At 45.2% G+C, this 72,089-nt stretch overlaps 3 protein-coding genes across 3 annotated transcripts in view; all 3 read left to right on the top strand.

Annotated features, from left to right (window-relative positions):
- The window catches only part of LOC139745986 (uncharacterized), a 318,309-nt gene extending 316,465 nt beyond the window's left edge, over window positions 1-1,844 (top strand). The window contains exon 21 of the mRNA XM_071656747.1: window positions 1-1,844. This exon is cut by the window's left edge and continues 1,974 nt beyond it. The gene's annotated coding sequence lies outside the window, so the exon portion shown is untranslated.
- Window positions 1,845-50,946: 49,102 nt separating this feature from the next.
- LOC139746020 (uncharacterized) lies at window positions 50,947-54,068 on the top strand. The gene is made up of 2 exons (XM_071656820.1): window positions 50,947-50,996; window positions 53,358-54,068. The coding sequence occupies exons 1-2, from the start codon at window positions 50,985-50,987 to the stop codon at window positions 54,030-54,032; spliced, it is 687 nt and encodes a 228-aa protein (XP_071512921.1). The 5' UTR covers window positions 50,947-50,984; the 3' UTR covers window positions 54,033-54,068.
- A 15,704-nt stretch (window positions 54,069-69,772) lies between these two features.
- The window catches only part of LOC139745830 (uncharacterized), a 3,118-nt gene continuing 801 nt past the window's right edge, over window positions 69,773-72,089 (top strand). The window contains exons 1-2 of the mRNA XM_071656424.1: window positions 69,773-69,915; window positions 71,994-72,089. The exon at window positions 71,994-72,089 is cut by the window's right edge and continues 801 nt beyond it. Coding sequence (XP_071512525.1) covers window positions 69,904-69,915; window positions 71,994-72,089 — 108 coding nt within the window. The 5' untranslated portion in view covers window positions 69,773-69,903. The remainder of the gene's footprint in view (window positions 69,916-71,993) is intronic.

Below are 72,089 nucleotides of genomic sequence, written 5' to 3'. Positions count from 1 at the left end.
TTTGAAATGGAAATCCTTGTCCAAACAAGGCTCTCATCGTCTGACTATGCAGTAGTTACTTAAAATTGGTCAAGAGGAAGGCCTATTACTGTATATCATGATGTATATTGTAAAAACACGATAATCTATAGCATTTTGAAACACTGGTTATATGAGCTGCAAAACTTGGAAAGCTACTCTAATCAGGGCAACAACCATACCTGAATTTATGGAGGCATATCACAATCCATATATCCTCAAATCACATGTTACAGTGAAATATCCAGTGTACAATACTTTTATATTTCAAATGAGTGATAGTTTCTAACTATTTTGTCATATATGGTCATAATAAAAGAAAATGGATTGAATGATTTTGCACATACAAAAACAGCAGTGACTGTATTTTTCATCCTCTTTATCTGTCAAGACAGTTTTGGTAGTGTACCTCCAGTATCTCTTTTTCAGAGGCATTCAGTATTACGTCAAAGTATTTCTATGATAATCATTTAGGAATATAAATTTTGCACACTTCTGGATTTTGGAGCTTTATCATGCATATTCTCATTCATAGGTACTTACAAATGAATACAACATTGATATTTTATATAAATGCAAGGCATTTAAATTCAGCATAGATAATCATTATCGCACATTAAATTTCTACAGTCTCAAATACAATTATCATATAAAAGGTTGAACATGACATATTGGACGAAACTGGTGTATAGGTGATTATACAGAGTACTCCTTGCTAAATAATGTATATACAAACCAATTGTTCCTTAATGTGGTACCTCTTTAACATTAAGAATAATGTAATTAAGAAAAGTGCTAGCTCTACCATAGCATTGGTATGTAAAATAAAAAGACATCATTGATGAATGATGTAAATTTCGTCCAAAATGTAAAAAAAAAAAAAATCATGTTTTTTGTAATCTATTTTGTCTTTTGCCTCTTGTTCATCATCTTACTTTATCTATTCCCTGACTTTTGGTAATTAATATATTACTCAAATATCAAAGGCATACTAAATAGGCAGCTCTCCTAGTATAACACGTCAAACAATCAGTGATTGTGAGTCTTGACATATACAGTATTTAATTTTTGTACTCCCATTAGTCAATAATCTGTAGCGACACCTAGATTACTATCGCTGATGTTACAAATGTTCTATTTTCTAGTCACACTACCACTTTGTGCAATTTTTAAGAAGAGATTTGTGCCAAATCTTGTATATTAGTGACCAAAGTATCAGATATGAAACTTGGGGATTTCACAGTTCGTGGCCTGTGTTCTGGGATAGTGTAAATTGTATCATAATAAGAACGATGAGTTTCACTACCTTTGCCATCGGAAAATGAGCCTTGTAAAATCAATGAGGTTTGTATTTGGTATTCTAGTCTTTTTACTCATCTGACACTCATGAATGGTTGAGTAATTGTGTAATTGTTCTGTGTGCTGTTTTCTATCATGATGACTGTAATATAGTTTAGATAAGAGAAAGAATATGTTTGTTTGAGCCAATAAAATGTGGACCAGATATAATCAGTATCATTTATTAGTGTAATCAATAGTAACACTGGAAACACTTTTTTTGTGAGCATGTACAGTATATGTTAATAGTATACTTAAAGCAGCACTTGAAATTTGTTTTTAATGATTTGAGTATGGAAAAAATATTTTTAGACTTCCAAAAATACTCATATCTAAAATTGTGTACATAATCAGCTGACTGGGTTCTTATCAGAATATGTTTGAACCTACCCTTTAAAGGAATGTAAAAGGCATTTGTTTGCAACATCACAGTTGGTCTCCAATATTATGCATCTGTTTAATTACAGACAATGAAGAAATAGATAAAACCTGTGTTACTGACCTTAGATGTTTAGCATTTTCCTGCCTTGGCAGAGACTGTTTAAGCTAATAGAAAAATTTATAAGAATGGGAACTATGATAAGCTGAGTAACTTATTCAGAAATAGACTGGGAGATGCAGTCCCAAAAATTTGGAGCTTAGCACTGTTCCAATATCAGCAGTGCAGAAAGTAAAGACAATGCTAATTCAAAAAAATAATGGTTCAAAGTTGGACATCAGAAGGCAAAAGAAAACATATAGGATAAGACAGAAAAATATGATAAGATGCAAGAAGGCAAGAAATGAGCACAGTCAGATAAGAAAGAAGAAACACATCATATGTGAAAAAATACTTTCAAAAAACAAATACCTGAATCTATTAGATTTCTGTCAAAAGCAAATAATGTGAGCACAGAATCATGACCAATGTTTGGCAGTCCCGAAAGTATATACAAAGAATTTAATTCCAAATTTCAAATATATTCATCTTAGAGCATTTACTTACCTGAGCACAGAGATAGAGATTAAAGAAAACAATACTGAAGAGAGTTCAGGGAAGTGGAGGAACAGAGTGTTGAGTCATCAGCATGAGAGTGTGTCTTGGTATCTCCTGACGAATGAAAATCATTGACAGAAAAGAGGAGAGTGTAAAGAGACAGGACAGCTCTCTGAGGAGCTCTGTTGCTGATAGGGAAAGAGAGAGAGGAATTCATTGACAGATATTGAAATAGGCTGACAAAAATGGAAAGATTAGTGTGAGGAAGAAAAGCTAAAAGGTGGAAGCTGTGAGATCACACTCTGAATCCACATCCTTTCAAGGCCAACAACACAGGAGTCTCCAAAGCCTTCACAAAGGATGACCAGAAGTAAGATAGGAAAAGATATCAGCAATGGATCTCACCCAACAAAAGTCATACTGATGATCAGAGAAGACTGGGATTAAAGAAGTATAAGGAAATGGGAGCCAACATGAAATTCAGAGGCTTTGCAAACAGTAAAAGTCAGAGCAACAGTACGATAGTAGGAAGGGTTAGAAATAGGAAATTAGACCCCTAGAAAGCAAGGCCATAAAAAACTGAAGTTCATACTGTCACACTGTATGGTAACATATACTACTACTCCATATTCACAGAAAGTAAAACATACTCTATTCTATGTTAGATGCAATGGCACATGCAACTGAGTGTCCTAATCAAGGCTATCTCATTAACGTCATGCTATTAACTTAAGAGATGGAGCCCCATGAGTTTAGAACTCCCAGAATCACACAACTAAGTAATTACAGATAGGTAATAACACATACACCAGTGAGATGGAATGGGGTGAAGGTCTTAGAAAAACAATTGAGATACTTATCAGAAATGGGCGACAGCCTCAAATCATACAGAAGGTATATTGTGATCCAAGGTAGGATCCAAGAGTACCAGAGACAAGTCTCATCATGGTCAACAAAGTGCCACTTTCTAGATTCAGTCACTGCAGCTCACACGCTAGAAGAAGGGCCTGCAGAATCTGTTTAAGGCCTTAGGCTATCGCCAATTGGCCTTGAAGGCTGGTTTGAGGCCACTGAAGGTCATCTCAGCCTCGTAGATTACACTTTGTTCACTACAGTCATTCAAAACAAGCGACCCAGCAGCCTCATATCATAGACAAGGTCAGGAATGAAGGCAGAAGTCAAGGGTAAAATCTAACACAGATGACCTTTCAAGGTTCAGAATCGACAAAGTATTCATGTTACAGTACTTGGATGCCCAAAAGCATGAACGTATGTACTTCAGAGCCTTTTGCTGGTTTTAGCTGCTTCATGGCAATCAATTTGAGGACATGAAAGGCCACCTCAGCCTTATAGATTACACTTAGTTCACACACTCAAAATAGGCGACCATGCAACTCTTTTTAACTTGTAATGAGGGTGTCTAAGGATCAAAGGTAGGATCCAAGGGTACCAAAGACTGGCCTAAAAGGCCAACGGAACCTATCCTTCAAGTTTCAGAATTGCTATGCCTTCATGAAGCGCCTAGAGACCCCAGAGTTTCAGTGTATATAATAGCAAATCTAGGAAAAATTCAAGTTATCACATTTTGGCCTTAAAAACCATGTTGAGGCCACAATCCAAAGGTATCAGAACCTGGACATGAAAATCAAAGGTCTCCTATCAAGGTTCAGTCTTACGAAAGCTTCATGTGGCCTCTGATAGTTCTATCCTTGCATTTCTCAAAAGAACAGTTCCCCTGTCGTCTTTGTCAACAAGCTAATTGAAAAACTTAACGGCTGTAATTAATCAACCACTAACTCTTCTCTCTTCCATGATAGACAAATCTAAGGCCCCAAACCTTTCCCTTCAACTCGCCTCACTTAATTTTAGTGAAATCTTTGTTGTCTTCCTTTTGTTCTTTCTCAAATAGTTCTTTGTGCTTATATCATCACAGCCTGGTCCAATTACTGCCTTCATGTGGAATGTGAACAACTTACAAATCACTTTCGTATCCATTTATGTGAAAGCTATTCTCATATTTGTTAGCAAATAATTTGCCTTCACTATTCTCCTGAGGTTGGACTCTGACAACAGATTGTGGGCAATGTCCTATCCTAAGTCCTCTCATACGCAGACTCCTGCGGCCGATTTCCTATTAGATGATATTCACGTTGAATCTGGGTCCAGTCCTTATTACTTCAGATTTACTCAGATTGGGTTTGTTTAGGTTCCCTTGCGATATGAAGGAATCCTCCTCACTCTTCACTTCTCTCAGGTACAAGTCCAATCTTTTTGGAGAGTCACTGATCACGAAGAGCAGTGATCCCAGAATAGAACCTTACAACACACCAATGGTGACCTTAACCCATTGCAAGAAAGCATCTGTGTCATGTGTCCTCTGTTCCTCTCCACTAAGATAATCATCTGTCCATTTATTGATTACAAGATCTTTTTCTGCCTGAATATCCACTGTATTTACAAACTTTTCATGTGGAATAGTGTCAGATCCCTTCTGGTCATCCATTCACACACAATCAACTCGGCTGTTTCTTTTGTATGAAACAGAACTCACTCTTTCGTTGAAATATGAGAGGACCATTTAACAAAAAACCATGTTGGCCCCTCACGTAAGTAGTGTTCCTCTGCAGCAAGTCATCATTTTTTTCTCTAACTATCTTCTTTGTCTAGTAATTTACAGACTACGATCGTAATCAGAACCAGTCTAACCAGCACATCCTCTTTGTCTTCTTTTTAGGAGAAAGTTATGACGTTTGACCGAGAGAGTAGGTAATGTGCCATTGAGGATGTAATGTGGGGGTATGGGGTACCCTGTGCTGTGCTGAAAGAAAACGACCGATGATCGGGAATACCTAATAAAGAAAGGGCAAAAGGAGAACAAGAAAACAAATGGGAGCCTAGGTTAAAGGGGCATATGGGGAATTGGTAGCAGGCAGAGACGAGACTCTGAAAATTTTTAAGAACTGTCGAATTGAAGGATAAGAGTGGTAAATGTTGGGTGCTTTGGACGCGGAAATATACGAAGTGAGAAAGGCGTGGCAAGGGGTTTGGCGAAAAGAGGAAAGGTGGTCAAAGCTTTGCAGAAGATAAAGTGCGGCAATATAACTAGAGTGATTGGGACTGCAGTTGAATTTCTCGGGACTGGAGGCGACTGTGTCTATAAGACCATGGTGAGGTGTGTGATGACTGGCGATATGCATGCACAGAGCCATGTTTGGAGGCAAGGGGGACAATGGTGAGTGTTCGAATTACAGGGATATAGGTTTACGGAACATACCTGGTAAGCTTTAGGGGAGAATGGTGACTGATAGGATGGTGGTATGAGAGCATCAGACTAGGGAGGAACAATGTGGTTTCAGGAGCGCTTGAGGATGTGTATGAATCAGACGTTTGCTCAGAAGAATCTATGTAGGAAATAACTGGAGAAACAGTAGGAATTTTTATGTTTCATTTATGGTTTAAAGAAAATGTTCGATACAGTTGATTTATACCAACTAATTTGTATTGCACGGGCAGGAGTTTGACACTATTAAGACCTAATCTCGAACATTCTTCAAACTGTCGTACAACTTAATTAACGTATGCTGTCTGCACTAACCTCGTCCTCAAGTAATCTTTTTCCCATCCCCCCCTACCATTCTTAGAGTATTTTCTTACACCTTTTTTTTTTTCTAACAAGTTTCTTGCTTTAGTTCATGTTATGTTCTCTGGTTGCTCTGTTCCTACATCTTTCGAACAACTATTTACTGTCAACGTCACAGATACGTTATAAAGACTCAAAGATTAGGATCAGATCACCCCTCACTCTTCTCTCTTCCAAAGTGGGCAAACTTATAAAACCTCTAGCGACCTTTCCCCGTGACTCCTCTCTCTTAATTCTGGTACCATGTCTGCTATCCTCCTCTAGACCTTCTCTACTAGTTCCTTGTGCATCTATAGCAACGGTGACCAACCTGGAGAACCATATTCTAGTTTGGGCCCTATGCAGGATATGAACAGCTTGCTGAATCTTTTCTTAATCATAAACTTGAATCTATTCTGACGTTTGCCAGAAGACAATTTGTTTCCTTAACTGTTGTCCTAACGTGGGACACTGGTGACAGAGATGATGTCGACTCCCAAGTCTTATATTACATCCTCAGGACGACTCCCGAGCCCTATGTTACATCATCAGGACCTTGCATGTGTTCGGGTTGTTGTGTGCGTTACGACACTCTTAAGGGTTTGGTCGAAACTAGTTTAAAGAAAACCCTAAAATGATATCAAATGGTTATGTACAAGTTATGCAGGTTCATCGAAAGGGATGTCATACCGGGGTCATAAAATAACCGGGAAATGCACGAAATATTCGCCAAATGGAATATTCACATATTATCTAAAAACTACCTGATAACCAATCAACTTCGAAACATGAAGCAGATTTTATACATTATTTAAACATGAAATAAAATCATACGTTTAGAAGTGGTGGGAGTCCGAGACGTTAAATGATAAATATTTACAATCATGCATCAAACTACAAGTTTTATAAAGAGAATCAACACCGGTTCGCCCGCTTCTTACTGTGTGGGCGACACATCCCTCCACCATCACTTCTGATTCGACACGACTGAGTCGAACTATCGTCGATTCGGAACCAATAACACAGTTTCAAACCTCAAGCTCATACTGAACTATATTTCCAGTATGTGTCGCTATACAAGATACAAAATATATTTCGGTAATATAATCAAAATAGAATCGCAAGGAAAACATGATATAACAACATAACACGACATATTAACAAGTTCGAAGCTTCAATCCCTCCCACCGAGACTGAAACATCATGAACCCGGGAAAGTCCAAAGGAGACACTCATAACTACGTAAAGACATTGAGCAAAATCCATTCTTTGGTGTTTTTTCATAAGAATTACGTGGAACCCATTAAAAACCTTTAACCTAAAACATTCAACCTAGTCAAGTTAGCCCACACCTTCAGGTCAAGTTATGTTATATTACCGACAGGAGCACACAGCAGCGAGGGAACGGCCTGTGTTAACTGGCAATACCATAAACGATAATGTGAAAAAAAAGAAAAAAAAAAAACCAGCTGGAGAGGTTGATGCCCTGAACTCCCGGATACCAGACGACAACGACCTGGGCGTGGGCGGTGTTAGGGAGGGAGGTTCCAGCACACACACAGCGGAGCAGATCTCGTCCTCTGAGGCTGAATATGGCAAAACGCGGACGATCGGACAAGTCTGATCCAAGTCACCATGTAAGGACAACCAGGTCCCGGTGCCCTTAAACTGAAGCTGCCGTAACTGGAGGGCTGGAGGGACGCTATTCACTTCTCTTACACTCCTCCGATTTCTGTGGTTAAAGTAATAAGGATGCAGGAACTCTCACAGCCGTACAGTTCTTTACTCTTCTTGTAACCATTTATGAAATTATTTGATGATTACAGAAATCTTTACGTAGTAGTCCTAACAAGAATAATCGCCAATACAGTGAGCAGAGGGACAAGATCGGACTTGAAAGCATATACCAATATATAGAAAGGTTCATTCCAGCAACGTACGAGCCAATGATGGAAATAAACCGTCCTGATATGTCAGCCCTTAAAACTGGAGGGAAACTGTAACCAAAAGAAAATGGTCCACTTTTGCTAATGGTTCTTTCATAAATCATTGGAAAAAGAAAAGAAATCCCGTTTTTTTTTTTTAAGACCTCTTTATGGGGAAATGACAAGGTGAGCTAATGTAGAAGAAAACACCCTCAGTAGATCATCTTAAGATGAGAATCAGAAAATTTATGGAAATAATCGAAAATGAAGAAAGGTGAAGTTGACAGTCGAGGTGGGCCATTATACACTGCATAGGTGACACTCTTCCATTAGCCTGACCACAAGTCCAGAGTCAACAGACTAAGTTAATCGACTATATTTTGACGTCTTTTCCTTAACTCTTGTTTCCTCTGAGGCATCACAAATCCTCACGAGCGCAAACGAGATATCTCACTCAGTTGGGCCAACCCACCACAACCCCAGTGCTCAGTGGGGTGCGGTCCCCCTACAGGATACACCGGACGAGATAAGTAAGACATGGAGGTCTACAGGCTCTTGGAACTAGGATGAAACTTGAGTGTAAGATTCAGTTGTAGAAACAAGTCTCTCAAAACTCATCTTGAGTGGCATATCGCGTGGAGGTCTCCTCTACCACCCGCCGGAGGCGAGCAGCGGTGTGGACGCTGCCGAGGGCTATGCCGCCTCCGCCTTCCATGGACGGGGATATCCGACCACCAGGAAGGTCAAGCAGTCAGCGAGGTAGGCTACAAGAGAGATCCGGGTTCAAGGAGGGTCTTCAGCGGTCCTAAGTGGAGGAGAGGGATTATCTGGAGGGCGAATCAACAACATGCTATTGGGCTATGAGCTCTGCAGGAGCGGAGCTGTTGGATAAGGCGAGTGTACGATCGTTCTGTGTTTGATGAATAACAACACAATAGTGTAACCACACACACACACACGGGTCCTCGCTGAACCTATCACCAATACTTTTAGCAGTAAAGCTTTTCGCTTGAGCCGCTAGGCTGCCAACCACCACTTGATATATTAAGACATATCCCTGGGGATAGGGGAGAAAGAATACTTCCCACGTATTCCCTGCGTGTCGTAGAAGGCGACTAAAAGGGAAGGGAGCGGGGGGCTGGAAATCCTCCCATCTCTCTTTTTTTTTTTTTTAATTTTTCAAAAGAAGGAACAGAGAAGGGGGCCAGGTGAGGACATTCCCTCAAAGACCCAGTCCTCTGTTCTTAGCGCTACCTCGCTAACGCGGAAAATGGCGAGTAGTTTGAAAGAAAAAGAAAGAAATCTCGACATTAATGTCTTTAGATGTGAAACTCAAACCTGCAGTAATTCTTACAGAGAACATTCCTTCTTCACATAATGTTGCTGCGTGGAAATGTCAAGAAATATATACTAGTCAAAACATAAAGGGAAATCACGCCCAAAGTAGCATAAATATAGGGGCTGTTGGGGTACAGTGCGATTGTAGGCACACGATAACACGGGTTCTGATTGGATGATATTCTGCAACTGGTGATGAAGTAGAAGAACATTCGAGACAATCGGTAAGTAGGATTCCAATGCCGTTGCGCAGTCTCGGCATTCTGGATGAACACTACGCATTATTTATAGGATCTTTCCGTCGTACATGAGAGTACATAGTAAGCATAGATAACAGGGCACCTGGTAGTCCATGACCAGAGTATCTACTCATTGTTACCTAATAAGCCGTAGAACAGGATTTTAAGCAGCAGACACTTTCCCACCCACCTCTCCCTCCGGCTCAACTGCCAGCAGGACAATAATATAAAATGAAACACCAAAAAGTATGAACTAACATACTGCCACAGAAATTACATAGGAAAGTGTGAATGGTTGTCTATTAGTTTTACACACTGCTGCAACAGGGCTGAACTCTGGAATAGAATGTTTTCACTGATACTTTTAAAACAAAATATTTACTGACAGACTGAGGTTACAGTTCATTCTTGAAATTACTAACTTTAGAAAAAAAATAAAAGTAGGAGAGAATGCGCATGGTATATATCACAAAAATCCTTGCACTCTACGAGACAAGAATATACGTTACAACTACAAACTATTAGGAAACTCTCTAACTAAAGTAAATAACGAAAAGGACCTTGGGAGTTGCCATTAGCAACAATTTGCAATACACTAAACAGTGTCAAGCAGCAAGTAAAAATGGCAACCAAATGTCAGGTTTCATAGCCAGGAACATAGATTACATGACACCAGAAACAATTCTCACACTTTATAATTCTCTAGTAAGACCACACCTTGAATATGCAGTCCAGTTTTGGTCCCCAAATTATAAAAAAGACGAGGAAAAATTAGAGCAAGTACAAAGAAAACCGACAAAATTGATCCCATCTCTTAGAAATATGGCATACGAAGAGAGGCTAAAACGATTGGATCTCTTCTCCCTTAAAAAAACGTAGACTTCGCGACGACATAATCCAAGTGTTCAAAATTTGAGCCAGTTCGATAAAGTAAACCAAGGACATATTTTCGAATTAAAAGAAAATACGGTTACGAGGACAAATGGAATAAAACTCAAAGCTAAACGATGCAGTATGGACGTGGGAAAAAGCTTCTTTTCCAATAGGTGTCGTAAGCACTGGAATAAGTCACCGTCAGACGTAGTGAATGCTAAGACTATAAATACCTTCCAAAGTCGTTTAGACAAATATTTTATCAACTCAGGTCTACTCGGAGAAAAACGTCAGAAATAAACTCTATAAACGACAGCGTTAATGGGGACACTAGAAGGCTTATGTGCAGCAGCAGTAAGTCGGTGATAGCTCAAAAAAAAAACAAAAAAAACTGCTGAGGGAATTACATTTTCTTGCCAAGTTAAACTCCTTTTTCTTTTGACATACAACCCATACATGGGCCAGTGCGGCCTCCTGTTGTCTGTCCGTCTCATGTAAACACAATTTCTATCTGTATCGCATCCATCGGCAAATGATTCTTGGGTTCTGGTCATTCCGCCAGGATTTCCTTCGTGTCTGGCAGCAGTTCCATCAACCGTCTCTCTCTCTCTCTCTCTCTCTCTCTCTCTCTCTCTCTCTCTCTCTCTCTCTCTCTCTCTCTCTCTCTCTGTCCTCGCGGAGGGTGTCGTCGGAGGCAGACTCCAACGTCCTCCGCGCCTCAGGAGCAACACTGTTGTTGTATTGGAACCCAAAATACGAGTCGGTGGGCGTCGCTGTGGCCAGACCCTCGCTTCTCAAACACTCTTGGCCTCACACATGCACGACTGGGCAGGATACCGGCAAATCAACTTCATTTTCTGCAGCGACTGTTCTTAGATGTTCTTGTGAGAACAGTTATGACCATCTTACTAGTTCTTATAAACGAGTTATAATTTCAACCGTTCAACGGAACAGATACTCCTAGTAGTATCTATATCTACTGTCATAATATCTAAGGCAGTAACCGATCTCAGCAACAAATGCACAAGAAAATCTAAAACTTTAAAAAAAATGCTGAAAACGTCATAAACATCTTTGCATACAAGGATGTGTATTGGTTCTAAACGAGTTCTTTACACGTAGAATAATTCTATAGTTGTTTTGATGAAATCAGTGTAACGTGTGTAAAAGAAAAAAATCGATGCAAAGATAAAAGCCTTCACTTCACTCACTTCATATCCTATATACGTATAACAGGTAGTGTTTTACTAGATGGGAAGAAATGATTATTGAAAACACCTGACACGCGAGGGTCTTGTGCAAACTCGAGACAGCGATCATCATCAGTAATGATGGCAACAAAGTGTCACAGAGTTTCTGACGGTTACATAAACCTTTCATACCTTCTCTATCATCCATACGACAGTGAACGTACACTCTAGCAACTGACACATTCTGGCTACTCACATATACACTCTAGCAATGACTGACAAGCTTTCTGGCAAGGATAACAAGCATTTAAGAACTTCTTTATCCAAGAAACAAAACTTGTCTTGGGTCGCTCTGTACGTCTCTCAGGTGGGGCAGACTTGCCCTCGACGCATTCATCAGGCGACATAGCATCACATGAAGACCTTCATAGGTTTATATAACGAAGTCTCGCCGCGCCAACACCTCACTCGCTCAGGAGACACCAAGCCAGGCCCAGCAACATGCCTCCTTTGTGGTGGTCACTACTTTGTCCAGACCAGACTCAACCCTGATTTGGCCCACGAGCCAAGATGAACATGTACCCCTTTCTCTATTGCGATTCAATCATGATTCTTCTCCTCACGTGACACAATGCTTTCGAATTAAAGAGAACACTATGAACACAAGAACACCCATATCTCTTCCTCGTAACCGAGGAGGATAAAAGCAATGACACCATCTCCTGATCCCAGGCATAAAAAAACAAGGCGACCCACACGACTCTCTCTTATATGGATCAGCGTCGCACCAAGCTGAACTTGAGAAGAGGGCGTGGTCGCTCCGTCCTTAAGGATGGGAGGGAAGTATGGCCAGAAGGGCGTCGGCAGTGTGGGGGTCTAGCCATCCAGAAGGTTACGAGGGATAGTCTTCTGTGGTGGAATATTGCTGGAATGAATATCTTGGAGATCACGTCTTGAAGAGAATTCGTAGGATGACTGTTCAGGACTGGAGTAGGATAGCAGGGTAGGACGACCCGCGGCAGTGGATAGGAGAGGATAGACGACTCCTGCAGTTGGTCAAGGATCGAGGGATAGTAGCTTTGGGATAACGCGGTCTTGGTTCAGGGTCCCGAAACTGTGATTCTAAAGTTGTCCAAGTCACCGGCCTAAGCCTTACCGTCCGAACGAACTCAATCCTTCACTAGCAAGATCGATTCGGTCCAAGTCGAGTTCCGAGTCAGAATTCGAATCCGCTTCGTCAAACGTACGAGTTCCAGACCCTCTGCTTAGTGCGTGTAGTAAAATTTATCTTGACTTCTCAGTATAAGCATCTAATTAATCTTGAATGACTTTTATATATATATATATATATATATATATATATATATATATATATATGTATATGTATTGGAAAGGATCACAATTTTGCGCGTGATCAAGATATTCCTATGAGTCCACGGGAAAAATGAAACACGAAAAGTTCCCAAGTGCAATTTCGCGTAATAATCACATCATCAGGGGAGACACAAGAGAAATATAACTCAGTTGATATATATATATATATATATATATATATATATATATATATATATATATATATATATATATATATATATATCATATATCAAAGCACCTAACATATATCAAACCCAAGTTAAAAAATAAAGAGGCAATAGTTGCACTATCATCAGTGGGTTAAACAGTTTTATATAGACATCATTCAATTTCCTGTTGTTCTACTTTACTTTTGGAATTATCATCGACTTTTCCTGCAGATGACAAGACTCTGCAGATATCAACATTCACACAAACATGAATTCTGATGAGCAAGATCAATTCTGATATCACTTCAAGGTTGGTGGAGTTTTTTCTTACCCGTCGCCATCTTGAGGTGCAGGGAAAGTGTTACGTCAAAACATCACGCCAAGAAACCTAACTTAACCTAACCTAACTTAACCTAACCTAACCTAACCTAACCTAACCTAACCTAACCTAACCTAACCTAACCTCCGACTGGATGTCGCTCCCCGACCAGTCCCCAGACTCTCCCCCTCACCTCAGCCTCAACCCAGAGGTTGGACGATGGCTTAGATAGCCCCAGTGATGAAACGATGCAATATCGGCATGACAGCGCATGACCCACTGGTGCCGATATTTTGGTCGACTTTGTTCTTGGCGAAAACGATCGATATGATAAGACATACATCAGAAATAGATGAAATATTTCTTAAATCTTTAACTACCAAACTGAATTTTTTTTTCTTTTTTTTGGGAAAAAATCAGATAAAGTTACTTTCTACCCAAAAAGAAAAAAAATAAAAATCTGACAATACAAGAATAGTTTCCAGATGAAGAGTCGCGTTCTAGTGTTGCCCCGTCCACTCAGGCAACACAGTTAAACCAACTAGTCTTCACGATACAACATTCTTTAGACACAGCATTCCTCGAACAACCCTGTGAACACAACACATAACAACCCGCATTCTATACAAGCCAAAAGGCCACCATGCAACGAGAGAGGGTTTATGTGGTATTTCGAACCATCCTCGACACCTGGAAATGGTGGTGAGAATTTTTCAAATTGGCGCTTGTTTACCTTGACGATGACGACCTCAGGGATCATTGGTCGTTGACAGGAGAGAGAGCGCTAACCAACCGAAACGACCCCAAGTGTAAGGAAGTGAGACAGATTCTGTGGTACAACGCTGCTTACGTAAGATAAAGGAAGCGTTAGCTAGGCACCTGCCGGCGCTACAAGGCTCTTAAGACCACAGCGACTCAAGATCAGAGCATGAACACAGAGGTGCTGACACACACACACACACACACACACACACACGTTTCCTGATCAGAGCATGAACACAGAGGTGCTCACACACACACACACACACACACACACGTTTCCTGATCAGAGCATGAACATAGAGGTGCTCACACACACACACACACACACACACACACACACACACACGTTTCCTGACGTAGCTTCGGCATTTCGCTCTCGCTGACATGTCTGGTTTGTGAGATTAAATCAGTCACATAAAAAAGAAAATCTCTGATGATACAAGGGCTAAGTTGAGCCACCACTTTGCAGAGGAGTTACCACAGCGACTGAAGCATGCGTCGTGGATGGCTCGGAGTGATTCGCTACAGACAATGCTAACGAGGGTTTGATCAGACTTAACGACCATCTCTTGGAAGCGAGCTTTTTACGTGGGCGACAACTGCTCGTTAAGGTCCAAGAATCACCTGCTTAACCCATCTGAAAAACAACAAACACTCGAAAGGCAGAGTGCGGGTGCGAGTTCGACACTCGAAAGGCAGAGTGCGGGTGCGAGTTCGACACTCGAAAGGCAGAGTGCGGGTGCGAGTTCGACACTCGAAAGGCAGAATGCGGGTGCGAGTTCGAATCAGGTTCGAAGCAGTGCCTGCTGGAACTCGAGCCCTGGCGAACCTTGAGTGGTGGAATCCAGCTCGACTTCCTGAGCTTCAGCTGCTGAAGGGACTCCACCCCAGGGAGAGGGGGTGGAGTCTGCAGCATCGTGGGTCCGTCCTTATCGAAGCAGAGAAGACCTGCGTAGATAGTGAGGTGGAGGGGGGCGTCAAGCTGGAGGGTGAGGGAGTCATGCTGGAGGGTGAGGGAGTCATGCTGGAGAGTGAGGAGTCATGCTGGAGGGTGAGGGAGTCATGCTGGAGGGTGAGGGAGTCATGCTGGAGGGTGAGGGAGTCATGCTGGAGGGTGAGGAGTCATGCTGGAGGGTGAGGGAGTCATGCTGGAGGGTGGGGGAGTCATGCTGGAGAGTGAGGAGTCATGCTGGAGGGTGGGGGAGTCATGCTGGAGGGTGGGGGAGTCAAGCTGGAGGATGGGGAGTCAAGCTGGAGGGTGGGGGAGTCATGCTGGAGGGTGAGGAGTCATGCTGGAGGGTGAGGAGTCATGCTGGAGGGTGAGGGAGTCATGCTGGAGGGTGAGGAGTCATGCTGGAGGGTGAGGGAGTCATGCTGGAGGGTGAGGAGTCATGCTGGAGGGTGAGGGAGTCATGCTGGAGGGTGAGGAGTCATGCTGGAGGGTGAGGGAGTCATGCTGGAGGGTGAGGAGTCATGCTGGAGGGTGAGGGAGTCATGCTGGAGAGTGAGGAGTCATGCTGGAGGGTGGGGGAGTCATGCTGGAGGGTGGGGGAGTCAAGCTGGAGGGTGAGGAGTCAAGCTGGAGGGTGAGGAGTCAAGCTGGAGGGTGAGGAGTCAAGCTGGAGGGTGAGGAGTCAAGCTGGAGGGTGAGGGAGTCAAGCTGGAGGGTGAGGGAGTCATGCTGGAGGGTGGGGGAGTCAAGCTGGAGGGTGAGGAGTCAAGCTGGAGGGTGAGGAGTCAAGCTGGAGGGTGAGGGAGTCAAGCTGGAGGGTGAGGAGTCAAGCTGGAGGGTGAGGAGTCAAGCTGGAGGGTGAGGGAGTCAAGCTGGAGGGTGAGGGAGTCAAGCTGGAGGGTGAGGGAGTCAAGCTGGAGGGTGAGGGAGTCAAGCTGGAGGGTGAGGGAGTCAAGCTGGAGGGTGAGGGAGTCAAGCTGGAGGGTGGGGGAGTCAAGCTGGAGGGTGAGGGGGAGTCAAGCTGGAGGGTGAGGGAGTCAAGCTGGAGGGTGAGTGGAGTCAAGCTGGAGGGTGAGGGAGCAAGCTGGAGGGTGAGGAGTCAAGCTGGAGGGTGAGGGAGTCAAGCTGGAGGGTGAGGGAGCAAGCTGGAGGGTGAGGGAGTCAAGCTGGAGGTGAGGAAGTCAGCTGGAGGGTGAGGGAGTCAAGCTGGAGGGTGAGGAGTCTAGCTGGAGGGTGAGGGAGTCAAGCTGGAGGGTGAGGGAGTCAAGCTGGAGGGTGAGGAGTCAAGCTGGAGGGTGAGGGAGTCAAGCTGGAGGGTGGGGGAGTCAAGCTGGAGGGTGAGGGAGTCATGCTGGAGGTGAGGGAGTCAAGCTGGAGGGATGGGGAGTCAAGCTGGAGGGTGAGGGAGTCAGCTGGGAGGGTGAGGGAGTCAAGCTGGAGGTGAGGGAGTCAAGCTGGAGGGTGAGGGAGTCAAGCTGGAGGGTGAGGGAGTCAAGCTGGAGGGTGAGGGAGTCAAGCTGGAGGGTGAGGGAGTCAAGCTGGAGGGTGAGGGAGGTCAAGCGGAGGGTGAGGGAGTCAAGCTGGAGGGTGAGGGAGTCAAGCTGGGAGGGTGAGGAGTCAAGCTGGAGGGTGAGGGAGTCAAGCTGGAGGGTGGGGGAGTCAAGCTGGAGGGTGGGGGAGTCAAGCTGGAGGGTGAGGGAGTCAAGCTGGAGGGTGAGGAAGTCAAGCTGGAGGGTGAGGAGTCAAGCTGGAGGGTGGGGGAGTCAAGCTGGAGGGTGAGGGAGTCAAGCTGGAGGGTGAGGGAGTCATGCTGGAGGGTGGGGGAGTCAAGCTGGAGGGTGAGGGAGTCAAGCTGGAGGGTGAGGGAGTCAAGCTGGAGGGTGAGGGAGTCATGCTGGAGGGTGAGGAAGTCAAGCTGGAGGGTGAGGGAGTCAAGCTGGAGGGTGAGGGAGTCAAGCTGGAGGGTGAGGGAGTCAAGCTGGAGGGTGAGGGAGTCATGCTGGAGGGTGGGGGAGTCAAGCTGGAGGGTGAGGGAGTCAAGCTGGAGGGTGAGGGAGTCATGCTGGAGGGTGAGGAAGTCAAGCTGGAGGGTGAGGGAGTCAAGCTGGAGGGTGAGGAGTCATGCTGGAGGGTGAGGGAGTCATGCTGGAGGGTGAGGAAGTCAAGCTGGAGGATGGGGGAGTCATGCTGGAGGGGAAGGGTGTTCCGTCTTCGTTACCTTAACGTTACGTGGCTGAGTCTTGTTCACCGGGCTGCCTCGCCCATCCGTCCTTACCCAACCTTCCTTGTCTACCCAGTCTCCTACCCACACCTGTCCTCATCTACCCGGACATACCCGCCTGTCCTCATCTACCCGGACATACCCGCCTGTCCTCATCTACCCGGACCTACCCACCTGTCCTCATCTACCTGGACATACCCACCTGTCCTCATCTAACCATACCTATCCTCGTGTCCTCATCTACCCGGATCTATCCTCGTGTCTTGGGTAACCCGTCCATATTCATCTGTGCCTGGCTGCCCAAAACTGCCCACTCGTCCATGACTTGACTTCTCCCCACGTACGTCCAGCTACCTACCTTTCCTTACCCACGTAGGCCATCTACCAGACCTTGCCCACGTACACTCATCGACCAGACCTTGCCCACGTACACTCATCGACCAGACCTTACAAAACGTGTTCTTATGGAAGCCAAGGCATGGCCATACATTGTCACCAAACTGGTCTACGTGTCTCTTGCCCACCAGTCTTCGTCGACCCGTGCCTTACCCAGCCAACCTCCTCAACTCGTCCCTACCCACATCTCTGACCATTGCTGTTCTTTGTACCCCATTTACCCTCTACCGGCCTATCCTCATCTTCCTACTGTTGCGTACCTGTTATCATCTACTTACCCTTCTTTACCTATCTAATCATCCCCCCCCCCCCGCCATCCTTGCTCTGCTGTCTTCCTCTATCCACGGACTCCTGTCTGTATCCATCCATACGTCACCTGCCCTGGCCATTTCGTCCTTGCCCTTGTACGTGTGTGTATGTGTGTGTGTGTAGGGTATCACCTATTTAGTATTCTAAGCAAATTTGCATATAGCAAGTTATATTCATTTACATTCGTCTCCATTTGAGTTACAGACAAGATTAAACTATAAATGCTGCGAACGCGTCACGAGATTAAAACTGGACTTGAGCTTTGTTCATCTTCGCTATGACGAAAGTGAGGTATAGCTCCTGGGGACTAGTTTTTCAGGGAGGGAGGCGCGAGTGGGTCGCCTTGGCCTTGATTGGTCGAGCTGCGGTGGCGGCGTCGGGCGTGTCTTCCTCCGCGCCTACACTCACCCTACTACTTTCGTTCTCTTTGCCCAACATCAACAATTCATGCTCTCTCAAACAAAAAAAAAAAAAAGGAGTGTGTTCAAGAAGCCTACTGGTGTGGAATGTGCACGGGGGAGGAGGGAAGCAGGAGGAAGAATGTGGAGAAGATGGACGAGGCTGTGTTGTTGGGCGTGGTCGGAGGCGCCCGGCGGGCCTCATACCGTCACTGTGGACGGCCAACGCCAGGGTCACCCATGTCTACCCAAGACCATCAGGATGTTACACCAGCCCCCACGGACGGTGCACCATGGACACGACGGGCGGAGGAGCCCACGGACACCTCTGGAGCATGATGGTGAAGGCAGAACTGCCGAAGGCGCCGTTGGGGAAGAGCTGTGAGGATCTCCGAGGGAATAGATCCACTTGGACGTATACCGAGTCATTCCATGACGCCCCTAGAGGCTCTCACAGACCCGCCATATTGCTTCGAACCTCGCTCTAAGCCACGGATGCCATCTTGCCATCCCCATCCACGCCCTCTACCAGCATATATCCTCTAATACTACGGTTCCTCGTCATCCCTGCACCACACCCTCTGCTCTCACTACGCGCTCACTCTGCATCCACGTCCCGTACCACAGTCGCCACGCCCCACCTCTGTGGCTGAGCGTCCTCGCCGGGGGATAGCCAGTACCCGGTGCTGTGCTGGACCCCACGTTCACACGGACGGATTGAATAAGACCACAGTGTGAGGGAAGGCTGTAGCTAGGAGAGGTACATGCCCATCACTACCACACCTCATCATCACTACCACATCACCTCCTCCATCACTACCACACCTCCTCCTGCATCACTACCACACCTCATCATCACTACCAGACCACCTCCTCCATCACTACCACATCTCCTCCATCACTACCACACCTCATCATCACTACCAGACCACCTCCTCCATCACTACCACACCTCCTCCTCCATTACTACCACACCTCCTCCTCCATCACTTCCACACCTGCTCCTCCATCACCAACACGATGGTAGCTTCACTGCGGGCTCGTTACCTGCTTGCTTTCGTTCCGTTTCTCCACCGCCACCACCACCACGTACTCCAACACCGCAGCCTATAAACACAGGAACTCCCCTCCTGTCTTACACCATCGTGTGGAGTGGGAACACAACATTTTTCAGGTGTTTACCTCACCAAACACTGATAAAGATGTGTATTTCAAACTACCAAAGATAAGACTTAACAAGGAATCGAATAGACATGCAGTAATTAAAGAAATTAATCACATGCAGTACTATATCTCCCCTGATGATGTGATCATTACACGAAAGTGCACTTGGGAACTTATCATGTTTCATTTCCCGGGTTCATTTTCTATCAAAGAGTCCTGGTATTACCCAAGTCTGCACTACTTCCAGTAGCAAGGAAATGTAGACACCTTTGGAGTGATAAGTTCTCTTACGAGACTCTACCCCTCGTGATACAGCTTCCGTCCTCGTTGACTTTCCAAAATACGGTCAAGTCTGAGGCTAACTTTGCCCAGGCTCAAGTTCTGACATCATCTCTCATTGCTCAAAGGTCTGGTGTGTTCTGCACGAGACCTTCCTTCGCTAACTCATCCACTGGGAAGATAACAGTTGGTCTTTTTGACGTAGCAGCAGCTGCTGACACAGGAAATGTTGCAGGTACGGCCCAAGAGCCCAGGGAGAGACTGTTGCAGGTACGGCCCAAGAGCCCAGGGACAGACTGTTGCAGGTACGGCCCAAGAGCCCAGGGACAGACTGTTGCAGGTACGGCCCAAGAGCTCAGGGACAGAGTAGAATCCTATATTCAAACCATTGAAAGATCAACCAAGTGTATGTTCATGCTGGTCTTATCTCAAACGCACTGTAATGCTCCTGGTAAGACGTGCCTGTGTTCCAGTGAAAGGTTGAGAGCCTGGGTGGAAGAATGGTGCTTTCACCGAGATAAATGTCCTTGAAGAAAAACTTCGGTGTCTTGTGGATAACACCTTCAGTATATACCGCAGAAAACTAGTTTTTCTAGGAATATCCGATACAGTAATCTTTTTTTTTCCAGGCGAATATAATCCTCGGATATTGCTAATGATCTTTTTATCACAGTTGGAACCAAGTTTGCTTCATTTCTAGAGTGGTAAGAGCGGGTCAAACTTTTTTTTTGAATAGCTGGTTATGCTGGCTTTGTGGCTCCTCTTCTCACTACCCCCACTCATCCCTCTCGCCAGGTTGACCCGTGGATGTCTGTCAGTCGCCGACCGTCTATTCCATCCTTCCCACTCGTTTCAGACTTCGCGTTCTCCTTCCGCTTCCTCCAGCACGTTCCCTCTTCCGTCGGGGCGAGCTCTGTCATGCCCTCATCCCACCTCGATCTGGGACGTACTGCTGGACGCTCTCCACTCAGGGAGGTGGTCCAGTTCACATATACTATTTACCTCGTCCTATTTCATTGCTCACAGCCTCCGCTGACGGTATGAAATGCTAGTCTATTCCGGTATATAGCGTTGCACGATAATATTTTGCGTGTTGGACGTCGATAAAATTTAGAAACAGTTTGGTCTGCTTCTTTGATCTGAATAAGGTAAAGGTCTCGCTCGCATACCTGGGTAGTATAAGGATACAAAACCTAGCGGGCACTGGGCCAATTATTTTACCCCTTTTTTATAGTACGTCCCAGTGGCTTGCTCAATGTTACATCCTTTATTGGCTTATGAAGAGCAGAATCTAAGTCATGATGTCCTTCGCTGCAGCGTCCATCAAACTTATATGCGTTTCCGCCCAAACTACTCACAAGGGTGTTCACACTGGACAACGAATAATGGTTTACAGTTTCCTTTAACGGTTCATTGGTAAGCAAGGTGGGAACATGGATGTGGACCATGATGCACTGCTGAACATGACTACTGAACAATGCATAGACCAAAAAAGAAAAGGTATACTTGAGTATAAACCCTTTACAAAGGGAATTGGAAAATGAGATATACTGTAATTCCTGAGTACCTATAGATTGGACGAGGACAAAAAACCTATCGGATGGTTGTGTATTTCAGGTACTCCTGTAATGTTTGTGGTCATGATTCGGAGGCAGACAGTGTAGAAAATTTCACACTCCTAACGATCTTAAGCTCTTTAAAAATTCAAAGCAACTGATTTAGTTTATTTTCGACTTCAACAACTTAAAACTGTCTGACAGAATGTTTAACATCTTATATTTCTCCTCATCACGTAAAAGAGATTATTGTCCTTTATACTTCGTCTGATCGAGTAGCATTAATGTTTTCATCATTCCCAGGTTCCCTCGAGCATCTAGACAGCTTTAGATCATTGCGACCACAACTATCATAGGTAAAAAAGAATTAAAAATCCAACGCGTTAATGTCGCCTCTCCCGGTTCTCTGGCTGGTGTGGCTTTGCTGGACCACTTGCTTTGGCAGAGATCTTAAAAGTTCCTCGGACAGGAGGACCTAAATAAATGGCAAAATTTGATTCCACGAGAAGTAACGGGCCCAGGGCGGCCAGGGTAAGGCACCGGTTATTGATGTACCTGTGGAGGGGACTCGCCTGGCCAGTATGTCCGGCCCTCCATCCCTTACTTACTGGAGCGCGGCGCCCCTCCCTCACCCTCCACCACCCTACACACCGCCACGCCCACACTGTCCTTGAAGGACTGGTAAAACAGCCTCCCATCCCGCTACGGCCATCTGCCTCGGCGGCTCGAGTCCCTCCTACAAAAACCGAAACCCGATTTTCCGGGAGAGCTGAATGCCGCGCCCTCTGGGTGGGTCCACGTGAGGGCGTAATGCTGGTGGAGGAGTGAAGGTCTGGTACCATCATTGTTTCTCTCCTCTGGACCTCCTCTTTTAGCTCTTTGTGGTTCTTCGCGCGCGTTGACCAAACCTGTGAAGCATATTCTAGTTTTGGTCTTATGTAAGATATGAACAGTTTGCTAAATATCTCCTTAACCTGAGAGCTGTTCTGATATTCGCCACTTACCATGAACCAGACCAACATTAGAGACTGTTTATGTCCCCTTGTAAGCTAATGATATTCTCCTCGCTTTTCACTTCCCTCATAACGTCTGTATCATCAGTAAAACATATTAACGTAGGAGTCCCTACCTTCAGGCAAGCCATTTACATAAATCAAGAGGAGTAATGGTCCTAGAAAAGATTCCTGTGGCACTCCGTTGTTCACCTCGACTCGTTTTGGAGGACATGAGTCCACGGTTCCTTTCCAATGAAATAATCTTCTATTTATCGAGGGCGTTCCCCCTTTTATTCCTGCCTGGTGATCCAGCATCTTCGTAGCCTCCTATGAAGTACACTGACAAACGTTCTCAGCCAATCCAGATATAAACCATCCAGCCTTCTCTTTTGTCTATGACAGAGCTGACTCTCTCGTAGAAATCGAAGAGGCTTGTCACGTATGACTTCCTTTTCCTAAAAGCATGATGTTTCTCATCCATCTAATTTCTCCCCTGTAGAAAATCATATACTTGGTTTCTATCTCATACAGACCCTTAAACGTTAGAGAGACTGAAGGACAAGTTCAAAAGTATTTTCGCAGTGGAAGACATTATAGTTCCTAAACCAGTATGATGGCATTGGAAGGTGGGCTTAGAAATCACTGAGAAATCTAGAAAAGACACTGACAATACTAAAAGGTCTTGACCCAATACAGGGAGTGAAGATGTGAGTGGATGCGTTACGTAAAACCTCTTGTAATACTGTTCAAAATGTCACTGCGGTCCGCTTTCTTATAGAGGGGTAGGACGTTTGACCTTATCCATTCCCTTGGCACTCTGCCTCTACCCAGTGACATTCTAAACACTATTTCAAGAGGTTTTATGTAGCGCATCTGCTCACATCTTCAGCACTCGTGAGATTTCATCATGGCCACGAGCTCTGTATGGGACAAGGCTTTTTAGTATTCTGGTAATGTCTTCTGGACCTCTCAGTGATGCCTAGCACCACCTCCCCATACCACCTTACTGGTGCTGGGGTCTGTAGTGTCTGCCACTGTGACGAGACTTCTGAACTGGATATTGTCAGTTCCTCACATATCCTTCCGTCATCTCCTGTGAATCCCCCAGCCTGATTACCTGTTCCTCTACAGACAACTGATTCCAGGTGAATCTATGGAAAAGTTTTAGATTTTCTCCGGCCATGTCTGCAGCACCTTTTTCCCCCAGTTTCTTCCTCCGTTCTGATCGTCGCTCTCTCACACCTCGCAAATGCTGGCTAGCCGGAGTGCTCGCTGTATCTTCGTGACACCCCAAAGCTCCTTCGCTTTTTGAGATCTCACATCATTCCTTCCTCTTCCCTATCTTTCCCTCTGATTTTGAGGCGAGAAGGCACCCGTGTTCCTACACCTTCACTGCAGATTAGAGAGAACCTCTCACTCTAAAGCCCTGCAGGTTCTTCCTGGCTGCTGAACACCCGTGTCTATATCACAAAAACTGGTGAAGTTTGTGTAGCCTCATCCTCGGTTGTAGTTCCTTTTGTGATGGATGTGATGGTGAAGGGTGTATTTGAGAGCATGTTGGAGGGCGTGGCAAAGAATGTGGTGAAGGGCGTGGTGGTGGGCGTGGTGGAAGGTTTACTGGTGGAGGACGTGATGGAGGGCGTGGGGCCGCGCGTGAATAAGGACTTGGGGGAAGGTTATGGTTGTAGCCATGACAAGACGTTGTGAAGGTTATCGTGAGTGTGGTGGAAGGTATGATGTTGGCATGTGGTGGACGTTGTGGTAGGTGTAGTGAGGATGAGGCAGCGGGTGTGGTGAAGGGCGTTGGAGGATGTGGTGCTGGGTGAAGCAAGAACCTCTGGCAGGATATGGTGGCGACGTGGTGGTATGGTGAGGTTCGGGATGATGAAGAACATGGTGCTCGTGGATGTAGGAGAGGGTATGGTGAAGCTGCGGTGAAAGCTATAGGAATGGGTATAGTGAAGACGTATGGGGAGCTATTGAGTGATGCGTGTGTGTGGCTGAGGCTTTGATAGTGAGTATGGAGCAAGATATCAAGCTGAAGTGGTGAGGACATGGTAGGAATTATTGTGGTGTGGAGTGGATGATATATGGTTGCCGGGAAGTGATCTTTGAAGCGAGATTATTGTGGTGGATAGTAGTGGAACTGGTAAAGCAGAAGGTGGATGCCACTGGAGCCTGGTGGAGGGTAGTGGAGTGGGTGTACTGGGAGTGATGATAGTGGAAGTAGTAATGGTATGGTGGAAGATATGGTTGATGACGTGGTATGTAGTTTGGTGTCAGGCGGGACGAGCTATAATGGAGGGTTTGGCTGAAGGTGTGGTGGGAGCGTGTGTGCTGGAGAGCTTGGCGAGGGGATGTGAGGTAGCGTTACGTTGGAGTTAGTGGAGTGGGGGCGAACGCGGTGGATGATATGGTGGAGGACGTGGTGAGGCTGTGGTGGAGGGTGTGGTGAGGTTGTGGTAGAGGGGGTGGTGAGGCTGTGGTGAAGATCTGGTGAGGAAGCGAGGGAAGGCGAGGTGAAGACGCGACAGAGGACGTGGTGGGAGGAGTACTATACATGGAGAAGCCACGTAACAGAAGACCCGATGGTCTATGACGAGGCTCCCAGGTGGACGATAGCGATAGTATCGTCCATTCCTTAACTATGTAGTTCTATGGCAGAACACCGCGTAGCACAGAGACAATATACTAACATGGAAAGTTTGTAGGAAAGAGTGAATGGAGAAAAAATGATTTTGATTTCAGGCGCAAGACGCTCACGAAAAAAAATAAATACCCGCTGATCCATAACGAAATAAATTGGCTGCAATACGTGTGTGTTCTGTTGCCATTCTTGAACTGGTTAAATCACTGATGATTAATGTCATTAATGCAACTGTTAAGTAGACTCTGACATGTACTGGTAGTAACTCGTTGCCTTGACAATATCTAGTGGCAGTCTACACTACAGTTGTATAATCGATCCTGAAAAGAAAGTTTTGCCCACATTTGTAGTTAACCTTCCCATTCATGGCGTAGTCCTTCTCTTCACTAAATCTCAATCAACTCGTAATCATCGTCAGTTATTTCCTTAAAAAATCTAAATATTCTCAAAATTTCTGTTAAATCATCCCCGCAATCTACATCCTCTTTTACAAAACAATTCTTGAGCTTTACGTATTTCTTCATAAGGGTTATTTCTGAGGGGCGGAATGGGTGTTGTTACGCTTCTCTGTATTCGTTCTAGGCAGAGGGTATGATGAAGTATGTGTTAAGGAGAAGGGTCTGTGGGTGGCGTGGAGACGGCTAGGTAATGTGGAATTAGTGGAGAGCGTGCTGGAGGGCATCCTGGAGAGAGAGGTTGGAGGTAAGTTGGAGAGTGTGATGGAGAACCCGAAGGAGGGGGTGTCGGAGGTATGATGGAGGATATGGAGGATGTGATGGAGGGTATGGTGGGGGGTTTAGCGGAGGGCATGGTGGAGGGAACAGTGGAGGGCGTAGTGGAGGGCGTGGTGAGGACGTGGCAGAGGGTCAGCCACAAGGACAGGGAAGCACCGCGGGCGTGGGTGGATCCGGCAGCCAGTAGCGGCTTCTCCTCCTCCTGCACCGCCGCCTCTCACTTTCCTCTCTCTCTCTCTCTCTCTCTCTCTCTCTCTCTCTCTCTCTCTCTCTCTCTCTCTCTATTTTCCTTATTTTCTTTCTATTCGTTGACGCCTCCATGAACACAGGTTGGGGCGCGTCCCCCACCCTCCACGGGTGCGGTCGCGCGCCGTGTTCCGGTCGCCCGCTCTGAACTGATGATGGTCTGCTCCCGCGCTCGCTGTCGGGGAATACTCCCGCGCTGGCTGTCGGGGAATACTCCTGCGCTCGCTGTCGGGGAATACTCCCGCGCTCGCTGTCGGGGAATATTCCCGCGCTCGCTGTCGCGGAATATTCCCGCGCTCGCTGTCGGAGAATATTCCCGCGCTCGCTGTCGCGGAATATTCCCGCGCTCGCTGTCGGGGAATATTCCCGCGCTCGCTGTCGGGGGATACTCCCGCGCTCGCTGTCGGGGGATACTCCCGCACTCGCTGTCGGGGGAGATACAACCTTGCCATCGCTGTAGAGTTATCTCCCGCTCCCCATCAAGTATGAAAACATCGGACTGTGTTCACTGTGAATGCAGGATATCGCCCGACCTTCGCTATAGGGCCAACGTATCTCTCTAAGCCCACTACAATAGTTACGATACCCTTTTCCGTCTTCTATAAATCCCCGATATCATGCCGATTATGCTATCATAGTATGGAACTCTTGGGGGTGACCCCCTCCCCAGCAAATCTAGGCTAACAGCTTTGATCGCAGCTCCTGATTATAGTGATGGAGGGGTTTCGGTCTCCCGCAGACACGGCAGATGGCGTCAGCTGTCGATCTCCACCAGTGTGTTGGAGATACTGGGCGGCGTACCGGCTGACCGAGGTACGGCCGCGGTACGGGTGTGCTGGCGCAGGAAGGTGTGGCCCCAGCGATGGGTAACCTCCAAGGGCTGGGAGCGCGCGACCTTGGAGTGGCTGCTCTACCTCCTCTAACGGGACACACACACACACACACACACACACACACACCACCACCACCTGTATTCACCTACCTGTTTGACGTGTGTGTGTGTGTGTGTGTGTGTGTGTGTGTGTGTGTGTGTCCACGGCTCGTATGGTGTCATCAGAGATCAGATACAATCTTAACAAAGTCGAGAATTCCGGAGGACACACGTCCCTCAGGGCGCCCCTACCCTCGCTGTCTGGACACATCCTGCTGGGCCTGAAGAAGCCTTGCAGTGTGTTTGGGTGTGTTGCAATCTCCTCACGCAACACCTCCTCCTCCTCCGCTGGTCACATTAACCGTTCCATCTTGGCTGGGGCTGTGTTGCTGGGTCATCCTTGCACGGTTCTGTGTTGTCCTGATGGGTCACGCCTGGTGCTATGTTGTCCCCTGGGTGTTGCGATCTCTTGTTGTCCTGAGTGGCTGGCTACCATAGTCTTGTTTTCATGGCTAAGCATCAGGTTTTTCGCTCTGAGTGGCTATGGATGACGCCATGTTATTCTGATGGGGTCTCTGGGTTGCTGTGTTATTCGGAGTGGTCATGGGTTGGTCTGAGTGGCTATGGATGACGCCATGTTATTCTGATGGGGTCTTTGGGTTGCTGTGTTATTCGGAGTGGTCATGGGTTGGTCTGAGTGGCTAGGACGCCATGTTATTCTGATGGGGTCTCTACGTTGCTCTGCTATTCTGAGCGATCATGTCTTGCATTGAGTGGCCATGTACGATGCCATCTTATTCTGAGTGATCATGCATCTTCTAAAATGCTCACGCGTGCTTCTGAAATTACTCTCAATGGTCATATGTGGTTACGAGTAAACATGTGTAGTTATGAGTGGTCATATGTAGTTTTGAATGGACATGTGTAGTTATGAGCAGTCATATGTAGTTATGAGCGGTCATATGTAGTTATGAGCGGTCATATGTAGTTATGAGCGGACATGGGTAGTTATGAGCGGTCATATGTAGTTATGAGTAAACATGTGTAGTTATGAGCAGTCATATGTAGTTATGAGAGGATATATGTATTTATGAGCGGTCATATGTAGTTATAAGTGGACATGGATAGTTATAAGAGGTCATATGTAGTTATGCGCGGCTATGTGTAGTTATGAGTGGTCACGTCTTGGTATGAGTGGAGGAAATGTGAGGTCTGGGGTCGGGCAAGGGAGGGTGTACGCGAGGATAATGGAGGCTGTACTGGTTGAGCTTCTCCTTAGGTGTAATAAGCACCGTGAACATTACTGATCCTCAACACTCACACACTAATCTATAATGACCTTAAAGCATTGTCATCCCTCCATGCCTTCAACATGGAGGTAGCGAGTGAGACGCCACATCCGTTTGGGATCCCACGAGACTAATGTCTTACACACACACACACACACACACACACACACACACTCCATTTGTCTGCCTTCATTCCCTCAGTGTATGAACTGTGTGACCTGGTCAATGTGTCACGTATCAAACCATGAGTGTTTCGCATCTCTTTTAGGTCTCGAAGGGTCAACCTCCTGCTTATTTCACTAATTCTTTCTTCCATTATCATCATGATCAACCATTATCATTACAAGCTGCATTACAATCATCATTATCACTGGAGAACGAATTGGTAGTTCCATACATTAGTTCTGGCAGTCTACTGACCAAGCATGGAACGAGACAGTGATTACCACGGCGCCCTGGACAAAGGAAGCTACGCCTACTTTCTTCTTCACGACCTGGAAGGCTCCTACGAGCGTTGAACCCACCCACCCTCACCTCCCCCCGATCTGTATATACAGGTGACTACAGAGGCACACACGACACGGCCTCCCGTCACCGAGACCTCACTCCCCCACAACGCCGTCCCTCACCACCAATCCCATCTGGTACAGACAGATGGTTCAAGAAAAGAAAGGAGTCCCATACTCAGCACTGCGAACGCCTTCAGCAACTCTCGCGTATGTGGTGAGTTAACTACCACATTACCGTAACTCAACCACCATTTACCATTTGGTCAACTGATGGTTGGTAATGGAGAGCCACATGGGTTGACGTAGAGCCCACATAGGAACCTGCAGCTCTGTATTGGGATCCGACATGATCACCCTCCACACCGTACCTGACACATGAGGAGGCTAACTCTACAGGACCCGGACGTGTTGACCAGGGAGTTAGTTCCTCACTACTGTATCACGGTACAGGAGGCGGGCCGGAGAATACAGCACACACTAGATGATGAAAGCAGTTTCAACAAGGGAGAAGATCCACTACTGTAATTATGTAACTGTAACGCACGGGGGAAGGGGGGGTTGTACACTCGTGGGGCCCCATCACTTGAACACACACTAGTTCTGTGTGTGTGTGTGTGTGTGTGTGTGTGTGTGTGTGTGTGTGTGTGTGTGCGTGCGTGTGTGTGTGTGTGTGTGTGTGTGTGTCGATATGTACCGCTCTCATCCGATTATTTCTCACGCAAACCTTGACAAAGTTGACATTTCTAGGAAAACTTACCGACCAACCTAAGATCTAGAACACCAAATTCTAAGTGACGCTTATATTCAACCTCCAAGTAAAATTCATCTCGTTTTCTTTGCCAGATGGGTTCGCTGGGGGTATGAACAGAAAACGATCCTTTATGTAACGTTCTCTTTGTTCTAAAAACATCAGGTCAGCAAGTCTGTCTCAGGAAACTGGGCGACCCTGTCCTCTTGCTAGCCAGGAGTTTTGGGAGCTGGACAACCTCGTTCTGCAGGAACTGCAACCCCCCTAAAAAAAAAAAATAGAGTGCTTGTTGCCTCGTTAAGGCCGGAAGTACTTCACCTGGCCGGCCGAAATGAGATGAAAATGAATGACAAAGAGATCGGAGCCAAACTGACTCACACATGACCCAACAAAAATTATTCAGATAACATCAGCACCATTTCTTTGAATTCATTGTAGCTACAAGTCACAGCTTCGCATTCCATTGTACCTTCCTAATACCAGCCTCTCCCTGGTCGCATTCCACCACTGGCACTTTCACCTCCAAGTTCACCTCGTACTTGTGTCTGTGGTACTAGTGCCTCGTGACGCAGGCCTCTCTAGCACTGGTTCCCTTGTACCGGTCCCAACAGTATGCTGGTCAGCCGTTGTACCGGTCCCAACAGTATGCTGGTCAGCCGTTGTACCGGTCCCAACAGTATGCTGGTCTGCCGTTGTACCGGTCCCAACAGTATGCTGGTCTGCCGTTGTACCGGTCCCAACAGTATGCTGGTCTGCCGTTGTACCGGTCCCAACAGTATGCTAGTCTGCCGTTGTACCGGTCCCAACAGTATGCTGGTCTGCCGTTGCCCTGGATGGCCCGAAATTGGCCCCTCTTCTTTCTCATGTCAGTTGAGAAGGCACGGGCAAATGAGGGCCTAATGGAAGGCCTGAGCCAGGCACCCAATTCATCGACCCACCCCTTAGGAGTGGATGAACAGCTGGGTTGACTGTGGACCGACTGCCGCAAACGAGGATTCGAACCTATGCAGCTCGACCCGGGGCGGGCCCGTGTATGCGTCACGGTCAGGTGCGATAACCTTAGCTACACCACGGAAGTCCATAGGTTCATCTTGACACCAAGACCTCCAGCGATCCTCTCTCTCTCTCTCTCTCTCTCTCTCTCTCTCTCTCTCTCTCTCTCTCTCTCTCTCTCTCTCACTGTTACGTCCTGCTACACATCACCTCCGGCCACCTCTTCCTCCAACGCTGCTCTCTCCAACACTGGTATCTCCAACACTGCTACCTCCAACACTGGTATCTTCAACACTGCTCCTCCTACATAGGCATCTCTAACACTGTTCTCTCAAACACTGATATCTCCAACACTGCTCCCTCCAACAATGGTATCTCCAACACTGCTCCTCCTACACTGGCATCTCCAACACTGCTCCCTCCAACAATGGTATCTCCAACACTGCTCCCTCCAACACTGGCATCTCCAACACTGCTCCCTCCAACACTGATATCTCCAACACTGCTCCCTCCAACACTGGCGTCTCCAACACTGCTCCCTCCAACACTGGCACCGTTCTTTACCCCAGTCGTCTCCCCCATCTACCAGCAGCGCTGTGTCGTAAGACCCGTTTATCTCTACATTGTAACCCGACAACATGGTATGGTCTCTGACCCACCGAGAGCAGCCGGGCATATGGCTAGGACAGGTTATCATACCTGGCCTGAGGTGGGTCCGTGAATTCCTGCTGTCGTAAAACTCATTAAAAAAAAAACAAAGAAAAAAAGAGGAGTTACGTTTATACACGTTACACATTTCTATTGCTCATACCAACTTCCGTGTCTATTATTCTATGCCACAGTTATACTCAGGGACACAAGACATTATCTTTTTCGCTGTGTGCTGTACAGCCCAAGTGTGTGTGTGTGTGTGTGTGTGTGTGTGTGTGTGTGTGTGTGTGTGGCCTCCTCTCGCCTGCAGGGAGGTCGCAGCCCGGGGCAAGTCGAGTGTTCCACACAGGGTCTACCGCCGACCTTCGTTCGGCTCTCGAACGCCAACACCTATGTCCATCCTGGAAGACGACTTGCCCAAGACATCTACGTCTAAATATAAATGTATTAGGGAAGCCAGAGGTGAGGAGGAGGGGGATTGATCAAACTCGTGAACTATAGGCAGGCGGTGCCACGCTTTCTGAAGGCAGTGAAAATGGGACGAAGCCATCTCATACCAGACATATCTTCTTCTTTTAATGTCTTTGACGATTTCTTGATTCGTGTACTCCAACAGGATGGGTGTTCACTGCTAGGGTCACTTGATCCTATGTGAAACTCCTTGCTCTGTACATTCGGTTTCTCAAGTGCTGATGTATTCATCTTTGACTTGTGCATTCTGTATCACTGTGACCATTCTAACATGTTACCACCACCCATACCAGGTGGTTGTGGCCCATACCAGGTGGTTGTGGCCCATACCAGGTGGTTGTGGCCCATACCAGGTGGTTGTGGCCCATACCAGGTGGTTGTGGCCCACACCAGGTGGTTGTGGCCCATACCAGGTGGTTGTGACCCATACCAGGTGGTTGTGGCCCACACCAGGTGGTTGTGGCCCATACCAGGTGGTTGTGACCCATATCAGGTGGTTGTTACCCACACCAGGTGGTTGTGGCCCATACCAGGTGGTTGTGGCCCATACCAGGTGGTTGTGGCCCATACCAGGTGGTTGTGGCCCATACCAGGTGGTTGTGACCCACACCAGGTGGTTGTGGCCCATACCAGGTGGTTGTGGCCCATACCAGGTTGGTGTTATAATTTCATGACTATGTTCATGCACTATGTTCAGCATGAGCGAATATACTGTTGCACGACTGGTTTCCACACACACACACACACACACACACACACACACACACACACACACACACAACACACACACACACATCGAGAAACTTACGTAACAGTACAGATGGCTTGATCCAGCTGGATTTTCAAGGAAATGTGAGTAGAGGTAACGCAATATGTCAATCCAAGCCCAACTATTCACCTCAAGAGGGAAACAGAAATACAACGGCTGGAAGCAACGGACGAATGAAATAACATCTCGAGCAAGAACGCAAGTTGATGAACGTGTAAAAACAGAGGGATGAAGGAGGAGGAGGAGAAGGAGGAGGAGCAAGACGAGGAACAGGACGTTGGTCAGGGAACATCACTACTGTTATATGGGTGTGTTCACTCACCCTCCTTGGATCTGGGTCCACGCCCAGCCCGGGGGCGGCCGCTGCCATGGCCTTGGTCCAGTTGTACGCTCGACCGCCGGAGGTTAGGGTAGGTAGCGGGGTGTTGAGGAGGAGGGGCGAGTCCTGCGGCAGGTGCGGGGGAGCTTACGTCCACACAGAGAAGGAAAAGAAGAGGTTTGGGGAAAAGATCTGCGAGAGAAACGAGGGACCACAGCGAGATGTCAGTCCCACACCACAGACGGATCCCAGAGTTAGACACCAGCATGACTATAGGGACCCATCTTGGCTCCCACGGAGCCTCAGACACCCCCGCGAGAGAGAGAGAGAGAGAGAGAGAGAGAGAGAGAGAGAGAGAGAGAGAGAGAGAGAGAGAGAGAGGCTTCAGTCAGTCATTGGTAGTCGACAGTGTGAACCTCTTGGCCAAACTTTGACTCTACTTTCTTACCTCAACTAAAACTCATCCTCATTACATAAGTCAGGCCCCAAATATGGAGTTTTACCTAGCGCCCGCCCTCCACACACTTCACTAGACCCACACCATCCATCCCTACACCTTACGTGTATTTTCTGTTTTTTCTTTTTTTATTTACACGTCACCTTCACTGTCCAACAACTTATCCACCCACCCACCCACCCGAGAAAAGAAGAAAGGAATGTACAAATCATTTCAGAGCTGCACGAGAGACCTGGAGGACGGAGAGAGAGAGAGAGAGAGAGAGAGAGAGAGAGAGAGAGAGAGAGAGAGAGGGAGAGAGAGAGAGAGAGAGAGAGAGAGAGAGAGTTGATTGTGGAAAATATCAAGGAACAGGGAGTGACAGGATAGCTAGTGAGGTGGTGGAGGAGCCACAGGCGAGGGGGGGCCACAAAGCAGCTTCCCATGGTTGACCATCTGTACACCTTATACCATGTATCACACACCTCAGGACTCGGTCATCAGTCTATGATGCCGGTTCTAAAAGACAATCACAAAACGATATCCCAGAGAAACATTTCCATCTCATACCAGTAGGGTCAGGTACCTTAGAACCTTCGTCTACCCGTTTCTGCGGAGGGAGATCACACCCTCCCTCAACACCACCACACCCTTCATCACAGCCTCTGCTCCCTCCATCCCTGGTAACCACACCCGTTCCTCACCACCTCTACCCTCTCCTTCCTTAGCTACCACACCCTCCCTCAAACACTACCACTCCCTCCCAGGCTGCCAACCCCACAATTCCCCTCTTACTGCCATCACGCCTTCCTCCACAGGCCACCCCACCCAGAACGGCGTAAGGGCATTGTCCATTGGTTCCAACCACTCATCCCAGTCATTTTTCCATTACGTACCTCCCTCGTTACCGGCACAACCTTCCAGCTCATCATATCACTCCAGGAGCCAACAATATAATCATATCGAGGAAACTGATGAATCATTAACCACTTTGTTATCGTACGTCTGACAGCTTTTTCTGCGAAACTGTAACTATGTATGGTCATCAGGCTGGACAATTCTACGGCATTTGTCTAGACATACAGAGAGACAGGAGACCTTTTCATAGAACAAACAATCCGGTTCTGGATACACGCGCCCTTATTGTTGAAAACCATCTCATTATATTCTCTAACTGCACTGATACACGTGAGGGCTGTCATTACACATGACAGCTAGAGACTGTGTGAACGAATGTGGCCTTTGTGTGTGTGTGTTTTTCTGGCGCTACCTCACTGAAGCAGGGGATAGCGATGCTGTTTCCTGTGGGGCGGGGTAACACCGAGAATGGATGAAGGCAAGCAAGTATATATGTATATGTCTGTGCATGTGTATGTATGTGTATATATGTTGATATGTATATGTGTGCATATGTGCGTGTAAGGGCGTTTATGTATACATATGTTGATATGAGTGGATGGGCCATTCTTCGTCTGTTTCCTTGCGCTACCTCGCTGGCGCGGGGGACGGCGACGGGGCAAAGTGAATAAATAGATAAATATATATAGGGGAGAAAGAATACTTCCCACGTATTCCCTGCATGTCGTAGAAGGCGACTAAAAGGGAAGGGAGCGGGGGGCTGGAAATCCTCCCCTCTCATTTTTTTTTTAAGTTTTCCAAAAGAGGGAACAGAGAAGGGGGCCATGTGAGGATATTCCCTCAAAGGCCCAGTCCTCTGTTCTTAACGCTACCTCGCTAATGCGGGAAATTGCGAATAGTATGAAAAAAAAAAAAAAAAAAAAAAAAAAATATATATATATATATATATATATATATATATATATATATATATATATATATTATCCCTGGGGATAGGGGAGAAAGAATACTTCCCACGTATTCTCTGCGTGTCGTAGAAGGCGATTAAAAGGGGAGGGAGCGGGAGGCTGGAAATCCTCCCTTCTCGTTTTTGATTTTCCAAAAGAGGAACAGAAAAGGGGGCCAAGTGAGGATATTCCCACAAAGGCTCAGTTCTTTGTTCTTAACGCTACCTCGCTAATGCGGAAAATGGCGAATAGTATGAAAAAAAATCATTTTCTTTTTTTTTTCTTTCAAACTATTCGCCATTTCCCGCATTAGCGAGGTAGCGTTAAGAACAGAGGACTGGGCCTTTGAGGCAATATCCTCACTTGGCCCCCTTCTCTGTGCCTTCTTTTGGAAAATTAAAAAAAAAAAAAGAAAATAATGAGAGGGGAGGATTTCCAGCCCCCTTCGGGCGGAAGCCTTCCTTAACATCGTCCATTTCGGTGACTCCGTGTGTGAGTCACAGTGATCATGTGTGTGTGTGTGTGTGTGTGGGTGTGTGTGTGTGTGTGTTCAGTTCACCTGAACCATGCTAACGGACCGTGTAAGAGCAGGATTGGCTACAGGCTGAATGAAGACTAGCCCGTGTGATACTCCTTGGCTGTCAGGCACAACCGTGAACAATAGTGATCAAAAGCAGCTGTATTCGTGAACCGCCACACTGGGCTGAGCTCCGACGTACATGTTCACGCTTGAGCAGTGACCATCTGTGAACACCTTCCTGGTCTATGTAAACAGCAGGGAGGACCTACTCATGGCAGACGGACGGCAAGAATAACGAGTCTGAAACATAATCATACAAGAGGATGGGTCGGTAGTGCGTATGGCACGACGGGCAGCAAGTCTGGCTGAGACGTCTTCTGAGATTCATATCGTGAAATATGACAGATAGTTGGTACGTGGGCATCACTAGGGTAAACCAAAGAAATTGCAGAACGTCATACAGAGTATGTGATAGAGTGTAAGAAAATAAACTCTAGATTGATATGGGTAAAACTGAAAGTGGATGGAGAGAGATGGGTGATTATTGGTGCATATGCACCTGGGCATGAGAAGAAAGATCATGAGAGGCAAGTGTTTTGGGAGCAGTTGAGTGAGTGTGTTAGTAGTTTTGATGCACGCGACCGGGTTATAGTGATGGGTGATTTGAATGCAAAGGTGAGTAATGTGGCAGTTGAGGGAATAATTGGTGTACATGGGGTGTTCAGTGTTGTAAATGGAAATGGTGAAGAGCTTGTAGATTTATGTGCTGAAAAAGGACTGGTGATTGGGAATACCTGGTTTAAAAAGAGAGATATACATAAGTATACGCATGTAAGTAGGAGAGATGGCCAGAGAGCATTATTTGATTACGTGTTAATTGACAGGCGCGCGAAAGAGAGACTTTTGGATGTTAATGTGCTGAGAGGTGCAACTGGAGGGATGTCTGATCATTATCTTGTGGAGGCGAAAGTGAAGATCTGTAGAGGTTTTCAGAAGAGAGAATGTTGGGGAGAAAAGAGTGGTGAGTAAGTGAGCTTGGGAAGGAGACCTGTGTGAGGAAGTACCAGGAGAGAATGAGTACAGAATGGAAAAAGGTGAGAACAAAGGAGGTATGGGGAGTGGGGGAGGAATGGGATGTATTTAGGGAAGCAGTGATGGCTTGCGCAAAATATGCTTGTGGCATGAGAAGCGTGGGAGGTGGGCAGATTAGAGAGGGTAGTGAGTGGTGGGATGAAGAAGTAAGAGTATTAGTGAAAGAGAAGAGAGAGGCGTTTGGACGATTTTTGCAGGGAAATAATGCAAATGAGTGGGAGATGTATAAAAGAAGGAGGCAGGAGGTCAAGAGAAAGGTGCAAGAGGTGAAAAAGTGGGCAAATGAGAGTTGGGGTGAGAGAGTATCATTAAATCTTAGGGAGTATAAAAAGATGTTTTGGAAGGAGGTAAATAAAGTGCGTAAGACAAGGGAGCAAATGGGAACTTCAGTGAAGGGGGCTAATGGGGAGGTGATAACAAGTAGTGGTGATGTGAGAAGGAGAGAGTATTTTGAAGGTTTGTTGAATGTGTTTGATGATAGAGTGGCAGATATAGGGTGTTTTAGCCGAGGTGGTGTGCAAAGCGAGAGGGATAGGGAAAATGATTTGGTAAACAGAGGAGAGGTAGTAAAAGCTTTGCGGAAGATGAAAGCCGGCAAGGCAGCAGGTTTGGATGGTATTGCAGTGGAATTTATTAAAAAAGTGGGTGACTGTATTGTTGACTGGTTGGTAAGGTTATTTAATGTATGTATGACTCATGGTGAGGTGCCTGAGGATTGGCGGAATGCTTGCATAGTGCCATTGTACAAAGGCAAAGGGGATAAGAGTGAGTGCTCAAATTACAGAGGTATAAGTTTTATGCGTATTCCTGGTAAATTATATGGGAGGGTATTGACTGAGAGGGTGAAGGCATGTACAGAGCATCAGATTGGGGAAGAGCAGTGTGGTTTCAGAAGTGGTAGAGGATGTGTGGATCGGGTGTTTGCTTTGAAGAATGTATGTAAGAAATACATAGAAAAGCAAATGGATTTGTATGTAACATTTGTGGATCTGGAGAAGGCATATGACAGAGTTGATAGAGATGCTCTGTGGAAGGTATGAAGAATATATGGTGTGGGAGGCAAGTTGTTAGAAGCAGTGAAAAGTTTTTATCGAGGATGTAAGGCATGTGTACGTGTAGGAAGAGAGGAAAGTGATTGCTTCTCAGTGAATGTAGGTTTGCAGCAGGGTGTGTGATGTCTCCATGGTAGCTTAATTTGTTTATGGATGGGGTTGTTAGGGAGGTGAATGCAAAAGTTTTGGAAAGAGGGGCAAGTATGCAGTCATTTGTGGATGAGAGAGCTTGGGAAGTGAGCAAGTTGTTGTTCGCTGATGATACAGCGCTGGTGGCTGATTCATGTGAGAAACTGCAGAAGCTGGTGACTGAGTTTGGTAAAGTGCGTGAAAGAAGAAAGCTGAGAGTAAATGTGAATAAGAGCAAGGTTATTAGGTACAGTAGGGTTGAGGGACAAGTCAGTTGGGAGGTAAGTTTGAATGGAGAAAAACTGGAGGAAGTGAAGTGTTTTAGATATCTGGGAGTGGATTTGGCAGCTGATGGAACCATGGAAGCGGAAGTGAATCATAGGATGGGGGAGGGGGCGTAAATTTTGGGAGCCTTGAAGAATGTGTGGAAGTCGAGAACATTATCTCGGAAAGCAAAAATGGGTATGTTTGAAGGAATAGTGGTTCCAACAATGTTGTATGGTTGCGAGGCGTGGGCTATGGATAGAGTTGTGCGGAGGAGGGTGGATGGGCTGGAAATGAAATGTTTGAGGACAATGTGTGGTGTGAGGTGGTTTGATCGAGTAAGTAATAATAGGGTAAGAGAGATGTGTGGTATTAAAAAGAGTGTGGCTGAGAGAGCAGAAGAGGGTGTCTTGAAATGGTTCGGTCACATGGAGAGAATGAGTGAGGAGAGATTGACCAAGAGGATATATGTGTCAGAGGTGGAGGGAACGAGAAGTGGAAGACCACATTGGAGGTGGAAAGACGGAGTGAAAAAGATTTTGAGTGATCGGGGCCAGAACATGCAGGAGGGTGAAAGGCGTGCAAGGAATAGAGTAAATTGGAACGATGTGGTATACAGGGGTCGATGTGCTGTCAATGGATTGAACCAGGGCATGTGAAGCGTCTGGGGTAAACCATGGAAATTTCTCTGAGGCCTGGATGTGGAAAGGGAGCTGTGGTTTCGGTGCATTATTACATGACAGGTAGAGACTGAGTATGAACGAATGTGGCCTTTGTTGTCTTTTCCTAGCGCTACCTCGCGCACATGAGGGGGGAGGGGGTTGTTATTTCATGTGTGGCGGGGTGGCGATGGGAATGAATAAAGGGAGACAGTATGAATTATGTACATGTGTATATATGTATATGCCTGTGTGTGTATATATATGTATACGTTGAGATGTGTAGGTATGTATATTTGCGTGTGTGGACGTGTATGTATATACATGTGTATGTGGACGGGTTGGGCCATTCTTTCGTCTGTTTCCTTGCGCTACCTCGCTAACGCGGGAGACAGCGACAAAGCAAAATGATAAATATATATATATATATATATATATATATATATATATATATATATATATATATATATATGTATATATATATCGATCCAAGAACCAACAAAGCAAAAAAAATATGTCGGGCCTGAAGATATGAGCCAGTTTATCTCGAGGCACGTAACACACACACACACACACACACACACACACACACCAATGGTTCATCTTGGCGGCTCTGATGCACGAGAAACGACTCGTACTAGTTCGAGATAACCGAGGACGACTGTTAATGAGGCTCTTGAAGATGGCTCCGTTCGAACAACACCCGGAAAACTGAATCATTCATCTGTTACGTCAAGTTCTCTTCGTTGTGTTACGTATACCTCAGGTAGCGTTCCACCACACCTGTAGAAATATTTCACAGATTCTCTTATTGTTTTTCGGCTTTCCTTCTCTTTGTTGAGCCAAGGCTCAGTCACGAAGAATGAAACGGGTCGCTGCACAAAGATTCAAAGCTTCGTTACCATCATGGATGAGATAGATGAATGACTCTCTACCTGTGAATGAATTTCCATGTATGTGACTGTCAAATGTCTGGAACATTCTGACAACAGTGAAAGTGTGTGTGTGTGTGTGTGTGTGTGTGTGTCTGTAGGGGGTGGAGTGCGACGCGGCTATTAGGCACCTCCACCATCCACTGTTTGGCGTAATCAATACAAATCTAAACAAACATCTATGTATTTTCTATATACACTTCAACCTACAGTATCTCATTCCCTTACATCTATCTATCACGCATCAGGTGTGTTACGAATTCATACAATGATCTCCAGGTCACGAACCGGGCGGGAGTGGGGGCCTTCCGTCAGCCGCTCCTACACCGCCCTCACTCACTCCCTCCCTCCCGCTCACCAACTGACCACCTCGAAATCTTCGACTCGTCCCACACTGTGTGACTACCCGACCAAGATGACCCACGCAAGTCAACCAGCAACGGCATGACGTGCACGTCAACCCCATAACAAATGTATACATATGTAATACACGAAATTATTAATAAAAAGATGTAATGTTAGTTTTCTTACCTTGAAGGTGGACTGGTTGGCCTTTCCGCATCGTCTGTGCTTCGCCATGATCTGGTCGGCGTACATGACGACGGTATGGCACGGTGGTCGGAAGCAAGCCAAGATGGCTAGCAGTATTGACAGCACGTTCTTCCATTTCAAAATTCCTTTATCACCTTAAGTTTCAAGTCGAGAGTAACACAATCGCGTTGCCTCGTGCGAACACTATAACAACGTTCCAATGGTACGAGATTTTCCGCTCTGGGTTGTAAGATTACGGGGATACAACACGATATAAAACGTCGGATCACGGCACACTCGCGTCATACAGTCACGCACTGGAGTCGGGCGCTTAACTCCCGAACATCACTGATGTGGATCCCTCTGTCGGTGAGGCGACCAACCAGTCATTGTCGCCAGTAAGAGCAATGAGTTAAGCAACCTAGAATCCTCAGACTTTTGATATAAGACATATATAAAGTTTTTAGCATCACCCGTTTTATTAGGTATGATAGCGGTTATCAAACTTGTTCAGTAATACTGATACCACATCAGAACGTAGAGAGAAACATGTACAAAGTACCTTAGTGGTACTCGACAGGCAACAAGGTCTTCGTAAACAAATCTACCATAACATTTGTATGATAAAGATGACATTAGCAGTAACTTCTGCTTAATCTTATGTATTTCACCATAATGAAAATCAATGCTAATGATACATCAAATTACAGAGGATAATATCAAGGGGACAAACTACTCGTATAACGACCGTTTCATGGCAGTTACCCACTTGTAATGCCACTGTCTCTCATCTGAAACACACAACCTTGGACGTCTAAGCAAATTTGTCATTCTTTATCAAGTGGGGTGAAAAGGGCAGTCTCACGTTACGCACTTATTTCCCCACTGAAGAAATGATCAGTGTGAGGCCACCACACAGACCAGGTCAGTGGTCGAACTACCACATCGCATATCCTACCAATCTCCGTGACCACACAGCCTCCACACCAACACAGCAGCCACACACACCAGACAGCCTCCACACCAACACAGCAGCCACACACACCAGACAGCCTCCACACCAACACAGCAGCCACACACACCAGACAGCCTCCACACCAACACAGCAGCCACACACACCAGACAGCCTCCACACCAACACAGCAGCCACACACACCAGACAGCCTCCACACCAACACAGCAGCCACACACACCAGACAGCCTTCACACCAACACAGCAGCCACACAGACCAGACAGCCTCCACACCAACACAGCAGCCACACACACCAGACAGCCTCCACACCAACACAGCAGCCACACAGACCAGACAGCCTCCACACCAACACAGCAGCCACACAGACCAGACAGCCTCCACACCAACACAGCAGCCACACATACCAGACAGCCTCCACACCAACACAGCAGCCACACAGACCAGACAGCCTCCACACCAACACAGCAGCCACACAAACCAGATAGCTTCCACACCAACACAGCAGCCACACAGACCAGACAACCTTAACACCAACACAGCAGCCACACAGACCAGACAGCCTCCACACCAACACAGCAGCCACACAGACCAGACAACCTCCACACCAACACAGCAGCCACACACACCAGACAACCTCCACACCAACACAGCAGCCACACAGACCAGACAGCCTCCACACCAACACAGCAGCCACACAGACCAGACAACCTCCACACCAACACAGCAGCCACACACACCAGACAACCTCCACACCAACACAGCAGCCACACACACCAGACAGCCTCCACACCAACACAGCAGCCACACAGACCAGACAACCTCCACACCAACACAGCAGCCACACACACCAGACAACCTCCACACCAACACAGCAGCCACACACACCAGACAGCCTCCACACCAACACAGCAGCCACACAGACCAGACAGCCTCCACACCAACACAGCAGCCACACACACCAGACAACCTCCACACCAACACAGCAGCCACACACACCAGACAGCCTCCACACCAGCGTAAATTCGGTCATCATAAATTATGTTTTACACATGTAAAACATTTTTGTTCAGCATTTGAACTTTATAAAGGCATTTTCCTCATTTTCGAGAGTAAGTTTGATAGGTGTCACTCGTTCGAAATACACCAAGCTGTTTACAGATCATGTCTTCGACAAGGGTTTCTTGTTCATGCCATCCATCCTGTAATCCTCTGTATGTTCAGTATGCCAATAATATTCTCTTCGCTCAAAGAACTGGAGAATATAATGGGGGACTTTTTGAATGTGTGTGTGTGTGTGTGTGTGTGTGTGTGTGTGTCTGTATCCACTCACTGGAAGGGTTATCATCACTGACATACTGAACACTACATTGTAACCCGTTCTGTTCATGCGTCATACAAGTGCTATCCACTCTGGTAAACAATCGTGTTTGCCAGTGTCAACCATATATCTAGTCTTTCCGTCGTATGTACGCTGTAAACACAGCCTCCTGCATTGGCTGGGGACTCCGTGGTCATACCATTCTTAACTGACCTATGACAAAAGGTTATTGCTCGTCCTATTATGATTTTTTTCCTAATACGTGATCGCCGTTTCCCACGCTCGGGAGGCAGCTCCAAGAAGCATACGAAGAAAGACACATCCACTCACATACATATATATATATATATATATATATATATATATATATATATATATATATATATATATATATATATATACATACATATACGTACATACACGTACATATACATATATTTACATACATGTGCATGCACACATACATACATATTAATACAGTATATACACATGTACGTACATATTCATACTTACTCGCCTTTATTCATTCCCTGCGTCATCCCGCCTTACAGGAAACAGCATCGCCACCCCCTGCATCGGCAAGGTAGCGCCAGGAAATAGACGCAGAAAGGCCACATCCACCCTCATCCATACACAAGCGGTCATGTGTAGTGCACCTATTATGAAATACAGTTAGAAACTAAATCTAAATGAAATATAATCAAAGGGATGAAGCAGGACTTTCAATTGAAGAGACAAGCAGTTGTTCTAACATGAATATTATCCATTGTTGCAAGCAGTACATAATACATGAATTAAATCGTATACATCATATCCTAATTCTAGTCATCCCAATCAGCTCCTTCTCTTTGAGGAGAGAAACCACTTTTCTGAGCAAGTCTGGATTGGAATTATCTAATAGAGCTTCAACGTCAAAATCATTTCTTTTGTTGATACAAAATTCCGATAGTGTTTTTCCTTTGTGTGTGTGTGTGTGTGTGTGTGTGTGTGTGTGTGTGTGTGTGTGTGTGTGTGTGTGTTGTATTTAGGGCATCGAATAAGTATGTGTTGCATAGTTAGGAGTGTGTTGCAGTCTGTACATTGTAGGGGAAAACACTTGATGGTGGTTCTAGCTCTGCATCCTTACTTAAAAGTCGAGTCGAAAGCGGTCCAACATACAAACTGTCCCAGGCTAACTTCCAAACTTGACCCCTTTGCGCTACGTCGTAATGTTGGTTCACTTTCCCTCTTCTCTAGGTATTACTTTGGTTTTTGCTCCCGAGAGCTGGCTGCTTGTGTGTCCCCACCACTAACTACACCACACAATACTCGGCAAGCTGCTGCGTCACATAATTATTGTGTGGCAATCAGCAACTCAAGGGTGGGCCGTTTTGATACCTGCTTCTTTCCAGACACGTCGAAGCTTTGGAACTCCCCACTGCTCATGTCTTTCCTATTAACGGTCCGACACATTTTAAAAGACAGATTTTTCACTTTCTCAAAAATTCGTAAATACTTTCCCTTGTCTTTTTCCGTTATATAATTCTCTCTATATTTCAATTAAGGCCCGGCCTTGATGTGGACTTTTATCCGTGACTGGAGCCTTCAACATGAAGAAAAAGATGTGTTCACAGTGAGGCAGGCCAGCACGACCTCCACCCTGCTGTTGGCACGGTAGGGAGGAGGTCGGCCAGACGCCTATATCTGGTTTGATATAACTTCATTCTCCTAGGTTTGGTCCATTGAATTTGCCATTGAAGATATTGTGATCTTCTCTCCACGGAGAGACACAGAACCGCAGCTCCCGAGGAGGTTCGTGTATCTCCTCCTGAAGTTCTGCAAGTCGACTTAGCAGGTTTTGTGTGTCTGTAAATATTGCGGTGACCCATCACTTAGATCAATACAATGGACTTATGGCATGTGTATGCCGTTTATCAACAATGGGTTCCTGTATCTTACTGGGTAGGTGTTGCACCTGAATTCATAGCGTTAAGTGCTGATGTAGCAGCAACCAATGGCGCTATTCTATGGCAAATTTCTGCACAGAAAACAGACGTATGACTGACCAGGCGGGAGCCGAGGGAAGAACAAGTCATCCACACGCTTGCAAGCCACACACTCATCCGTCTTGGAGCCGTCGGTGTAGATATGAGTAGAATCACAATATTTCTCAGTTAATTTCCCTATATCACTGGTGGACCTCCACCTCCCGTGCATCACCAGAGCTGGTGTGGATGTGAGTGTTGAAATGGCTGCCGAGGCGCTATCACTGTCGTCATTAGGTGTTCAACTCTCTGCTGCCTTGCCCGCTCGTGCACACAGGCAGTAAAGTCCGGCGGCCAAGGGTAGAGAGTCCTTAATACATACGTGTATCCCACGTCTTTCCAAGGGAACTAGTGGTGATGGTTATGACTCTTATCAGTAGTGATGATAATGAAGAATACGTTGACACAATGGGCTTACGTTAGATGGGGAACTAGAGTAAAATTATTCATGAATTATATTACATAAATGCTCTATCATGAGGAGCTCTGAGGTTAACTCTGTAAAATAATCTGGCTTGATTAAGGGATATATTGATCCAAATTTTAGGATACTTGAATCTTAATCTAGTGTTACAGGTATTCTCAAACTCCATATATATGAATCCAAATTCAAATTTCTATTTACTTAACTAATAGAAATGTGTATGAGAGACTGTAAATTTGAACTCAGTGGAGACAATCATGACCCAAAGTATGGCATGGCTATGATAACTTACATTCGCTAACTGTGCAGCTTTTATATGGATTTTACTGAGGCCTCTTCAGATATGTAGATAATGTACGCAATCTCTGGCCAGCAAGTGAAACGCTTAGGAATCATATTTTCCCTGGCTTAATATTCTGACATGATCCATCAAAGAGGAACTATGTTCTTCTTACATTGTTTGATTCGCAGGGGATGGCAGCACGTTTAAGTTCAGCATTTACGGGATACTCCCCTCTTGTTTTTTTTCTTTTTTTTAATTTTCCAAAAGAATGAACAGAGAAGGGGGCCAGGTGAAGATATTCCCTCAAAGGCCCAGTCCTCTGTTCTTAACGCAACCTCGCTAATGCGGGAAAGGGCGAATAGTATGAAAGAAAGATATATATATATATATATATATATTTATTTTATATTTATTTTATTATACTTTGTCGCTGTCTCCCGCGTTTGCGAGGTAGCGCAAGGAAACAGATGAAAGAATGGCCCAACCCGCCCACATACACATGTATATACATACACGTCCACACACGCAAATATACATACCTACACATCTCAACGTATACATATATATATATACACACACAGAAATATACATATATACACAAGTACATAATTCATACTGTCTCCCTTTATTTATTCCCGTCGCAACCTCGCCACACATGGAATAACAACCCCCTCCCCCCTCATGTGTGCGAGGTAGCGCTAGGAAAAGACAACAAAGGCCACATTCGTTCACACTCAGTCTCTAGCTGTCATGTAATAATGCACCGAAACCACAGCTCCCTTTCCACACCCAGGCCCCACAGAACTTTCCATGGTTTACCCCTGACGCTTCACATGCCCTGGTTCAATCCATTGACAGCACGTCGACCCTGGTATACCACATCGTTCCAATTCACTCTTTTCCTTGCACGTCTTTCACCCTCCTGCATGTTCAGGCCCCGATCACTCAAAATCTTTTTCACTCCATCTTTCCACCTCCAATCTGGTCTCCCACTTCTCCTCGTTTCCTCCACCTGTGACACATATATCCTTTTGGTCAATCTTTATCGCTCATTCTCTCCATGTGACCAAACCATTTCAAAACACCCTCTTCTGCTCTCTCAACCACACTCCTTTTATTACCACACATTTTCTTACCCTTATATTACTTACTCGATCAAACCACCCCACACCACAAATTGTCCTCAAGCATCTCATTTCCAGCACATCCACCCTCCTCCGCACAACTCTATCCATAGCCCACGCCTCGCAACCATACAACATTGTTGGAACCGCTGTTCCTTCAAACAGCCATTTTTGCTTTCCGAGATAATGTTCTCGACTTCCACACATTCTTCAAGGCTTCCAGAATTTTCGCCCCCTCCCCCACCCTATGACTCACTTCCGCTTCCATCGTTCCATCCTCTGCCAGGTCCACTCCCAGATATCTAAAACACTTTACTTCCTCCAGTTTTTCTCCATTCAAACTTACGTTCCAATTGACTTGACCCTCAACCCTACTGTACCTAATAACCTTGCTCTTATTCACATTTACTCTTAACTTTCTTCTTTCACACACTTTACCAAACTCAGTCACCAGCTTCTGCAGTTTCTCACATGAATCAGCCACCAGCGCTGTATCATCAGCGAAGAACAACTGACTACTTCCCAAGCTCTCTCATCCCCAACAGACTTCATACTTGCCCCTCTTTCCAAAACTCTTGCATTCACCTCCCTAACAACCCCATCCATAAACAAATTAAACAAACATGGAGACATCCCACACCCCTGCCACAAACCTACATTCACTGAGAACCAATCACTTTCCTCTCTTCCTACACGTACGCATGCCTTACATCTTCGATAAAAACTTTTCACTGCTTCTAACAACTTGCCTCCCACACCACATATTCTTCATACCTTCCACAGAGCATCTCTATCAACTCTATCATATGCCTTCTCCAGATCCATAAATGCTACATACAAATCCATTTGCTTTTCTAAGTATTTCTCACATTCTTCAAAGCAAACACCTGATCCACACATCCTCTACCATTTCTGAAACCACACTGCTCTTCCCCAATCTGATGCTCTGTACATGCCTTCACCCTCTCAATCAATACCCTCCCATATAATTTACCAGGAATACTCAACAATCTTATACCCCTGTAATCTGAGCACTCACTCTTATCCCCTTTGCCTTTGTACAGTGGCACTATGCACGCATTCCGCCAATCCTCAGGCACCTCACCATGAATCATACATACATTAAATAACCTTACCAACCAGTCAACAATACAGTCACCCCCTTTTTCAATAAATTCCACTGCAATACCATCCAAACCGGCTGACTATCACTGGGGATAGGGGAGAAAGAATACTTCCCACCAGGAAATCCTCCCCTCCCGTTTTAAATTTTCCAAAAGAACGAACAGAGAAGGGGGCCAAGTGAGGATTTTCCCTCTAAGGCTCGGTCCTCTGTTGTTAACGCTATCTCTTTAACTCGGGAAATGGGAGGTGGGCTGTTTAGAAAGGGTAGTGAGTGGTGGGATGAAGAAATAAGAGTATTAGTGAAAGAGAAGAGAGAGGCATTTGGACGATTTTTGCAGGGAAAAAATGCAATTGATTGGGAGAAGTATAAAAGAAAGAGACAGGAAGTCAAGAGAAAGGTGCAAGAGGTGAAAAAAAGGGCAAATGAGAGTTGGGGTGAGAGACTATCAGTAAATTTTAGGGAGAATAAAAAGATGTTCTGGAAGGAGGTAAATAGGGTGCGTAAGACAAGGGAGCAAATGGGAACTTCAGTGAAGGGCGTAAATGGGAACTTCAGTGAAGGGCGTAAATGGGGAGGTGATAACAAGTAGTGGTGATGTGAGAAGGAGATGGAATGAGTATTTTGAAGGTTTGTTGAATGTGTCTGATGACAGAGTGGCAGATATAGGGTGTTTGGGTCGAGGTGGTGTGCAAAGTGAGAGGGTTAGGGAAAATGATTTGGTAAACAGAGAAGAGGTAGTAAAAGCTTTGCGGAAGATGAAAGCCGGCAAGGCAGAAGGTTTGGATGGTATTGCAGTGGAATTTATTAAAAAAGGGGGTGACTGTATTGTTGACTGGTTGGTAAGGTTATTTAATGTATGTATGACTCATGGTGAGGTGCCTGAGGATTGGCGGAATGCGTGCATAGTGCCATTGTACAAAGGCAAAGGGGATAAGAGTGAGTGCTCAAATTACAGAGGTATAAGTTTGTTGAGTATTCCTGGTAAATTATATGGGAGGGTATTGATTGAGAGGGTGAAGGCATGTACAGAGCATCAGATTGGGGAAGAGCAGTGTGGTTTCAGAAGTGGTAGAGGATGTGTGGATCAGGTGTTTGCTTTGAAGAATGTATGTGAGAAATACTTAGAAAAGCAAAATGGATTTGTATGTAGCATTTATGGATCTGGAGAAGGCATATGATAGAGTTGATAGAGATGCTCTGTGGAAGGTATTAAGAATATATGGTGTGGGAGGCAAGTTGTTAGAAGCAGTGAAAAGTTTTTATCGAGGATGTAAGGCATGTGTACGTGTAGGAAGAGAGGAAAGTGATTGGTTCTCAGTGAATGTAGGTTTGCGGCAGGGGTGTGTGATGTCTCCATGGTTGTTTAATTTGTTTATGGATGGGGTTGTTAGGGAGGTAAATGCAAGAGTCTTGGAAAGAGGGGCAAGTATGAAGTCTGTTGGGGATGAGAGAGCTTGGGAAGTGAGTCAGTTGTTGTTCGCTGATGATACAGCGCTGGTGGCTGATTCATGTGAGAAACTGCAGAAGCTGGTGACGGAGTTTGGTAAAGTGTGTGGAAGAAGAAAGTTAAGAGTAAATGTGAATAAGAGCAAGGTTATTAGGTACAGTAGGGTTGAGGGTCAAGTCAATTGGGAGGTGAGTTTGAATGGAGAAAAACTGGAGGAAGTGAAGTGTTTTAGATATCTGGGAGTGGATCTGTCAGCGGATGGAACCATGGAAGCGGAAGTGGATCATAGGGTGGGGGAGGGGGCGAAAATTTTGGGAGCCTTGAAAAATGTGTGGAAGTCGAGAACATTATCTCGGAAAGCAAAAATGGGTATGTTTGAAGGAATAGTGGTTCCAACAATGTTGTATGGTTGCGAGGCGTGGGCTATGGACAGAGTTGTGCGCAGGAGGATGGATGTGCTGGAAATGAGATGTTTGAGGACAATGTGTGGTGTGAGGTGGTTTGATCGAGTAAGTAACGTAAGGGTAAGAGAGATGTGTGGAAATAAAAAGAGCGTGGTTGAGAGAGCAGAAGAGGGTGTTTTGAAATGGTTTGGGCACATGGAGAGAATGAGTGAGGAAAGATTGACCAAGAGGATATATGTGTCGGAGGTGGAGGGAACGAGGAGAAGAGGGAGACCAAATTGGAGGTGGAAAGATGGAGTGAAAAGGATTTTGTGTGATCGGGGCCTGAACATGCAGGAGGGTGAAAGGAGGGCAAGGAATAGAGTGAATTGGAGCGATGTGGTATACAGGGGTTGACGTGCTGTCAGTGGATTGAATCAAGGCGTGTGAAGCGTCCGGGGTAAACCATGGAAAGCTGTGTAGGTATGTATATTTGCGTGTGTGGACGTGTGTATGTACATGTGTATGGGGGGGGGTTGGGCCATTTCTTTCGTCTGTTTCCTGGCGCTACCTCGCAACCGCGGGAGACAGCGACGAGGTATAAAAAAAAAAAAAATATATATATATATATATATATATATATATATATATATATATATATATATATATATATATATATATATATATATATATATATTATCATTCTGCACATGATAACCAAACAATTTTTTGGTCCATGTATCTATACCGCAAAAATACCCTCAACTTTTCACAGATAAATTTTCATCATACAAAATTCCTTTTAATTTTGCCTTCTGTTAGCTTAACTGAAGTTACCCATTGCCTTCATTGTGAACACAGCCTTCAATATCAATGCTGTTATACATATATTCTCACCAAAAACTCACCAGGTAATTCAGTTGGCTGCATCCACAAAGTAGTTTGCGAAGAGGGAAATGTGATTTATATACGACAAACAAATAAGGATCTGTTTAGCAGACTTTAACAACACAAACTCAGTGTTAAGACAAAGATTCCAGAGCATATTTTCACATATTACAAATATTTTTTTCCCAGTGTAACCTGTGGTTCTTTTATCAACAGAAATATCATGGAATCTTCTCCTGCTAAGCATATAGAGATGTGTAACATAAACCTTAGGCGATGGCTCGTATAACCTGGAAAGCTGTGTCACATGCACGATCTGTATACACATCGATGTGTTGTGACCGTGTTTACGACGCAGGAGCGGGCCCGTCTGGTGACGAGTGTGAACGAAACTTCACCACGAGAAGTGCTGATCCCATTGTCCATACTGTATACGGGCCGTCTACTGCCTCTTCATTCGCTACTTTTCCCTGAAGATGTGAATTACACGAGAGCGTGTGTATGTGGTGAGCACGAAAGCGCGTGTACGTATGTGGTGTGAAGACAATACATCACACGGCTTCGGTTGTACGAACGGGGAGCCTCCTAAATAACACATACTCAGGAGAGATCACCTCAACACATTAAGAAAGGATAGGTTGACAGTAGTGAGCAATTGCAGTGAATTATACCATCCCTGGTTAGTAATGCCATCTGGGGATCAGTATTTGTACAGGACACTGTCAGGAGGCGTCATATTCACAGAGCGGAGTGCGTATGTATAGCGAGTGAGTGATACGGGAGAGTAGGCAAGCGTGAGAGTGTGTGGGTGTGGCTGCTGGAGGGGGAGGAGACCTCTCGGCCAAGGCCTGGACGCCTACAATGACCAGTTATATAAGCTGCCGCGCCTCCCTTATACGGTAGTAAGGTAGGTTAGCGACGCATCTCACTGACATCATGAGAACTCTGGTGAGTACCTGGGGTCTTCACTCCTCATCTTTTTTCTGGTCTCCGTTATTTTACGAACCAAAAACCATAACCCTTCCGAACCAGTCCAACCATCTTCCCTGCAAATTACCACTCGTAAAGTTTTTTAGTTTTTTTTTGCACAATTAGACATCACATCCTTTTTAAACATCTCGTTTGCTTTTTGTTGTTGGCGAATGAAAGACTCAGTTGCCATAGTGTTCTGCGATGTCTGGTTTAGCTTTAGACCCTCGGTAACGTCCAACTTCTGCATGGCGCAACGTATTTCGCTCCCTCGGACCAAAGCTTATTCTTTTTGGCATTGACTCCTCTGACGTTTCCTCACACAAATGGTGTTTAATTTCTAGTGAATTGTTTTTAAAGGTTACAAAGCTTTAAGCTACCGTAATTCATTCTGAACTAAAAATGATTGCTTTCAACTCTTCAAGTAGCAACAAAGTGTAAACATTAAGGGGAAATTTCAGTGGTGTCCGTGCCAGTCACTTAGATATATCATAGATTCTACAAGAAGATTGAGCTCTGATTAATCATCATTCTAAGTCTATACATCATGACCTTAAATATCTATAAACATAGATGATGAGTTTTCTCATGGTAGGTTCCGGCAATACCGTTAGGAGAATGAAATTTACTGCTGCTGTCTTTTTCAATGTTAAAAAGCTGGAGCAACACGTAACATCCTTCCCAAGGACACTAGCAGGTTGTCCGACAGATCCGATTACCCTAAGTTGTGCAATCTGTTGCCAAAAACAGTGTCGGTCACCCGGACCTGAAGTTGCTATAATCCACCAACAGTATATACCGACCGTGATTCAAACTCGACTCAACTACCACCCTGATGCAGTTGAAAACTGTATCAGGGTGGCAATAAAGTCAAGTGTTAATCTCAGTCAGTTGTAGATAAATAACGGCCCGGAGAAGATACATTTTTGGGAGACTGTACGTACATACTGGTTGTCATGTATAGTAAAGTGGAGCGAACTGGCTAGCGGCTAGGCTATGAGACTTGTTCGGGTGGCTACGTGACAGTACGCAAATCTTGAGCTTGTCATTGCCTTATCATAACACAATTCTATATGAGTTCACTGAGAGATATAGAAATTCTTTTTTGTTTGATACAGAAAGGCAAGTTGTGCAGTACCAATGTGAATTATGATGTTACGAAGTTGACTGAACCTACTGTAAGGGTGATGGCAGGTTGTAGGAAAGAAAGCGCATGAACGCTAAGTATTTGGACTTAGGCAAATAGTGAACAACGTAACATAGAAAAGTATGTGATCTAATGTATTGAATGGATATAAAGCTTTGGTTTTCCTTGGCCTTTGATGAATACGAATACCTGTATTAGATCACCTCTTCATCTTTTCTCTTCCTATGCTAAATAAATCAGAGTTGTTTCATCACCTCTCATAATATGGCAAACAGTAAGGAAAAATGAGAATAATGGAGTAATAAATAATGATAAAAAGAGACGAGTTGAAAAGTGATAAGTTTGCAAGGGCCAGGTATGTTCATGAAGTACATGGCAGATGATAGCTTGGCTATAAAGTCTCTAGGAATATGACTATAGTGACAGTACCAAGGGAAGAGGTACAATGTGTGTGAGGAAGACAGATCCAGTGATTCTGAAGTATATTCAAGATTAATACGACATACCCAATGACTGCAGACGGTGTGTGACGTACGGCCATATGAGTGGGGAGCTGAATCTCTGCAAACGGTTCGGCTAAGTGTGCACAGCGAACGATAGAGAAACATCGTCGTACCACAGAAACCTTGGCTCACTTCGAAAATTACTAAATTTATTAATAAAAGCGAGTGGACTGTGATGCTGTATCCTCAAGATCCTCCGTACACGTGAATGGAATTGAAAATGGTAAATCTTAATCACCAATACGTTACTATAAGCAAACACAACGCCATCGTATCAACGAGATGTGAATAAACAGACTCATATTACACTGATGTTTACGATCTCTCCATGACCTTTGTTAAGCCCACTGTTCGTTAAAGCTGCCAGCAAAAGTAGCAGTCACCGCTAGCGACATCTCTCGGTGGAAAAGCACTCCCTGCTTACCGGAAGTCAGCCCTGCCATCACAAGTAGCACTCGGTGGTTTTGACCAGTGTGAGTGAGATCAGGCGCGACACCACCCGCTCCGCTGTTGGGCCCTCAACCCAAAGTTTCCGGCCGAGACTAAGCTTTGTAAAAACGGGGAACAGGTAATCCAAGTGAGGCTGGCCAGATATCTTTCATCTGCCACCTGTTTTTGTTGTCCTTTCTGCTATGAGATTATCATTTCCAAGATGTCATACATAGGTTCTCGTTCTCCTATTTCCCACAGGTTATGTTTGGCGTGATTGCCGCGGCTGTGGCTGCCCCCGCGCCTGCTGGTGCCCCAGGCCTCCCCATCCACGGAACTCTGCCATATACTGACTTTGGCGTGGCTGCTGCTGCCCCATTTGCTTATGTGGCTGCTGCTCCCGCTATTGCTCCCTTGCCTGCTGCCTCAGTTGCTCCTCTTGCCCACCCTGTGGCCTACGCTGCCCCACAACCTGTTGCTCTGCCCCCAGCTGAAGTGAAGATCCCCATCACCCGTACTCATGTGGAAGTGCCCATTCACCAGCAGGTCCACTACGGCACTCAGGCTTACGTAGCCGGTGCCACCACCCATATCCACAAGCCAGCCTTGGCCGCCCCAGCCATCGCACCACCCACCACCCTCCTCTCTAAGGTCACCCACAACCCTGCAGAGGTCACCATCAAGCACCAGGAGATTCCCGTCGAGCGCCACACCCCCAACTTTGTGGAGACCCCCTACCACGCAGGCACCATCATCGAATACACCGAGCCTGAGGTCAGGGAGGTCAAGGTGCCAACACCATATGCCAAGCCCGTCCCCGTGCCCCAGCCCGTCCCCGTGGCTCAGCCAGTACCCGTACCTACCCCCGTGCACTCCTTGGCCGTGCACCACGCTGCCCCCGTCGTATATGGTGGGGTTATCAAGCATGATCATTAAAAGTGGATGTCTGGGACTACCGTGGATATTTACGTCAGACAAAAGAGTCTCTTACGATGTTTTTTTTTTCTTTATCTTAAAAACTTATGAAAAAGTCATAAATAATCTATTTCATTGTCCCCCATACTCTCTCTCTCTCTCTTTCCAATGGTAAGTACACTGTTTTCAAATACTTATGAGGAACACATGACCAGGCATAGAGTCGAACTGAGGTACTACGACAAAGAGGAGTGATCCTTTTTTAATGTTGAACGCTTCAGCCACGGACAAGAGTCCACATCAAGGCCGGGCCTTAATTGAAATATAGAGAGAATTTTGAAACCGAAAAAGACAGGGGAAAGTATTGACGAATTTTGGAGAAAGTGAAAGACCTGTCTTTTGAAATGTGCCAGATCATAGTTATTGGGGAAAACATGAGAAGGAAGGGAGTTCCAAAGTTTCGACATGTAGGGAAAGAAGCAGTTATCAAAACGGCCCACCCTTGAGTTGCCGGTGGCCACAATAATCATGTGACGCAGCAGCTTGCCGAGTACTGCGTGGTCTAGCTAGTAGTGAGGGTACACAAGCAGCCAGTTCTCGGGAGCGAAAACCAAAGTAATACCTATAGAAAAGGGAAAGTGAACCTACATTGCAGCGTAGGGCAAGTGGGTCGAGTTTGGAAATTAGCCTGGGACAGTTAATAAGTCGGATCGCTTTCGTCTCAACTCTGTCATGTAACTATAGAGAGCTAGAACCACCCCACATATGAGAGCAGTACTCCATACAAGGACGATTCAATCTCTTGTATAAACGGAGCAACTGTTCAGAAGAGAAGTTTCGACATCTCAACAGGAAAATCAGTTTCTCAGAAGGCAGACTTAGATAGTCGTATAACGTGGGGTTTCCAAGAAAGAGTGGATGTTACAATAATACCAGGTATGTTCACTGAGTCAAGAGGTGGAATTACAGAACCATCAAAGGAGAAACGAGAGTTGTGAGGAGTTTTCGATAGAGAGATAGGTAAAAATTGGGTCTTGTAGGCACTAAACTTGACAAGATTTTGTCTACCCACCTGAGATATCCTATCCAAGTTTACTGAGGAAGCTGTGTCGAGATGCAGATCGAATGAGAGATAAGGGAGCAGAATTGATGGATGTGGATGAATGCAGTGTTGAGTCGTCATAGAGTCTAATCATAGAGAAATGGGGAGAGGCTGATCCATCAACAACCCCAGAGACAGATCGGCCAGAGAGGAAGCTAGATATGAAGGAGCAAAGTGAGGAAGGGAAGCCAAAATAGGGAAGCTTAGAGACGAGACCCTGATGCCACAGCTTGTCATAAACTTTTGATATGTCAAGGGCAATCACACATGACTCCCCAAAATCTTTCAGGGATGATGACCAGCAATAAGTAAGAAAGGAAAGAATATCACCACTGGATCTCGCCTTACGGAAGCCATACAGGTGATCAGATAGAAAAAATGATGCATAAAAAAGTACATTTTCAAGAAAAAACTAAAAAATGTTTGTATAGGAAATTGAACATACAAGGGGTCCTACATTGAAGTTTCACGAAAATATCTAACATGTAATGAATCGTATCATTTTGCGAGAAACCAAATCAGAAAATAAAAGAAGCCCTAAAGAATTTCATAATAATATCTGGGGCAGGAGTAAGATTACCTTGAAAACGGTGACTTTGGTTCGTCTATATTTACCACTGAAGACAACCTATATCCTAGGTCCAGTTTCATTGCTTGGATAGAACATTTTGCAGCATGACACACACATTCAAGATATAATACCAGCATTATATAGAACTGAAATGAAACGGCAGTCCTTGATCAACATTATCAGACAACAACGAAGACCTAAAAATGCGTATGTTAAGAATTTGTCAAGTCTATCTTTCAACGTGTCTATGGTGATGCTGTCAATTCCATTTGCAGCTAAATCATTCCATGCATTACCAATCATGTTGAAATAATTTGCCTCATTCGATGTGAAACATTTGCTTACGAAATTTGTATCTATTTCTAGAAATGAAACCCAACAAATTTAGCCTTAGACAGCCGCTGAAGTCAAGACTCTGTCAATGACTTTGGCAGGCCTAAACACCTGCATCAAGTCGCCTCTTCTTTTTCTAACGTCAAGGAAGTTTGAGCTACCCAGTTGTGTCTCATGGGATTTGTTTCTTATTCCGGGAATCATCTTGGCAGCTCGCCAGTTTATTCTTTCTGTTCCGTCTCTTTCCTTTTTTTTTTCTTTTTTCAAATATGGTGAGCAAACTCGAACACGAAATTTGTTCACAGTTTTTACATAATCTCTGCATTGCTTACTTGGCTTTAGGTCACTAGAGATTATTGCTCTTAAGATCAGTCCATCTGTTTTCTATGTCAGCTGAAAGGTGTAGACTTGACTTTGTTTCTTTTTTCAGTTTATCTCCCAGCATGGCATATCTAACAAAGTAGCACATTATCAGGGTTATCAATGCACACTAAAGAAAGAAAATTGGTCTTAGGACTGACCCCTGTGGCACACCACTTTACACGCCTAACTATTCTGAGACTTGACGACCAGTATTCTCACCACCGAAGTAAAATCCCATCTACTCCATGTGACTTATCTCCAATAGCAGTCTTTTGCGTAGGGCTCTATCGAATGTATTTTTCTTTTATGAAAATGAATAAATAACATCAACCATTTGTCTGTAAGCGACGGGCGTCTGTAGTATATGTCTGCAGACCTGCTGGACATCACAGGTCTGCAAGCTGCTAGCGTCTGTGCACTGAAAGTAATCATCCACACACACACACACACACACACACACACACACACACACTCAGCAAGCTGACAGTCTCACTTGCAGAACAGGAACGCAAGGACTACATCTGGGACTGGAGAAGCAAGTAATCTTGATCGGCGCCCGATCGTCCTGCAGTCAACTATGACGACTGGGAATATTGGACCGAACCTCCAGACTATGTTTTGCTATATGGCCGTCTTGTAAATAAGCCTTGATGGCATGAATATTACCGGCAGTCCTTGAATGGTGGCTACTATACCTATTCAATCGTCTCGATGTTCGCCAGAGATACAAACGGCTCGTAAAATCTCTCCGGCTCTTGAAGACGACAGAGGGTAATATCCTATCTTATTTCTTGAGGGTAAATGCTTCTTGGAATTCAGCAATGATGAGGGAAAGAGTCAGGGTGCTGAGATTTCAATGTCCACTAGAAATACAACCGTACCGCAGCCAGAATAGGTATCCATTCTTAGCGTTGTGGCACATACATTTTGCCCAGCAGCAGCAGCAGCGTAAACCGGGCGAGAGCTTGTAGACGGCATTTGACAATAGTGACGCAGTCTGTCTCAATCTGGAGCGCCACACATAGTACAGTGGCGCTCAACGCTTAATGATGACTGAGGCTGCAGCAAGTGAGGGACGTCTGGTATGAGGTAGAATCAGGTTCTTGAGATGCTCCGAGTACCTTTGGACCTGTTCCCCTTTCACACGTAATCCTGTACACAATCCGTCACAGGTAATGTACCTCACTTTGTTACCAAATAGACGTCTTGTATGTGGTTCTTGCCAATGTTCTGCAACTTTATCTATGTGCATCTTGCTGGCCTCGCAGGAGAGAAGACCTCACCTGAATCATATGCCCAAGTACGACGCTGGAGAACCAGATTGCGTCATCCGACTCCTCCATTACCCTTTCAGTGTCTGATGAACTGATGCTTTTACACGCCTCGAATACTATATCAACACGCTCATTGGTATCAAACCCTCCCACTAGCGAATAATTCTATCCTCTGAATGAGGTTCATCCTGCGGATGATACTCGCCAATTACCGACACTATATGTATCAGAAGTAGATAGGGTAAATATTTACCAAAAACTTTTCACTTCTTTTAACCTGAATTAAATATCACATCCGTAGAAGTGGACTTATGAAGAAGTTGATCTGCTGATGAAAGAAAAACGGGAGACGTGTGATAGGCATCTGCAAGGAAGTAGTGTGAGTGATTGGAAGGTGTATAAGAGAAAGCGACAGGATGTCAACAGGATGGTGCACAAGAAAAAAAAAAAAGAATTAAAAGCAAATGGGAGATAAGTTGTCAAAGTAAAGGCGAACTTCAGGGAGAAAAAGAAAATGTTTTGGAAATGAGCAGTGTAAGGAGGACAAGAGAACAAATGGAAGTATCTACGTTGCGAGAGTCGGGAAGATGAAGGACGAGTGTTTCCAGGTGAAGGCGGGTCTACGTTAAGGGTGTGTGATGCCACCATGGCTGTTTAATCTTCATGGACTGGACGGTGAGGGAGGGGAATAAGAATGTGTGAGAAAGAAAGGCGACTATCCAGTAGACTGGAACTGGAAGGTCTGGGGAGGGGAGTTAGTCGGTGTTTACAAACGACTTGGCTCTGGTGGCAGAGGTATGATAAATCAAGAATCTGGTGTTCGAGTCTGGGAGAGAGAACAAAAACTATGGTAATCAGGTGTTGCAGAAGAACGAAGACAAGATGGTTCAAGGGCGAGGTTATGGTGAAAATCCGGACGAAATGTAGTACAGTTGGTACGTGGTAGTAACAACAGAACAAGGGATCTTGTAGTCCAAAGAAGGATAAGAATGAAAATGTCAACACCAGTACTTGAAAATGTCAACACTAGTACTATGTCTAGTGAGGGATTGAGACCTATCATCTATTCGTGATTGTGTTTCAGACCCGATTTAACAGTGGATATATATATATATATATATATATATATATATATATATATATATATATATATATATATATATATATATATATATTTGCTTTGTCGCTGTCTCCCGCGTTTGCGAGGTAGCGCAAGGAAACAGACGAAAGAAATGGCCCAACCCACCCCCATACACATGTATATACATACGTCCACACACGCAAATATACATACCTACACAGCTTTCCATGGTTTATCCCAGACGCTTCATATGCCCTGATTCAATCCACTGACAGCACGTCAACCCCGGTATACCACATCGATCCAATTCACTCTATTCCTTGCTCTCCTTTCACCCTCCTGCATGTTCAGGCCCCGATCACACAAAATCTTTTTCACTCCATCTTTCCACCTCCAATTTGGTCTCCTACTTCTCCTCGTTCCCTCCACCTCCGACACATATATCCTCTTGGTCAATCTTTCCTCACTCATTCTCTCCATGTGCCCAAACCATTTCAAAACACCCTCTTCTGCTCTCTCAACCACGCTCTTTTTATTTCCACACATCTCTCTTACCCTTACGTTACTTACTCGATCAAACCACCTCACACCACACATTGTCCTCAAACATCTCATTTCCAGCACATCCATCCTCCTGCGCACAACTCTATCCATAGCCCACGCCTCGCAACCATACAACATTGTTGGAACCACTATTCCTTCAAACATACCCATTTTTGCTTTCCGAGATAATGTTCTCGACTTCCACACATTCTTCAAGGCTCCCAGGATTTTCGCCCCCTCACCCACCCTATGATCCACTTCCGCTTCCATGGTTCCATCCGCTGCCAGATCCACTCCCAGATATCTAAAACACTTTACTTCCTCCAGTTTTGCTCCATTCAAACTTACCTCCCAATTGACTTGACCCTCAACCCTACTGTACCTAATAGCCTTGCTCTTATTCACATTTACTCTTAACTTTCTTCTTTCACACACTTTACCAAACTCAGTCACCAGCTTCTGCAGTTTCTCACATGAATCAGCCACCAGCGCTGTATCATCAGCGAACAACAACTGACTCACTTCCCAAGCTCTCTCATCCCCAACAGACTTCATACTTGCCCCTCTTTCCAAAACTCTTGCATTCACCTCCCTAACAACCCCATCCATAAACAAATTAAACAACCATGGAGACATCACACACCCCTGCCGCAAACTTACATTCACTGAGAACCAATCACTTTCCTCTCTTCCTACACGTACACATGCCTTACATGCTCGATAAAAACTTTTCACTGCTTCTAACAACTTGCCTCCCACACCATATATTCTTAATACCTTCGTAGAAGGCGACTAGAGGGGACGGGAGCGGGGGGCCAGAAATCCTCCCCTCCTTGTATTTTTTTAACTTTCTAAAATGTGAATATATATATATATATATATATATATATATATATATATATATATATATATATATATATATATATATATATATATATATTTTCTTTCAAACTATTCGCAATTTCCCGCATTAGCGAGGTAGCGTTGAGAACAGAGGACTGGGCCTTTGAGGGAATATCCTCACCTGGCCCCCTTCTCTGTTTCTTCTTTTGGAAAACTAAAAAAAAAAAAAAATGAGATGGAAGGATTTTTAGCCCCCCGCTCCCTCCCCTTTTAGTCGCCTTCTACGACACGCAGGGAATACGTGGGAAGTATTCTTTCAGCCCTATCCCCAGGGATGATATATATATATATATATATATATATATATATATATATATATATATATATATATATATATATATATATATATATATATATATATGCCGCAGGTGCTCCCCAGGCACGGAGAATGTCTCCAAGTGCCCCACATATGTAATCAACATTAAAAAACCCTTCCATTGAGCTTGTGATGCCCGAGACTCTGTTATCTAGATAGACGTATAGGAACAATCTTGCTCGGCGTGACGACGATGCAAACACACTAAACCACACAAACAAAAAGAAAATCATGTAACGACAAGTTATCTATAATCAAAAACAATCTTAGTTGTCTAATAAAAAAAGATATTAACTTTTCCTTAACTTTATATACAACATAAACAGCTCAGCAGTTCACAGGTTAAGGACAACATACACTAATCGTAATGTTAGGGCGACTGAGGACACCACCGCCTCATGTAAACACTCTAGACTGTCCTCAAGTGACGCTATAACTCGTCTCTATAAGGCAGCACAGCTGGACCCACTGCGGGGCGTTCCACGGTTCCATACGAGTCTTCCAGCCGTCCACTGGAGACGCAGTCCTGACACGGACCCTTGTCTCTCTACGAGTATGGACACCCGGTATTCACACACACACACACACACACACACACACACACACACACACGACTGGAGACCTCTTAAGTCTCCAGATACTAAGTGTCGATAGGAGAACGCCAAGATAACAATCTCAACACACACTCATCCATACAGAAATTATACTCTGTGACAATCAAAATACCATAACACCTGATCGACTACAATCCAAACACTTATTACTTGCCCATAATACATAACTAACATATATCATGAATGATGAAATATATATATATATATATATATATATATATATATATATATATATATATATATATATATATATATATATATATTACATACAAACCTCCAACAGCCACGATCGAACCCGGGACCGCTACGTAGCAGACGGGAGCACTACCGCTAGGCTATGTCACCCCTGGAAGTGCGCTTTCCTATACACTATACAGTATACGTACATAAATTATATATATATATATATATATATATATATATATATATATATATATATATATATATATATATATATATATATATATAAAAGAGGGTGACTGTATTGTTGTTGACTGGTTGGTAAGGTTATTTAATGTATGTATGACTCATGGTGAGGTGCCTGAGGATTGGCGGAATGCTTGCATAGTGCCATTGTACAAAGGCAAAGGGGATAAAAGTGAGTGCTCAAATTACAGAGGTATAAATTTGTTGAGTATTCCTGGTAAATCATATGGGAGGGTATTGATTGAGAGGGTGAAGGCATGTACAGAGCATCAGATTGGGGAAGAGCAGTGTGGTTTCAGAAGTGGTAGAGGATGTGTGGATCAGGTGTTTGCTTTGAAGAATGTATGTGAGAAGTACTTAGAAAAGCAAATGGATTTGTATGTAGCATTTATGGATCTGGAGAAGGCATATGATAGAGTTGATAGAGATGCTCTGTGGAAGGTATTAAGAGTATATGGTGTGGGAGGTAAGTTGTTAGAAGCAGTAAAATGTTTTTATCGAGGATATAAGGCATGTGTACGTGTAGGAAGAGAGGAAAGTGATTGGTTCTCAGTGAAAGTAGGTTTGCGGCAGGGATGCGTGATGTCTCCATGGTTGTTTAATTTGTTTATGGATGGGGTTGTCAGGGAGGTGAATGCAAGTGTTTGGAAAGAGGGGCAAGTATGCAGTCTGTTGTGGATGAGAGAGCTTGGGAAGTGAGTCAGTTGTTGTTCGCTGATGATACAGTGCTGGTGGCTGATTCGGGTGAGAAACTGCAGAAGCTGGTGACTGAGTTTGGTAAAGTGTGTGAAAGAAGAAAGCTGAGAATAAATGTGAATAAGAGCAAGGTTATTAGGTACAGTAGGGTTGAGGGACAAGTCAATTGGGAGGTAAGTCTGAATGGAGAAAAACTGGAGGAAGTGAAGTGTTTTAGATATCTGGGAGTGGATTTGGCAGCGAATGGAACCATGGAAGCGGAAGTGAATCATAGGGTGAAGGAGGGTGCGAAAGTTCTGGGAGCGTTGAGAAATGTATGGAAGTCCAGAAAGTTATCTTGGAAAGCAAAAATGGGTATGTTTGAAGGAATTGTGGTTCCAGTAATGTTATATGGTTGCGAGGCATGGGCTATGGATAGAGTTGTGCGGAGGAGGGTGGATGTACTGGAAATGAGATGTATGAGGACAATATGTGGTGTGAGGAGGTTTGATTGAGTAAGTAATGAAAGGGTAAGAGAGACGTGTGGTAATGAAAAGAGTGTGGTTGAGAGAGCAGAAGAGGGTGTTTTGAAATGGTTTGGTCACATGGAGAGAATGAGTGAGAAAAAGATTGACCAAGAGGATATATGTGTCAGAAGTGGAGGGAACGAAGAGAAGACGGAGACCAAATTGGAGGTGGAAAGATGGAGAGAAAAAGATATTGAGTGATCGGGGCCTGAACATGCAGGAGGGTGAAAGGCGTGCAAGGAATAGAGTGAATTGGAACGATGTGGTATACCGGGGTCGACGTGCTGTCAATGGATTGAATCAGGGCGTGTGAAGCGTCTTGGGTAAACCATGGAAAGTTCTGTGGGGCCTGGAAGTGGAAAGGAAGTTGTGGTTTCGGTGCATTATTACATGACAGCTAGAGGCTGAGTGTGAACGAATGTGGCCTTTGTTGTCTTTCCTAGCGCTACCTCGCGCACATGCGGAGGGAGGGGGTTTTCATTTCATGTGTGGCGGGGTGGCGACGGAAATGAATAAGGGCACACAGTATGAATTATGTACATGTGTATGTATGTATATGTCTGTGTGTGTGTATATATATATATATATATATATATATATATATATATATATATATATATATATATATATATATATATATATATATATATATAAATGTATACGTTGAGATGTATAAGTATGTATATGTGCGTGTGTGGACGCATGTGTATATACGTGTGTATGTGGGTGGGTTGGGCCATTCTTTCGTCTGTTTCCTTGCGCGACCTCGCTAACGCGGGAGACAGCGACAAAGTATGATAAAAGAAATAATATATATATATATATATATATATATATATATATATATATATATATATATATATATATATATATATATATATATATGTATATATATACGGGAATCATAACTATTCAAATGAGACAACTCACAACTGTTGTTGAGTTTCATTGCCCAGAAAGTATATATAAACCTAACCTGAGTAGCCATCCTCCCTCACCGCTTGACCACCTCCCTCTACATGCTTGCCTGGGCTGCCATACACAGCAGCGCTTGAATTACGGGACAGCACTTACACTGCTGCTTGGCTTCTTGGCTGAACACGTACACTGTTGCTTGCTTCTTGGCTGAACACGTACACTGTTGCTTGGCTTCTTGGCTGAACACGTACACTGTTGCTTGCTTCTTGGCTGAACACGTACACTGTTGCTTGGCTTCTTGGCTGAACACGTACACTGTTGCTTGGCTTCTTGGCTGAACACGTACACTGTTGCTTGGCTTCTTGGCTGAACACGTACACTGTTGCTTGGCTTCTTGGCTGAACACGTACACTGTTGCTTGGCTTCTTGGCTGAACACGTACACTGTTGCTTGGCTTCTTGGCTGAACACGTACACTGTTGCTTGGCTTCTTGGCTGATCTGCTTTGCTCCTCCGCCACCCCTGCCTATCAACACCTCCCTCCCATTCATCAGCCAATCAAGTTCACTGTTTTCATGCACCACCGCAGTCAACCACCTGCTCCTGCTGCCCTCGGCCCGTAAGTTAACGCGATTGGTCAACTGCCTAGTTACCACATTACATCACCGGAAACACATAAGTGATTCCACTGCAGGGATAATTAAATCATAGGGTATAATACAGGAGGAAGGGAGGGAGTGAGAGAGAGGGGAGGGGGGGTGTTGCTGGACTTACCTGTGTTACCGGACTCCGTCGGCTTGCACTAAGGTCATGCAGGTTTCCATCCTTTCTCTGCAACTGATGGCAGCGCAGCCTTGAGGCTGGAGAAACACCTGGAGAATAGATCCTCGAGGTTATGTAATAATGACAATAATGATGTCACTAATTATGATAATGATAATGATAATTATACACAATGGTAACTGAACTACGTCGCGAGGGAGAAATCATCTTCAGTGTGGCTGTCAATGCGTGGGAAGTCCACCCTAGTGGACAAGTTACTCACACAAGTCCACCATTTCCCTGCTACTGTATGGAGAGCAGCCTAAAAGCTGCAGGGGACCAACAAAGATGGACCTGGAACTGAATATATATGGAGAAAAAACTGGAGGAAGTGAAGTGTTTTATATATGGGAGTGGATCTGGCAGCGGATGGAACCATGGAACCGGAAGTGAATCATAGGGTGGGGGAGGGGGCGAAAATCCTGGGAGCCTTGAAGAATATGTGGAAGTCGAGAAAGTTATCTCGGAGAGCGAAAATGGGTATGTTTGAAGGAATAGTGGCTCCAACAATGTTATATTGTTGTGAGACGTGTGTTATAGATAGGGTTGTGCGGAGGAGGGTGGATGTGTTGGAAATGAAATGTTTGAGGATTATATGTGGTGTGAGGTGGTTTGATCGAGCAAGTAATAATAGGGTAAGAGAGATGTGTGGTAATGAAAAGAGTGTGGTTGAGAGAGCAGAAGAGAGTGTGCTGAAATGGTTTGGTCACATGGAGAGAATGAGTGAGGAAAGATTGACGAAGAGGATATATGTGTCAGAGGTGGAGGGAACGAGGAGAAGTGGGAGACCAAATTGGAGGTGGAAGGATGGAGTGAAAAAGATTTTGAGCGATCAGGGCCTGAGCATACAGGAGGGTGAAAGGCGTTCAAGGAATAAAGTGAACTATAAAGACAACAAAGGCCACATTCGTTTACACTCAGTCTCTAGCTAAGGTGGTGTGCAAAGTGAGAGGGTTGAGAAAATGATTTGGTAAACAGAGAAGAGGTAGTAAAAGCTTTGCGGAAGATGAAAGCCGGCAAGGCAGTGGGTTTGGATGGTATTGCAGTGAAATTTATCAAAAAAAGGGATGACTGTATTGTTGACTGGTGGGTAAGGTTATTTAATGTATGTATGACTCATGGTGAGGTGCCTGAGGATTGGCGGAATGCGTGCATAGTGCCATTGTACAAAGGCAAAGGGGATAAAAGTGAGTGCTCAAATTACAGAGGTATAAGTGTGTTGAGTATCCCCGGGAAACTATATGGGAGGGTATTGATTGAAAGGGTGAAGGCATGTACAGAGCATCAGATTAGGGAAGAGCAGTGTGGTTTCAGAAGTGGTAGAGGATGTGTGGATCAGGTGTTTGCTTTGAAGAATGTATGTGAGAAATAATTAGAAAAGCAAATGGATTTGTATGTAGCATTTATGGATCTGGAGAAGGCATATGATAGAGTTGATAGAGATGGTCTGTGGAAGGTATTAAGAATATATGGTGTGGGAGGCAAGTTGTTAGAAGCAGTGAAAAGTTTTTTTTATCGAGGATGTAAGGCATGTGTACGTGTAGGAAGAGACGAAAATGATTGGTTCTCAGTGAATGTAGGTTTGCGGTAGGGGTGTGTGATGTCTCCATGGTTGTTTAATTTGTTTATGGATGGAGTTGTTAGGGAGGTGAATGCAAGCATTTTGGAAAGAGGGGCAAGCATGCAATCTGTTGTGGATGAGAGAGCTAGGGAAGTGAGTCAGTTGTTGTTCGCTGATGATACAGCGCTGGTGGCTGATTCGTGTGAGAAACTGCAGAAGTTGGTGACTGAGTTTGGTAAAGTGTGTGAAAGAAGAAAGTTAAGAGTAAATGTGAATAAGAACAGGGTTATTAGGTACAGCACTATATATAATTTTCTAAAAGAAGGAACAGAGAAGGGGGCGAGGTGAAGATTTCCCTCAAAGGCCCAGTTCTCTGTTCTTAACGCTACCTCGTTAATGCGGGAAATGGCGAATAGTTTGAAAGAAATATATATATATATATATATATATATATATATATATATATATATATATATATATATATATATATATATATATATATGGAGAAAAACTGGAGGAAGTGAAGTGTTTTAGATATCTGGGAGTGGATCTGGCAGCGGATGGAACCATGGAAGCGGAAGTGGATCATAGGGTGGGGGAGGGGGCGAAAATTCTGGGAGCCTTGAAGAATGTGTGGAAGTCGAGAACATTATCTCGGAAAGCAAAAATGGGTATGTTTGAAGGAATAGTGGTTCCAACAATGTTGTATGGTTGCGAGGCGTGGGCTATGGATAGAGTTGTGCGCAGGAGGATGGATGTGTTGGAAATGAGATGTTTGAGGACAATGTGTGGTGTGAGGTGGTTTGATCGAGTAAGTAACGTAAGGGTAAGAGAGATGTGTGGAAATAAAAAGAGCGTGGTTGAGAGAGCAGAAGAGGGTGTTTTGAAATGGTTTGGGCACATGGAGAGAATGAGTGAGGAAAGATTGACCAAGAGGATATATGTGTCGGAGGTGGAGGGAACGAGGAGAAGTGGGAGACCAAATTGCAGGTGGAAAGATGGAGTGAAAAAGATTTTGTGTGATCGGGGCCTGAACATGCACGAGGGTGAAAGGAGGGCAAGGAATAGAGTGAATTGGAGCGATGTGGTATACCGGGGTTGACGTGCTGTCAGTGGATTGAATCAAGGCATGTGAAGCGTCTGGGGTAAACCATGGAAAGCTGTGTAGGTATGTATATTTGCGTGTGTGGACGTATGTATATACATGTGTATGGGGGTGGGTTGGGCCATTTCTTTCGTCTGTTTCCTTGCGCTACCTCGCAAACGCGGGAGACAGCGGCAAAAAAAAAAAATATATATATATATATGTATATATATATATATATATATATATATATATATACATATATATATATATATATATATATATATATATATATATATATGTGTGTGTGTGTGTGTGTGTGTGTGTGTGTGTCCGCCTCTCGGGATCACACTATGAGCGAAAAGCCACCTTCGCCAAGGCTGTATCACTGGGACTCCCCTTCTCGTCGAAGAACTTCTCAAAATAAGTTTACATCTCCCTGCTGCTGGATGTAGCGAAGCCTTGAGTACCACTTGCCTTTCGAAAGGTTTTTTGGGTGACACCAGAGCTGACCTAGCTGGCAAACACAACGCCTGAAGTTATAATACGAAAAAAAAAACACCTATGACAAGCGATATGCAATATCCATGATGAATGCCCAGGTTAGTGTAACACTCCGTGTGTACTGGCTGTATGTATAGTATCAGTCCCTGTGTAGTGGCTACATGTGTAGTAACGGCCCCTGCGTACTGTAGAGTAAGAGTACCTGTGTATCGGTTATGTGTGTAGTGCCAGCCCCTGAATGGGTGATGGGTGATGTATGGGTGATGCATGGGTGATGGGTGATGTATGGGTGATCAAAAGTCGTATCCTTCCGACGTCCCGACATTGCCGAAGACATGGACGCTGTCGGTGTCTTCAGTCATGCGACACAGGTCGACTCGGTGACAGACCCCCTCCATACAGCGTCGCACGTCTGAATACAGACAGCAACAGACCACTGGGTCCTAACGGCGCTGTCTGTGAGGGTGGAAGATGATACAGACTCCTCAAAGAGGAAGACCTGTAATATTTTTGTATGGCGAAGGAGGCGAAAGTAATATCAGTGCTGGATTTGAAGCAAGATATCTATCAGGTCTATGCATAAACGTATCTATGGTTAGTGCTGTTCACTTCTCTGATTGGTAAATCATGCCATAGCTTAACACTCCTCTTCTTATCTGTTCTTCTTATCTGTTCTATCGTCTTCCATCAGCCATTTTGGTGATTCATGGTGATACGTAACTTGCTGACACTGGGAGGCTCTAACACCTTTGGTCGGGTACCGGTCACTCAACTGATCAAGCGTCCAGCTGAACAGAATCTAAGATGACCTGACTGGCGGCCGCCTGCGGCTGGTGATGTTGCCTGGCAGTGTTGGACGAGGTAGGGCAAGTGAGCGAGGACTGGTCGCGCGCGAATCCCCCACTTCTTCCAGACACTTAACACTGAATCACCGAGTCTAGAGTCAATGCATTTGACGTGATTCACCAGGGAGAGGACAGTGTTTCGTGAATCTTACCTTTGTTATTCGTCTTACAAATTAATGGGTCACAACTAAGGAGATCTAAAGCGAACTAATATCATGAGGATTCGCCAGTCCACCCTAGCACACAAGGGTCTGGGTAGGGGATGTGCATAAGCGGTGGGGCTGCCTCCGTCCTTGGACAGCGAGGCTACGGGGGTAAGGCGGGGAGCGGAGCCACCCGTCCCCATCTGGGAGTAGCGTCATGAGAGGTGTCCCCACCCTTGCTTATTGCGGGACTAAGGGTGAGGTGGGTTATGGGGAGGTAGCACCTCCGTATCCTTGGCCTGCGAGGCCAGGTACATGAAGCAGAGCACATCCCGACGTTGCACAACAGGATCATCGGCAGGGCAGCCCCACTCGACCCTAAAACTGCTGGGAGTGGAACCTCCCCATGTCTGCTGGGCTGCGGCATGGGGGTATCAAAGGCAGCCCTCAGCCTGGGTCTGTTGGGCCAAAAGACTTCAGAACGGGGTAATGTCAGTCCCATCTTGTGGTACTCGTTTCGTACGTTTCACGTGTAACGTTCCAGGTGTTGATACCCATTCTCTCTAGGGGTCTAGGACCTACGGAGCCGCGGGAGGCGGGGAACAGGAATGCTGAGGTCCCGTTGGCAACAACGTAGAGCGGATTACAAGAAACTTTACCGAAGTAGATCCATCTTTTTCCTCACCATCGTTCATGGGAATAGATACGACAAACAATTATATACGTAACTTACTACAGCTACGTCCACTACACGTCACATCTGCTTCCCATGACTGAGGACCACAGTTGTGGGCACTGGTCCGAGACACTGTGTGCTGCCCCGACTGGTAACTATTCCCAGGTCAGGCGTCCAAGACCTGTAGCAGATGCGAATCACAATGTCAACGGTGGTCGACATCGCTACTGGGAAGAAACACCAGAAGCCTTACGTAAATAACTCCAGTGTGTCATATATGTGTATCTCTCGAGTTCCTCTACGTCATTGGATTTCACTCTCACCGACCCGTAACATGCGCGTTAAACATTAAGAATGTCGGACTCATGAGCAACATCGTTACATGCAGTCGTTTTCTCCCTCCCTGGGTGTCGAGCTACATACTGAAGAGGAACTGGGTGTGGCCCGGTTCCCGGGCAGGGAGGTCTGGTTTTTCTGGCATGGAACTCATCTTGAGATGGTCTGTGTGTAGCGGGATGACCTTGGGCAAGGCCTCGCCACCCCTACCAGCGGTATATAAGAGGCGGCGCTCCCCAACGTAGGCAGTCTCGCAAGCTCCCTCAACACTGCATCATGAAGACCCTGGTGAGTGACCCAAGGCCCTCCTTCGTCAGGCGATGGGCTCCGTGTTGTGTAACTCTCATACTGAACAACTTGTAGTGTCCCCGTCATGCGCCGGAAGAGTAAGATGAACATTGTTACACTCAAGTGATCTCTGTCGCAGTTGTCATACAGCTAAGTACACCACGTAGCATATACATCTGAAGGAGAATCTGCAATTGTAATTGAGAATTCCTTAGGGCCGCGAGAAACACCGTGTCGCCTCTGTTGTCAGTGCCGAAGCACGAGTCCCCAAGGGATGCTCGCAATACTGACTGACGTTCTCAAGAGGTGGATGGTCTCCAAAACTCGATTCTTTGACAGAAATACTTTTTAAGTTACAAATTACGATCACTCTGATCACATCGGTCGATCACGCATAGGCGCGAATCCCTCTGGAGTGGGCAGGCAAGGAGGTAAAAGTAAATCCAACCGACGTAGTTAAGTTCATAAATGAATAGGAAAGACGAACGACAATTTGGTCATATTTCGCGGCTATGATCCTCAACCTCTACCCGGCAGAAGTGAGCTGCGACAATCTAAGGCTTAAAGGTCTGCAAGCTTCGGAAATGGCATGAGGTGACAGAGGACATGTTCTTGAAGTCACATCAAATATAGACACAGTTGTCACAATGTGAGAACAACGAGACTCGTGTCTCGAAAGTAAAGATACATATTGTTAAATCATCGCGAGGAAAAGGTCGTGTGGGGAATTCCCTCTGTTTCTTTACAAAGAACATCTGACTTTTCCACATATATATATATATATATATATATATATATATATATATATATATATATATATATATATATATATATATATATATATATATATCTCGGAGTATATCATATATGATTCCTCCGTATTCAACTTGGAGTATATGATAGTTTACGCTTCACATGAGACGACACATCTTTGGTACACCAATACTGTGGCCTCGTCCCCCGCACCTTCACATTCAACATTCGTCCCCTGCTCCTTCACATTCAACATTCGTCCCCCGCTCCTTCACCTTCAACATTCGTCCCCTGCTCCTTCACATTCAACATTCGTCCCCCGCTCCTTCACCTTCAACATTCGTCCCCTGCTCCTTCACATTCAACATTCGTCCCCCGCTCCTTCACATTCAACATTCGTCCCCTGCTCCTTCCCATTCAACATTCGTCCCCTGCTCCTTCACATTCAACATTCGTCCCCTGCTCCTTCACATTCAACATTCGTCCCCTGCTCCTTCACATTCAACATTCGTCCCCTGCTCCTTCACATTCAACATTCGTCCCCTGCTCCTTCACACTCAACATTCGTCCCCTGCTCCTTCACATTCAACATTCGTTCCCTGCTCCTTCACATTCAACATTCGTCCCCTGGTCCTTCACATTCAACATTCGTCCCCTGCTCCTTCACATTCAACAGTCGTCCCCTGCTCCTTCACATTCAACATTCGTCCCCCGCTCCTTCACCTTCAACATTCGTCCCCTGCTCCTTCACATTCAACATTCGTCCCCTGCTCCTTCACATTCAACATTCGTCCCCTGCTCCTTCACATTCAACAATAGTCCCCTGCTCCTTCACATTCAACATTCGTCCCCTGCTCCTTCACATTCAACATTCGTCCCCTGCTCCTTCACATTCAACAGTCGTCCCCTGCTCCTTCACACTCAACATTCGTCCCCTACTCCTTCACATTCAACATATGTCCACTACTCCTTCACATTCAACATACACATTTCAAAATCAAAATCCTCATCTGTCCTGCTCTTCATTGCTCTGTTTCTCTCCCTGTATCAAAATCTTACGTCATATATTATAGTTGGTAGGGATGTTTACAATCCCACAAGCCACGCGAAGTCCCAGTCGACGTAAATGTGATGCTTGAAGTAAGTGGATCAGTTCGTAAACAAATGACTGTGGAGATATGATGCTCCCGCCGGCAATAAAGTTCGAATAAACCGAAAACAGGCTTCAGTCTGCTGAAATATATATCTATATCTATCCTATATCTATATATCTAGACATACATATCCTTGATCCCTTTTACTGACCGATTGTATCTTATCTGCAGGTTCTGTTTGGCGTGATTGCCCTGGCCCTGGCTGCTCCAGTCCCTGATGACTGTGAAACCGTCCAGGTGCTCCCCGGAGCTCTGCCATATGCTGGC

The sequence above is a fragment of the Panulirus ornatus genome, chromosome 63 (assembly GCF_036320965.1).
Source record: "Panulirus ornatus isolate Po-2019 chromosome 63, ASM3632096v1, whole genome shotgun sequence".
NCBI lineage: Eukaryota > Metazoa > Arthropoda > Malacostraca > Decapoda > Palinuridae > Panulirus > Panulirus ornatus.
This window is presented reverse-complemented; position numbering and strand designations above follow the sequence as displayed.